The sequence below is a fragment of the Oncorhynchus nerka genome, linkage group LG21 (genome assembly GCF_034236695.1).
Source record: "Oncorhynchus nerka isolate Pitt River linkage group LG21, Oner_Uvic_2.0, whole genome shotgun sequence".
NCBI classification, from domain to species: Eukaryota; Metazoa; Chordata; class Actinopteri; order Salmoniformes; family Salmonidae; genus Oncorhynchus; species Oncorhynchus nerka.
In genome coordinates this window covers 12,890,056-12,962,144 of record NC_088416.1, presented here as the reverse complement: position 1 = coordinate 12,962,144, position 72,089 = coordinate 12,890,056, and the positions used below count along the sequence as shown (strand labels likewise).

General features: G+C 43.6%; 1 pseudogene; it reads left to right on the top strand.

Annotated features, from left to right (window-relative positions):
* Positions 1 to 36,829: 36,829 nt before the first annotated feature.
* Positions 36,830 to 69,653, top strand: LOC115103940 (protein jagged-1b-like; annotated as a pseudogene).
* The last annotated feature ends 2,436 nt before the right edge of the window (positions 69,654 to 72,089 follow it).

Here is a 72,089-nt window from a genome sequence, read left to right as displayed (position 1 = left end):
CGAAGAGGAACAGATGGATCTGGAGGTTTATCAATATGGATGACTTTTTTGTTGCCGAAGGTTAGTGTGCAGTGTGTGTGTGTGTGGGTCGGTGGGTCTGTGTGAGAGACAGTTTGTGTGTGTGTGTGTGTTTGTGTGAGAGAAGAAAGAGCTTGATGGCAGGTGGAGGGTCCTCTTTCTTCACCCTTGCACTGATTCCTTGTTTGAAAGCCCCTCCTACCACAACCAGCTGTGCATTATCCTCCAGAATCCCAGAATTCCAAGGGTCACAGAGCGTTATGAGCGGGCCAGGACACGCTCCCATTATAAAGGGTACCTTAATGTTAAGCAAGACTAAATAAGGTCATGTACAAAAGGTATTGTAACACTGCTGCTGAGAGAGTTTCCTTGACACCAGGGGTATTCAACTCTTACCCTAAGAGGTTCGAAGCCTGCTGGTTGTACCTGATAATTAATTGCATACACCTGGTGTCGAGGTCTAAATCAGTCCCTGATTACAGAGGAACAGTGAACAAATTGCAGGGGAACTGGCTTCGAGGTCCAGAGTTGAGTTTGAGGGCTTTAGATTACAATAATGAGACATTATGGATGATATTAGCAGTTATAAAACTGGTCACACCTTAGAAAATAATGATCTAAGACTAAAATTCTTTGTCTATTATCATTATTCAAGTTGTGATAAGTTGTGATAAGCATTCATAACAGCTCACGGATCATTTTCACAGCTTTTATAATTGCCTAAAGGCTACAGATGTAGTCCCTGTGGACATCCGGTTTGCCTTCCACAATTTTCAAATGCTCCAGCTTAACAGCACCTCTATGTAATAGAACGTCAGTTGGGCATAGACAAACTACGTCACTGCTGATGTGACTAGCTTATCCGCTTGAATAAAACACAAAAAAGTACCTAGCAAAATGGAGATAATTGCATTTCGTAAGTGGCTAGTTTTCATCAACTACTTTTACTAAAACCACTGCAAAGGTTTCTTTGGGAGTGGGGGTTTTCTGTTTGTGTGTGTGCATGTTTGTCTGTGTATGACTTTGTGTGAGCGAGTGTGTGCATACAGTATGTACTTGTGTAATCACCCATCCATCCTTATGCATCATTGATAGTTGGTCGGGATCCGAACAGACAATGCCTCTGTTCTCCAATTCTCCAATATTATGATCCCGTTCCAACAGTATGATCCCGGGCTCTGTCCCAACACGCTGTCACCGCCGTTTGTTATTGACCCTCTTAAGGGACTATATAAATTCAGAGTAAAGAGGGGGGGGGGGGGGTATTTTCAGTGCTGTCTGAGGGAGTCTTAGGGGGTCTGTGGGGGTTGAAAAATGGGAGAAAGACTGTATGGTTTTATCGGGCGTCCCGCCAGACCCCCTTCTCCCTCCTGGCTACTCTCCCAGCCTCGTCTTTCACTTTTAATACGTTGTTTTTTTCCTGAGGGAGGAATGTTTGGTACAAAGCATCGAGCAATCTCCTTCGATTAGCGTTTGAAATAGGCTGGAAAAGAGGATGTCAGAGGATGTCCATCCCCTCTTGTATTCTCTGCGGTGTCGTAAACAGCTCATTTAATCAAGATGTGGAGTCGTAAAATCGCCTATCGGCGAACTAATCAGTAAGCAGGCTAGAAATAAAGCGAGTCATGCCACACGAGAAGTTGGATGAAGTATAACTAGGCGAAACCTTTCATCTATAGACCAAACAGTACATAAAGACTTCATATACATGACATAATGCATAGATCATGCAGTTGTATAGAATACTGTGAATCATGTTTTGGGAGTTCTAATATGGCCAGGCTTTTTTTGTTGGAGCGTTTTCAGGGGTGTGGAATTCCCTTCAAAATGGACTAGCATTCCAAGACCATGTCTATTGGGGGGGGGTTTGGTTGAAGTTTTAAGACTGTGTGGTACAGTATGTCATTGAGCCATAGCTCAGTGTGCAAGCTCTGTCATTGTGTGACATTTTGTCATATGGTGTAACAACACTTTCCTACATAGCATAAATGCATGAAGACTATCACCATTGTGAAAAACAGGTAACTACCAAAATAAAGGAAACACTTGAGTAAACGAGGGGTACAAAGTTGAAAGCAGGTGATTCCACACAGGTGTAGTCCCCGAGGAAATAAAGCAATGGAAATTTGAAAAAAATGCCTACTTACCCATTATTTTGGCTACCATTGCAAGAAGAAGAGATCTCAGTGACTTTGAAATAGAGGTCTCAAAGGAGCATAGGGTGTTTAAAGGGTGGGTGGGTGTGTTTTTGTTAAACTATCCTTGTGGGTACCAGAAGTCCTCACAAGGATAGTGGGGACATTTTGCCAGTCCCCACGAGGACAAATTCTATTTTAGGCTTAGGGGTTAGGTATAGTTTTAGATTTAGGGTTTTGGGTTAGGGAAAATAGGATTTTGGATGGGAATCAATTATTTGGTCCCCACAAGGATAGCAATAGAAAACATTGTGTGTGTGTGCGTAAGTGCGTGTGTCTGAGTCACCAGATCTCAAACCAATTAAACACGTATGGGAGATTCTGGAGCGACGCCTGAGACAATGTTTTCCATCAGCATCAACAAAACTCCAGTTATGGAATGTCTCATGGAAGAATGGTGTCACATCCCCCAATAGAGTTCCAGACACTTGTAGAATCCATTGTCAAGGTACATTGCAGCTTTTCTGGCGGCTCGAGGTGGCCCAACGCACTATTAAGACACTTTATGTTGGTGTTTCCTTTATTTTGGCATTTAACTATAGATTATATAGATAGATACCAATATAAATGGCATATTATAGAACATCACAATTAGCCAAAACATAATGAAACTCCATCATAACTTACACGCCTCACTCAGTCAATTTGAATTCCATCGTTTCTGGATTAAAACAAAACAGGAAATATGACACCCACTAAAACTATGTTCTTTGAAATGTTTTGGATGTTGGATGTGGCTTCAGCCTTGAAAAGAGACAACGGCAGAAAGGAAAAACAGAGCTTTTATTAGTCCCTGTTCTATCCCAGCCTATGACATCAGTACTTAGACACACACATGGCTTCGATGGGGAGCCACATACACTGCCACACACACACACTGCCACACACATAAACTGCCGCGCATGCACACACTCTACCACACACAGGGCTTGGATGTTAGATGGAGAGCCATGTTGCGCACACACACGCACACACACACACACACACACACACACACACACACACACACACACACACACACACACACACACACACACACACACACACACACACACACACACACACACACACACACACACACACACACACACACACACACACACACACACACACACAGGTCTTGGATGTTGGACAGGGAGCCATGTTGCATACTGTTGAGATAGAAGGGCTCAGAGCGTCCTCCAAGAAAAAGACAAAAGGCGGGGAGTCCCACTGCAGCCGCAGAGCGCCCTTTGATAGTTAATGAAAGCAACTGCTCCATACTGGCCTGTTTCAAAAACAATGGAAATGTCTCTGCCTCGGGTCCCTGACAGTGTATACAGAACACACACACATACCGCACATGCACACAAGCACCGACACACGCACACAGACATGCATGTGCACACACACACACACACACACACACACACACACACACACACACACACACACACACACACATACACACACATACACACACAAACATAAAGAACAAACACACTTCCTGGGTGGATACCAAAAGATGGGAGTTTTAGCACAGGGTGACGAGAATTGATGATGTCAATGAAAAGCAGTTATGACTGCTGCTGTCTCAAAAGAGGGAAAGAGAGAAACAAAGAGAGAAAGAGCATACAGGAGCCAAGAAAAAGTTATGTCCATGTTTTTAAACTTTTTACTTTCAGTAGCCTACACAGAATGCTGCTGCACTTCTAGAAAATAGAGATTAGGCATAACACAAACTAAAGGGTAAAAGTACTGACATCGAACCAGCCACTATGTTTGTACAGTATGTACTGTGACAGCAAAAATTACTGTTGTTAGCTGAACTGATGATACAACACAGTCCCATTAGCACAGTGTACTTTGTTTAATGTCTGTAGGACTTACCATTGCTGAGATATTACAATTTGTGTGTCCAAATTCTGGGTCAAATGTTCACGGAGATACAGTAATGCACAGATAAATGGCAAAGCCTTTTCCAAAAATGGCACCTAAATGACACAGGTCGAATCAGATTAACAAATATTTAAAGGTAGGAATGTCTTATCAATATCAAATTTTCAGAGGTTATACAATAATATTAGCATGTTAAAATGAAATATAATTAAATACATACACAGTACCAGTCAAAAGTTTGGTCACACCTACTCATTCAAGGGTTTTTCTTAATTCTTTACTATTTTCTACGTTGTAGAATAATAGTGAAGACATCACAACTATTAAATAGCACATATGGAATCATGTAGTAACCAAAAAAGTGTTAAACATATCAAAATACATTTTAGATTTTAGATTCTTCAAAGTAGCCAACCTTTGCCTCGATGACAGCTTTGCACACACTTGGCATTCTCTCCAGCTTCACCTGAAATGCTATCCCAACAGTCTCAAAGGAGTTCCCACATATGCTAAGAACTTGTTGGCTGCTTTTCCTTCACTCTGCGGTCCAACTCATCCCAAACCATCTCACATGGAGGCGAGGTCAACTAGCCCTTACACAGCCTGTAAGTGTGGTGGGTCATTGTCCTGTTGAAAAACAAATTATAATCCCACTAAGCACAAACCAGATGGGATGGCGTATCGCTGCAGAATGCTGTGGTAGCCATGCTGCTTAAGTGTGCCTAGAATTCTAAATAAATCACAGACAGTGTCACCAGAAAAGCACCCCCACATCTTCACACCTCCTCCATGCTTCACGGTGGGAACCACACATGTGGAGATCATCCGTTCATCCGGTCTAATGTTCATTGCTCATGTTTCTTGGCCCAAGCAAGTCTCTTCTTCTTATTGGTGTCCTTTAGTAGTGGTTTCTTTGCAGCAATTGACCATGAAGGCCTGATTCACGCAGTATCCTCTGAACAGTTGATGGTGAGATGTGTTTGTTACTTGAACACTGTGAAGCATTTATTTGTACTGCAATCTGAGGTGCAGTTAACTCTAATGAACTTATCCTCTGCAACAGAGGTAACTCTGGGTCTTCCCTGTGGCGGTCCTCATGAGAGCCAGTTTCGTCATAGTGCTTGATGGTTTTTGCGACTGCACTTGAAAAAACGTTCAAAGTTCTAGAAATGCTCCGCATTGACTGACATCATGTCTTAAAGTAATGATAAGCAATGAGAAACGACAGTCTATTTGAGCTGTTCTTGCCATAATATGGACTTGGTCTTTTAGCAAATAGGGCAATATTCTGTATACCACCCCTACTTTGTCACAACACAACTGATTGCCTCAAACACAATAAGAAGGAAGGAATTCCACAAATTAACTTTTAGCAAGGCACACCTGTTAATTGAAATGCATTCCAGGTGACTACCTCATGAAGCTGGTTGCTGAAGGTGTGCAAAGCTGTCAAGGCAATGGGTGGCTACTTTGAAGAATCTCAAATATAAAATATATTTTGATTTGTTAAAAAGAAAAGAAGGTTGATTCCATGTGTTATTTCATAGTTTTGATGTCTTCACTACTATTCTACAATATAGTATATAGTCAAAATGAAGAAAAACCCTTGAATGAGTAGGTGTGTCCAAACTTCTGACTGTTCTATTGCATATGCAAATTAGCCATACATTTATGCACAACTTTTATGTTGGAGGTAATAAATCATTGACAAATTTGTTTTTCCCCCCCCATCTTGTAACGTATGCACTGGGAGTCAGGAAGCAAGTTCAGGGAGTGCATCATTTAATAAACAGAGCAAGAAACATGAACAATGCACAGACAGGAAACAGAAACAATGACACCTGGGGAAGGAACAAAAGGGTTCATATATAGGCCAGGTAATCAAGGAGGTGATGGAGTCCAGGTGAGTCTGCTGACGATGGTGACAGGTGTGCGCCATAATGAGCAGCCTGGTGACCTAGAAGCCGGAGAGGGAGCACACGTAACACATCTAAGTATTTTTTTTGAGCTAGAGACACCAAATTAACATTACAGACTGCTTCAGACTACGTAAATACTTGTTCTACTATTTCTACATTTTAGCGTACAATTCAATGCATTCCAATGGCCATAGACTTTCAATGGGGAAAAGTCCATTCACACCTACCAGACCTCTACAGACCTTTTCCGACCTTTACACTCACCAAACCTTTACCCCTCCCACAGTGTGTGTGTGTGTGTGTGTGTGTGTGTGTGTGTGTGTGTGTGTGTGTGTGTGTGTGTGATAGCTATTCTAGCATAAGGTGAGATTGCAAGTGTTCATAGATGCGTGCACAACAGACCACTTTCCAAACAGATTATTGATTGGGTCTTATGCACATTTATTAGCAGCGAAAATAAAAAATTAAATACAGGCTGATGTCATTACAGTAGGTGCATATCTTAAGTTCCAAAGTTCATTATGAACATGCAAAGAATACAGGCCATTTAAACAGCTTGGAAAATTCCAGAAAAATATGTCATGGCTTTAGAAGCTTCTGATAGGCTAATTGACATAATTTGAGTCAATTGGAGGAGTAATTGTGGATATATTTCAAGGTCTAGTTTCAAACTTAGTGCATCTTTGCTTGACATCATGGAAAAATCAAAAGAAATCAGGCAAGACCTCAGAAAAAAATTGTACTCCTCCACAAGTCTGGTTCATCCTTGGGAGCAATTTACAAATGCCTGAAGGTACCACATTCATCTGTACAAACAATAGTACGCAAGTATAAATACCATGGGACCACGCAGCCGTCATACCGCTCAGGAAGGAGACGTGTTCTGTCTCCTAGAGATGAACGTACTTTGGTGCTAAAAGTGCAAATCAATCCCAGAACAACAGCAAAGGACCCAGTGAAGATGCTGGAGGAAACAGGTACAAAACTATCTATATCCATAGTAAAACAAGTCCTATATCAATATAACCTAAAAGGCCGCACAGCAAGGAGGAAGCCACTGCTCCAAAATCGCCATAAAAAAGCCAGACTACTCTTTGCAACTGCACATGGGGACAAAGATCGTACTTTTTGTAGAAATGTCCTCTGGTCTGATGAAGCAAAAATAGAACTGTTTGGCCATAATGACCATCGTTATGTTTGGAGGCTTGAAGCCCGAAGAACACCATCCCAACCGTGAAACACGGGGGTGGCAGCATCATGTTGTGGGGGTGCTTTGCTCCAGGAGGGCCTGCTGCACTTCACAAAATAGATGGCTTCATGAGGAGGGGAAAAGGATGTGGATATATTGAAGCAACATCTCAACACATCAGTCAGAAAGTTAAAGCTTGGTCGCAAATGGGTCTTCCAACTGGACAATGACCTCAAGCATACTTCCAAAGTTGTGGCAAAATGGCTTAAGGACAGCAAAGTCAAGGTATTGGAGTGACCATCACAAAGCCCTGACCTCAATCCCATGGAAGATCTGTGGGCAGAACTGAAAAAGCGTGTGCGAGCAATGAGACCTACAAACCTGACTCAGTTACGCCAGCTCTGTCAGGAGGAATGGGCCAAAATTCACCCAACTTATTGTGGGAAGCTTGTGGAAGGCTACCAAAAACATTTGACCCAAGTTAAACCATTTAAAAGCAATGCTACCAAATAAAGTGTATGTAAACTGACCCACTGGGAATGTGACGAAATAAATACAAGCTGAAATAAATAATTATCTCTACTATTATTCTGACATTTCACATTCTTAAAATAAAGTGGTGATCCTAACTGAACTAAAACAGGATATTTTTACAAGGATTAAATGTCAGGAATTGTGAAAAACTGAGTTTAAATGTATTTGGCTAAGGTGTATGTAGACCTCCGACTTCAACTGTATCTGTTAAACATTGGGAGAATATAACAAAACATGAGCATCTGTAATGTCACACAACAACCAATAAAGTGTGTGTGAGAAAGAGAGAGGGAAAGATGACTTTTGATTGTTCAAATGTAGACTGTGTTGAGAGTTTATGCTCTGAGCATAATGATCATCGGTTAACACATTAACTGGACATCTGTCCCACCTTTTACACCTCCCCACATAGACTTAGACAACTGTCAGAGAGTGTGTGTGTGTGTGTGTGTGTGTGTGTGTGTGTGTGTGTGTGTGTGTGTGTGTGTGCGTGCGTGCGTGCGTGCGTGCGTGCGTGCACTAACATTATACAGACTAATTGGTCAGAGGGGTAGAGGAGGCCATTCAGACGAGCAAGATATCTGTTAAAGATGGTAAGAATACAAGCCTATTAATATCAAACAAATTAAAACAGACTGCCAGTGCTTGCTGAGGGCATTTGCCAGCCAGTGGTCCTCTCCTTCCCTCCCATCTTTTCTCCCCATCTTTCAATCTCTCCCCATCCATCCCTCCCTGCCTACTACTCTCTCTTCCTCACCCTACTTTCCCCCTTTCCTTCCGTTCTCTCTCTCCTGTGTGTGTGAGCAAGAGAGACAGGCACAAAGCAATGTTTCTCTCTCCCCCTCAGCTACTTACCTAGCTAGCTAGCAGACTTGCTAAATCAGCTTGTCACCTCCTTGGTTAATCTCTGGTCGCATCAGCAATTCTAAATGCAGTCTCAATTGCTGCATATCAAATTATTCCTAAATCCTGAGGTTTAAATGCATTAAAGTTTATTTTAGTTTCATCAAATTGAGAGAGCGAGAGAGACAGAGCGCATTGAGAGAGAAATCTCCTCTGTAGCCAAGCAGAACGCCCCACTTCTGTCCCGTTAGCGAACGGTGGCTAGCTAGCTAAACAGCTTGTTAGTCACGTACTCGGATAATTGTATGATTGCTTCAACAATTCAGCCTGAAATGTTGACAGCAGCCTATCTAAATGTTCATGAAGAATCTGATCTGTGTAGTTATATACGATTTTTTGAGTTTCTTAAAACCTCTCTGGGATATGTGGGACGCTAACGTCCCACCTGGCCAAAAGCCAGGGAAAATGCAGTGCGCCCAATTCAAATAAATTGCTATTAAAATCAAACTTTCATGAAATCACACATGTAATATACCAAATTAAAGCTACACATGTTGTGAATCCAGCCAACATACAGATTTCAAAAAGGCTTTTTAGCGAAAGCAAACAATGCTATTATCTGAGGATAGCACCTCCGTAAACAAAGAGAGAGAAGCATATTTCAACCCTGCAGGCGCGACACAAAACGCAGAAATAAAAATATAAATCATGCCTTACCTTTGATGAGCATCTTCTGTTGGCACTCAAATATGTCCCATAAACATCACAAATGGTTCTTTTGTTCGATTAGTTCCGTCGATATATATCCAAAATGCCCATTTATTTGGCACGTTTGTTCCAGAAAAACACAGGTTCCAACTTGCGCAACGTGACTACAAAATATCTCAAAAGTTACCTATAAACTTTGCCAAAACATTTCAAACTACTTTTGTAATAGAACTTTAGGTATTTTTTAAAGTAAATAATCGATAGAATTGAAGACGGGATGATCTGTGTTCAATACAGGAAGAAAACAAACTGACGCTACCTTCCTGGTCACGCGCCTCTAACAAACAGTACACTTGAAGTGACCCTCGTTTTGAACAGGGCTACTTCTTCATTACACAAAGGAAAAACCCCCAACCAATTTCTAAAGACTGGTGACATCCAGTGGAAGCGGTAGGAACTGCAAGAAGGTCCCTTAGAAGTCTGGATTCCCAATGAAAACTCATTGAAAAGAGAGTGACCCCCCCCAAAAAATCTGAATGGTTTTTCCTCTGGGTTTCGCCTGCTACATAAGTTCTGTTGTACTCACAGACATGATTCAAACAGTTTTAGAAACAGCAGAGTGTTTTCTATCCAAATCTACTAATAATATGCATATCTTATCTACTGGGGATGAGTAGTAGGCAGTTGAATTTGGGCATGCATTTCATCCGGACGTGAAAATACTGCCCCCTGTCACCAAGAAGTTTTAATGTATATGGTCAAACAGTGTAGATGAAAGCTTGCTGACCTTCTCCCTCCGGCAAGTTTTTAGCTTTCGCAACAAAACCCCTTCCAGGCATCAGTCAACTTCTACACTTTTAGTTGGTACTCAACTTGTTTATGATTGGACAAAATCAAATCTGCCGAAATGGATGAATGTGAAAAGTAGTATTTTCAGGAGAGCTCGAAATGTGGTTGTCAGAAGCATCAAACCGCTCTGGCCACACTGATTGAGGGAGCTCCCCTTTTTCACAGACATGCTCACGAACAGTTTAACATTGACATTTACACACATTATTCACAACACATTAACTGATTGAGGGAGCTCCCCTTTTTCACAGACATGCTCACGAACAGTTTAACATTGACATTTACACACATTATTCACAACACATTAACTGATTGAGGGAGCTCCCCTTTTTCACAGACATGCTCACGAACAGTTTAACATTGACATTTACACACATTATTCACAACACATTAACTGATTGAGGGAGCTCCCCTTTTTCACAGACATGCTCACGAACGGTTTAACATTGACATTTACACACATTATTCACAACACATTAACTGATTGAGGGAGCTCCCCTTTTTCACAGACATGCTCACGAACGGTTTAACATTGACATTTACACACATTATTCACAACACATTAAGGAAGACATTTGTGCAAAGATTATTTCAATTTAATTCACAGTTGGTCAAAATATCATGATTTATAAAGTGAGCACCAGTCAAACAGTAGAATTCTAACTCAGCTTTCAGATATTGTCACCTGATCTTACACCCTACTGTTGTCTCTGTTTAATGGATCAATAAAGATAATCATTTGTTGTTTGTGTACTCAGTGACTTCATTTACAAACTGTTGCCCATACCCACATGTCCTATTATGATAACTAGAAGCATGTACCTGTGTGGGGGGGGGGGTGCTTCTATTACCATTTCACAGTACCCACAATCACTCTGCGATTTTATTCCGCCATGGAAAAATTGTTATTGCCCAAATGCGGCAATACTGATTCGATTCGATTGAGTCCGTCACAAACATGGCAACAAAACCCTGTCGAGAGGGTAATAGACTCATAACAACACAGGGTTGCCAGATTTGCGGCTAGAAACCACACTGTTGATTCAATACAGGACCACAGCTCCCACTCCAGGCACGCTACAGGCAACCCTTCCGATTCTATAAGCAGGTAGGGATCGAGCGAGGGCTTTCTTCTCACTCAACCTGAAATCTAAATGGGAACCAGTTCTACCAGAGCATTAGATGCATGTCAACCCCAGAGTGGTGATTACAGTGGTGCGGTGTGGTCTGTGGGCGAGGGGGATAAAAAACATCTCTGCACACTGCGGTCTCCTAAGGTTTCCTATACGTCTGGACTGAGCTGGGTGAGGTGTTGTAGGGTGGGTGCGTTGGGGAGGGTGTGGAGTGGGGGATGGCAAGCCTTGCAAGCATGACGGGGTGGAGATTGAGCGTAGCATGTGTCTAGTAACTCCAACTGCTCTCGAGAAACGCATAAACGACATTGTATTAGGGCGCATACTGGGAAAACAGAGGACCATCGTCCATTTTGTGGCATCTCAGAGTAACTAGCTTTATTACTGCAACCAATGCTAATAGGTTTCTAAACACCACCTCAACAAAGTAACTAACACTAAATAGATATTGAACACTTTTTTAACATAGTGTCCAATCCTATGTGAACTAGCTCCAACTCAACAATACCAATACAATTACAATATTGGGGCTCTTTCCCCCTTTGGCCTCTGATCACATAGAATGAGCCAAAAATAACATCTTTCCCATAAAGCATTGTCACACCCTTGATTGGTTTTCAAGCCCTGGCAGGGGCCACTCAAAAGGAAACACAATCTTTGCCATTTTGCAGTAAAAGGTATTTGATCATCAGATGCCTACTACAGATGCATATCTGTAGGCATCCACATTGAACATTTCTCCGTCTCAGAGAATAGAAGTTAATGGACGTGTTTATTAGAAGTCCATGTTTATGACATGGACTTGCTGTGCAGTGCCCACAGAGAACCTCTGTGATTTTATAAGCCAGAAGCATATGTTGTGTAGATGCCTATCTATACAGTCTACATCTACGTTTTTTACTGTACTTTCGTAAACATGTACTAAGTCTCTGTGAATAGAAGTGAATGTCCATGACATACTGTAGATTTGCTGTGGACTCTGCAGTTTAGAGTGCACATCTAAAGTGAGTCTTATGATTTTATCATCCGAGCATCTGTTGCTCATTTGGAGATTACACCGAGAGGGCACACAATTTGTTCCTTCAGTCCAGAGACTGTGTGAAGTTTGAACCGATGGAAAGGGGGATAAGTGTTCTCAGAAGAAGGGTGTCATGTAATTAAGGACATGATGATCCAAGGGGTGTTTTCCTGTTCTGTGGGGTGATAATGATGAAACACGCTGGCTGACTTCATTGTTGATACAGGCATGTTAGGCGATGTCCTCTCCACTGTATTTTACCTCTCTGTCTGTTTTAGTCTATGTACATCTCACACACACACACACACACACACACACACACACACACACACACACACACACACACACACACACACACACACACACACACACACACACACACACACACACACACACACACACACACACACACACACACTCTCGCCCATTCACCAACTCACTCACTCTTTTTCTCAGACACACTTACTTTCTCCTCTCTTTTTCTCACACACATTCCTTCGTCCGTGCCAGTGCGCAGGAGAGAAAGAGAGAGCGGTGGAGAAAGAGAAAGAGAAAGGGAGGGAGCTCAGTTTTCAAGGGCGGGATACTTTGAGTTCCAGAGGGGTGCACATGAAAGGAGCCTCTATCCCTCTGAGAGTCCCAAGGATCCACAGGACTGCACAATGTGAGGACAATTTGGGCCTGATGGAAAAACCTGGATCAAAGCATTTTGTTGCGTAATTACACATTCCCAGCAAAGCACCGTGCCAGACCTTGCCAGACCTCAGGCCACACACACACACACCGGCTAAACTGGGCCCAAACATACTGTAGGATGAATTACAATGTTGAAAACATTTTCTTTGCTTGCAGTTTCCTTGGTAAACTTCCATCCATGCCATTGTATCATCATTTGTTCTGAAAGTTGCAACATTATAATCTTTAGGCTTATGAATTCAATACCATATCATTTTTTGTTGCGACATACAATTGTTTCCAAAACTAACTATAATCAAATGAAAACCATCACGAATTATGTTATGTTTTTTTTAAAACTTTGGGCAAAAATCTTGCTTTTGGGGGTTTTTCATGCTACTGAATCTGTTCAAATCAAATCAAAGTTTATTTGTCACGTGCGCCGAATGCAACCTTACAGTGAAATGCTTACTTACAGGCTCTAACCAATAGTGCAAAAAAGGTATTAGGTGAACAATAGGTAAGTAAAGAAATAAAAACAACAGTAAAAGAGAGTGAAAAATAACAGTAGACAGGCTATATACAGTAGCGAGGCTATATACAGTAGCGAGGCTATATACAGTAGCGAGGTTATAACAGTAGTGAGGCTACATACAGGCACCGGTTAGTCGGGCTGATTGAGGTAGTATGTACATGTAGATATGGTTAAAGTGACTATGCATATATGACAAACAGAGAGTAGCAGCAGTGTAAAAGAGGGGTTGGGGGGACACAATGAAAATAGTATGTGTAGCCATTTGACTACCTGTTCAGGAATCTTATGGATTGGGAATAAAAACTGTTGAGAAGCCTTTTTCGTCCTAGACTTGGCACTCCGGTACCGCTTGCTATGCGCTTGCTATGCTATGCTATGTCTTTGACAATTTTTAAGGCCTTCCTCTGACACCGCCTGGTGTAGAGGTCCTAGATGGCAGGCAGCTTAGCCCCAGTGATGTACTGGGCCTAAAGCACTACCCTATGTAGTGCATTGAGGTCGGAGGCCGAGCAATTGCCGTACCAGGCAGTGATGCAGCTGTAGAACCTTTTGAGAATCTGGGGATCCATGCCAAATCTTTTTAGTTTCCCGAGGGGGGATAGGCTCTGTCGTGCCCTCTTCACGACTGTCTTGGTGTGTTTGGACCATTCTAGTTTGTTGGTGATGTGGACACCAAGGAACTTAAAGCTCTCAACCTGCTCCACTGTTAAATGCAGCCAGGAGATGGCGATGTTTCAAAAGGGCCTAGCTTGTGCATCACTATTACTAGCTATCACTAGCTAACAGAGAAAAAAACATCTAGGTAGCTGACTTGATTCTTCTTACATGTACTACTAAACTTAAAAAGCATTGGATTGGTGTAAACATGGGCGAGAGAGAGTTTCCTTCCACCATATATTTTGCACCCCGTCTCAATGCTATTCCTTTTCGATCCAAGTCACTGAGATTGGCTTTATAATTTAAATCTAACCTAATCATAGCTCTTGAGGACCCAAGGCCATTCAGCCATAGGGTTCTCATTTGAACAAATGACCACAGCGGGGCCAACATGTAACTGTTCCGACTCTCTGTCTAATGTTTCCAAACCCGTATCGTAATCAAGGATTGAAACATGAAATTGTTTCTATTGAGCGTTTCACACCTGGCCAAATCACCTGAGCTAATCAAAAGGGATGTGGAATGACTCCAATGTAAAAAATAAAAATAAAAAATATCCCAGAAATGTGCAAGAAAGAGAGAGAGTCTGTGTGTCTGACCTCATGTGAAAGGCTCTGAGAGGTCAACCAAGCCAAGGGTCATTGGCTGGTAAAGTTGGACTCTCCCCATTAATATGGTCCCGAAACACCACTCAAAGTCAACATTTAGATAAGCTCCAATGATGCTCTTTCTCTATATTTTTCTCTCCCTCAATTCAATTAGCTTTTATTGGCATGAAAGTACCTTATCTTACATTGCCAACGCATAAATATAGGAACACATTGTCATATCTAATATCTCTCTCTTTTTCTCTCGCTTTCAACCCTGTCCTCTCTCTGAAGTTGGGCGTGCGTGTGGGATGCCATGTTTCCTTTCTCTGCTTCAAGTGCAACTCAATTCAAGCCTGTCTGTCTGTCTGCCTCTGTGTCTGGCTGGGTGGTGTGAATAGGTGAGCCCATCAAGCAAAGGAATGGCAGCCTTTCAAGTGCAAAATGATTCGTCTTCATTACTGCATGTCATGTATCTCTGAGAAGCAGAGTGATACCGTGCTGCTCGATATTCACTTACTCTTTCTTTGGGAATGTGCTGAGTGGTGGGGAAATTTTAACGCCCCACGGTCGTCACTTAGCACGTCTGAAATGTCAACCGGATGCAAGCATTTGCCTGTGTGTGCGTATGTACACATGTGGACTTGTATGTGTACAAAGAACACATGAGAGCGAAAATGTGTACCTTCTGAAGTGAGCTCCTCAACTCAGCCCTCCATTTGCCGACAGGAAAGCGGACAGGGTAGGCAGCTGTTGTGGGTTAGCGGGCATTAGCTGCTTTTCTTCTCATCCTCTCTCTCTTTGTCAGCAGGGCTGCATAAATCAGATGGCTGTCGCATGGCCACAACAGGCTGCTTTTGTGCCGAGCTGAACTGTGACAAAATGTGCTAAACTGGGCAAAGCCGAACTGTGCTGGGTTGAACGGTGTTGGGTTAAGCCGAGCTAACCTGTGCTGAGCCGAGCTGTGCCGAGCCAAACTATGCTGTGCTTAGTCAAGCTGAACTGTGCTGAGCTAAGCTGTACTAAACCTGCACACAGTGTGGCCCCTCCCAGGACAGGAGTTACCCACACCCCACCCTGGAATAGGGACAAGTCCTTGTTTAAGATACATGTGAGGGTCACTCAAACTTTACCGTGAATTTCTCATTGACATCAATGAATTGTCTCTGTGGAAGTTTAAATTACACGTCTAGGACTCCACCCTTGGACAAAACAAATGGAAAGTGGTGTTTCTTACTACTTACAGGGTTGAGCCTTTAAGGAGAACAGGCCAGTTTGTTGAGTTTGCACCGTTGGCCCAAAAAGTTTAATCATACATACTGTGCATGATCATACATAAGCACGTACAGTTAAAGTATTTGTAATATCATACAAACACATTAATGAATACATCACATCCGGCCATGATTGGGAGTCCCATAGGGTGGTGCACAATTGGCCCAGCGTCATCAGGATTTGGCTGGGTAGGCCGTCATTATAAATAAGAATTTGTTCTTAACTGACTTGCCTGGTTAAATAAAGGTTAAATAAATAATACAAATATGTGTGTTGTCAGGTTGCATTTCGGATGTGCCCTCCTCTCATTAATGTAGGCCACCTGCACAGACACAGAGGGTCTGTCTCAAATGGCACCATATTCCCTATATAGTGTACTTTCACCAGAGGCCTATGGGCCCTTGTCAAAAGTCATGCACTAAATACGGAATAGAGTGCCATTTGGGACTCGGTCTACAGACATACACATTTATCTCTTAGAGTTGACATGCTTGGTGTGACATGGATTTATAGCAGTCAGCAGGTTCTGATGAAACACACATTACAAGATGAAACATTCATTTTCATCCTTCTTGTGTTTCAAAGGTATAACTTACTATTTTGTTTTCTTACATATGTTTTCTTACACATTCCCCTCCCCCTTCTTTCCCACAGCCGTCTGGACTGGAGTGATCTGGTGTGAGGTGGGCCTGGGCCTGTAGAACTTGTTCTATTGAGGGTTAGCCCAGCCCCAAATGTGGTTCTCTCTGTGTGTGTGTGTGTGCGTGTGTGTGTGTGTGTGTGTGTGTGTGTGTGTGTGTGTGTGTGTGTGTGTGTGTGTGTGTGTGTGTGTGTGTGTGTGTGTGCGTGTGTCCATTCCAGATGGCCAGACATGAATGCACATGGATTACTCCACTGCCCCACCCACTCCCCAGTTGCATTACTTAATTCTGTACCAAAAAAATATACAGAGAATTACATTTCCTCCTTCGAATATTATCGATGGCCTGGAGGGTGGACTTAAGGACCAGACAAAATTTTGCCAGCAGACACAACAAACAACGATGTTGCAAAAACGCTTTGTTTACTTCTTGGAGGGTGAATAATGAAGGGGAGTGATGTGTTCTCAAAGAGTTGTTTTTCACTTTGACCCCGGAGGAACTTTTGTTTCTTTTATCCCGCCCTTGTTCTAATTTTGCACCCAGATTTAACATTTTGCCACACCAGGCTTTTTCCTTAGACCAACACCAAATGGATGTATGATTTGTGAGTCTTTAATTATAGAAGTCATACAAAAGCGTTTGTGTGTGTGTGTGTGTTTGTGTTTGTGTGTGTCGGTGTATGTTTTTCGTGTAATTTTTACAACTGATGTAAAGCCAGCTCTGAATTAAACAGTCTCTAACTTGTCTGTGGAATGTAATTCTTAATAGAGAAGTTAAGTTTAATAACTGTCAGACTCTGTGTCTAACAAGGTTGGCTTATATGCAATATCTCCAACAACCAGAAGCACATTTTATAGACACGGTGCTTCACAAGTGAGAATATTTAGCGAAAGTTATGGAAAATCAACCTCAAAACACCTGGTTATAGCAAAACCTGATCACCCCAAGATGATTGAAACATGACTTTTTCACTCGTCAAATAATTCTGACGAACGTTTACTTGAGGACCCAGATGTTTCTCAACTATACACACATCCCCGCCTCTTAGGTTTGTCATATGCAATCAAACGGCCAATGTGGTTTTCAGAGATGTAGTGCTGCCATAGCTTGGGGGAGCGGTGCTCCCCTCACCTTTTTCAATTTGAGACTACACAGAGCTGGTAAAAATATCTCTGAGAAATGTATTCAGATAAATTATACATAAACAATATTTAATTACCACAAAAATTCCATGAAAATTACAAACAAATGAAATATGTAGGCTATAGCAACCTATAGGTAGGTAAATGGTGGTTTCTTCCTTGTCTTCTCTCTCTCTGGCGGTGGCGCATATGTTAAATAGCTGTAGGCATGTGTGCAGACTGCAGAAGCCCATCGGTTGGACTCTTGACCACTTTGAGCAGGCCAAATCTGATGTAACAAGAACAGTCACAGACAGAAAACTCTACTAAGAGTTGCAAAAATGTCTGTCCTCAAAACAGTTTGTTATGAATTTAGGGCTCACGTACGACGCACTTCAACTCGCCCTACTGTCTGAGTGCTTAGCTTATAGAAACGCACCACCTCTATTGCGTATGCAGACAAACTGATCCACCGCATGAACCTTATCATCACCCCAACGAGATCTAGGATCCAAATTCACTGCTTGTCTGCCTTGTAGTTCATAAAACTCCACGGGTCCCGTCTTGCGCAGTGGAACCCAGAACGATAGTGTGACCACTTGGTTGCGGTGCTGTCCATTCAGCACCACTATGCGAAGGGCGCTCAATTTGCTTAAAATAACCCTCGTCAAGATCTGTTTGCCTACGCCTAATAGTCATATTCACCACTTATGATTATATTACAAATATAATATTATCACTACTCACAATGGTGCTCATTTAGTAGGCCTAATGTTAGATCAAAACTGAATCAACATCTCGCAAGACCACATAATGATTCATTAGTATTTTACATAGCCTAACAGAACCGAATATAACAGCATATATGTAGTAGGCCTATAATATGTTACACCAAAAACACCTCCTCAGTCATTTCTTATCTGAAGCTGAATAGTCAACAACAACAAAAATCCTGCGCCAAAACTCAACACCGCATGCCAATAGGCAGGATATATGCTTAGATTGAAACAAAAAGATTGAAACAAAAGAAGCCTATAAGAAAGGCTAATAGTTTGTTAAGACCATCTGGTCACGAAACAGTAATTCAAGAAGATCTAAAGGCATATTCCCATAAAACTGATTGAGATCAAATGATTGGCAGGCTTGCAGTTTGGACATTTCACCGGTAAAACATGAAGAATTATCATTCACGATTGACAGTGAAGATGGCCTATTTAGATGAGTGAGGTATGCCTAATTTGTTGTTTGAGGATATTAAAAATATAACATTTTCTTGGAATTTTATACATGGGTTCTATCCTACAATGATATTCAATAGGCTACATCCATCAGTACAAACGTTGATTGAGAAATTATAAAATAAACTTTTTTTTAAAAATGCGCTCCTTCATCTAAAAACATAGCACGACACCGCTGGTGGTTTTCCGTCTATCCATGCAGCTCTCCAGTTTGTACGAATGGAGGAACAAGGTCGACCATCCCTATTCAAGTCTGAACTAGTAATGCTCCACCACTCATATGGGAATTTTATCTAGTATTTCCGGGGAGTCAAACTCAAGAGATTCCCTGATCTTGTTATTTTATTGGCTCAAGACAATGAACAACTCCTGCACTTTGAATCGGTTCCGATAATACGACATCACATTAAAACCCTTCATTTTTTTCATTGACTCTCCACTCAACTCTCTTGCTGGAATGACCAAGCCGCGGTAATGTGTAGCCGTACCAGGTTCCTATACAAGTGGATGGTTGATCATGTGATTCTTCACGGTGCAGCGCGGGGAAGCAGAGAGGGGGCATGTTGTTTCATGACCCCCCCCCCCCCCCCCCCCCTCCGTTCCCTCGCCGAATGTCTCTCCGTATCGACTATAGAGTAGGAAAACCCGTAATGGTGGCGTCAGGCGAGGAGAGAGGTTGGTAGGGGAAAGAGTATATCAGAGAACGGCACTCCTTGAGGGCCTCCTTATCTCTTGAAATGAGAAGCCACATGTTGGCTAAGAATATTGCTCTCTACCTTTATCTCTCTATCTCACATTGGCACACCTTAAAGACCCTTAAGACATTTACAGTCGATTGCAACTCTATTAGGTAATGCCACCACATCCAGGGCTTATATTATGGGAAGACTCAGTCATCCACATGAGATTGTTGATTGAAATACATTGACAAGGCCGATTTGAGAGACACTGCCACGAGAGAAAGATAACCTCAACAAAATGGATTAAGCTCCATTTCATTCAAGTATTACAGACGTTGGATCTTTTTATTTTTTTATTTCACATGTATTTAACCAGGTAGGCCAGTTGAGAATAAGTTCTCATTTACAACTGCGACCTGGCCAAGATAAAGCAAAGCAGTGCGACAAACAACACATGGGTTACACATGGGATAAACAAACATACAGTCAATTACACAATAGAAAAGTCTATATAGTGTGTGCAAATGTAGTAAGATTAGGGAGGTAAGGCAATAAATAGCCATAGTGGTGAAATAATTACAATGAGCAATTAAACACTGGAGTGATAGATGTGCAGAAGATGAATGTGCAAGTAGAAATACTGGGGTGCAAAGGAGCAAAAAATAAATATGGGGATGAGGAAGTTGGGAGGGCTATTTATAGATGGGCTAGGTACAGGTGCAATGATCGGTAAGCTGCTCTGACAGCTGATGCTTAAAGTTAGTGAGGGACAAATAAGACTCCAGCTTCAGTGATTTTTGCAATTCATTTCAGTCATTGGAGGCAGAGAACTGGAAGGAAAGGACAGCCAAAGGAGGAGTTGGCTTTGGGGATGACCAGTGAAATATACCTGCTGGAGTGCTGCTATGGTGACCAGTGAGCTGAGATAATGCGGGGCTTTACCTAGCAAAGACTTATAGATGACCTGAATACAGTGGGCTTGGCAATGAATATGAAGCGAGGGCCAGCCAACGAGAGCATACAGGTTGCAGTGGTGGGTAGTATATGGGGCTTTGATGACAAAACGGATGGCACTGTGATAGACTACATCCAATTTGCTGAGTAGAGTGTTGGAGGCTATTTTGTAAATGACATCGTCGAACTCAAGGATGGCTAGGATAGTCAGTTTTACGAGGGTATGTTGGCAGCATGAGTGAGTGGCAGCATGAGTGAAGGATGCTTTCTTGCGAAAAAGGACGCTGATTCTAGATTCAATTTTGGATTGGAGAGATTAATGTGAATCTAGTAGGAGAGTTTATAGTCTAACCAGACACCTAGGTATTTATAGTTTTCCACATAAGTTAGAACCGTCCAGAGTAGTGATGCTAGACGGGCGGGCGGGTGCGGGCAGCGATCGGTTGAAGAGCATACATTTAGTTTTACTTGCATTTAAGAGCAGTTGGAGGCCACGGAAGGAGTGTTGTATGGCATTAAAGCTCGTCTGGAGGTTTGTTAACACAGTGTCCAAAGAAGGGCCAAATGTATACAAAATGGTGTCGTCTGCGTAGAGGTGGATCAGAGAATCACCAGCAGCAAGAGCAACATCAATGATGTATACATAGAAGAAGAATTAAACCCTGTGGCACCCCCATAGAGACTGCCAGAGGTCCGGAAAACAGGCCCTCCGATATGAACTCTATCTGAGAAGTAGTTGGTGAACCAGGCGAGGCAGTCATTTGAGAAACCAAGGCTGTTGAGTCTGCCGATAAGAATGTGGTGATTGCCAGAGGCGAAAGCCTTGGCCAGGTCGATGAAGACGGCTCCACAGTACTGTCTTTTATCGATGGCAGTTATGATATCGTTTAGCATGGCTGAGGTGCACCCATGACCAGCTCGGGAACCAGATTGCATAGCGGAGAAGGTCCGGTGGGATTCGAAATGGTCGGTGATCTGTTTGTTAACTTTGCTTTCGAACATTTTAGAAAGGCAAAGTAGGATAGATATAAACTCAGCAAAAAAATAAATGTCCTCTCACTGTCAACTGCGTTGGTTTTCAGCAAACTTAACATGTGTAAATATTTGTATGAACATTACAAGATTCAACAACGAGTTCCACAAACTTGTGACTAACAGAAATTGAATAATGTGTCCCTGAACAAAGGGGGGGACCAAATCAAAAGTAACAGTCAGTATCGGGTGTGACCACCAGCTGCATTAAGTACTGCAGTGCATCTCCTCCTCATGGACTGCACCATATTTGCCAGTTCTTGCTGTGAGATATTACCCCATTCTTCCACCAAGGCACCTGCAAGTTCCCGGACATTTCTGGGGGAATGGCCCATGCCCTCACCTTCCGATCCAACAGGTCCCAGACGTGCTCAATGGAATTGAGATCCGGGCTCTTCGCTGGCCATGGCAGACACTGCCATTCCTGTCTTGCAGGAAATCACGCACAAAATGAGCAGTATGGCTGGTGGCATTGTCATGCTGGAGGGTCATGTCAGGATGAGCCTGCAGGAAGGGTACCGCATGAGGGAGGAGGATGTCTTCCCTGTAACGCATAGTGTTGAGATTGCCTGCAATGACAACAAGCTCAGTCCGATGATGCTCTAACACACACTGCCCCAGACCGTGACGGAACATCCACCTCCAAATCGATCCTGCTCAAGCCTCGGTGTAACGTTCATTCCTCCGATGATAAACGCGAATCCGACCATCACCCCTGGTGAGACAAAACTGCGACTCGTCAGTGAAGAGCACTTTTTGGCAGTCCTGGCTGGTCCAGCGACGGTGGGTTTGTGCCCATAGGCGACGTTGTTGCCGGTGATGTCTGGTGAGGACCTGCCATACAACAGGCCTACAAGCCCTCAGTCCAGCCTCTCTCACCCTATTGCGGACAGTCTGAGCACTGATGGAGGGATTGTGCGTTCCTGGTGTAACTCGGGCAGTTGTTGTTGCCATCCTGTATCGGTCCCGCAGATGTGATGTTCAGATGTACTGATCCTGTGCATGTGTTGTTACACGTGGTCTGCCACAGTGAGGGAGATCAGCTGCCCACCCTGTCTCCCTGTAGCGCTGTCTTAGGCGTCTCACAGTACGGACATTGCAATTTATTGCCTTGGCCACATCTGCAGTCCTCATGCCTCCTTGCAGCATGCCTAAGGCATGTTCACGCAGGGACCAGGTCCTGATAAAGGGCCATTTCTTTTTTTTGCTGAGTTTAGGTCTGCAACAGTTTGGGTCTGAGTGTCTCCCCCTTTGAAGAGGGGGATGACCGCGGCAGCATTCCAATCTTTGGGGATCTCACACGATACGAAAGAGAGGTTGAACAGGCTAGTAAATAGGGGTTGCAACAATTGCAGCAGATAATTTTAGAAAGAGAGGGTCCAGATGGTCTAGCCCAGCAAATTTGTAGACTTCCAGATTTTTCAGCTCTTTCAGAACATCAGCTATCTGGATTTGGGTAAAGGAGAAATGGTGAGGCTTGGGCAAGTTGCTGTGGGGTGTGCAGAGCTGTTGACCGGGGCAGGGGCAGACAGGCGGAAAGCATGGCCAGCCTTAGAAAAATGCTTATTGAAATTCTCTATTATCGTAGATTTATCGGTGGTGACAGTGTTTCCTAGCCTCGGTGCAGTGGGCAGCTGGGAGGAGGTGCTCTTATTCTCCATGGACTTTATAGTGTATCAGAACTTTTTTGAGTTTGTGCTACAGGATGCAAATTTCTGTTTGAAAAAGCTAGCCTTTGCTTTCCCAACTGCCTGTGTATTTTGGGTCCTAACTTCCCTGCAAAGTTGCATATCGCGGGCGCTATTCGATGCTAATGCAGTACGCCACAGGATGTTTTTGTACTGGTCAAGGGCAGTCAGGTCTGGAGTGAACCAAGGGCTATATCTGTTCTTAGTTCAATTATTTTTGAATGGGGCATGCTTATTTAAGATGGTGAGGAAAGCACTTTAGAAGAATAACCAGGCATCCTCTACTGACGGAATGAGGTCAATATCCTTCCAGGATACCCGGGCCAGGTCGATTAGAAAGGCCTGCTCGCTGAAGTCTTTTAGGGAGCGTTTGACGGTGATGAGGGGTGGTCGTTTGACCGCGGACCCATCACAGATGCAGGCAATGAGGTAGTGATCGCTGAGATCCTGGTTGATGACAGCAGAGGTGTATTTAGAGGGAAGGTTGGTCAGGATGATATCTATGAGGGTGACCGTGTTTACGGATTTAGGGTTGTACCTGGTGTGTTCCATGATCATTTGTGTGAGATTGAGGGCATCTGGTTTAGATAGTAGGACGGCCGGGGTGTTAAGCATATCCCAGTTTAAGTCAACATACAGTGAGGGAAAAAAGTATTTGATCCCCTGCTGTTTTGTACACTGACAAAGAAATTATCAGTCTATAATTTTAATGGTAGGTTTATTTGAACAGTGAGGGACAGAATAACAACAAAAAAATCCAGAAAAACGCATGTCAAAAATGTTATAAATTGATTTGCATTTTAATGAGGGAAATAAGTATTTGACCCCCTCTCAATCAGAAAGATTTTTGGCTCCCAGGTGTCTTTTATACAGGTAACGAGCTGAGATTAGGAGCACACTCTTAAAGGGAGTGCTCCCAATCTCAGTTTGTTACCTGTATAAAAACACCTGTCCACAGAAGCAATCAATCAATCAGATTCCAAACTGTCAACCACGGCCAAGACCAAAGAGCTCTCCAAGGATGTCAGGGACAAGATTGTAGACCTATACAAGGCTGGAATGGGCTACAAGACCATCGCGAAGCAGCTTGGTGAGAAGGTGACAACAGCTGGTGCGATTATTCGCAAATGGAAGAAACACAAATGAACTGTCATTCTCCCTCGGCCTGGGGCTCCATGCAAGATCTCACCTCGTGGAGTTGCAATGATCATGAGAACGGTGAGGAATCAGCCCAGAACTACACGGGAGGATCTTGTCAATGATCTCAAGGTAGCTGGGACCATAGTCACCAAGAAAACAATTGGTAACACACTACGCCGTGAAGGACTGAAATCCTGCAGCGCCCGCAATGTCCCCCTGCTCAAGAAAGCACATATACTTGCCGGTCTGAAGTTTGCCAATGAACATCTGAATGATTCAGAGGACAACTGGGTTAAAGTGTTATGGTCAGATGAGACCAAAATGGAGCTCTTTTGCATCAACTCAACTCGCTGTGTTTGGAGGAAGAGGAATGCTGCCTATGACACCAAGAACACCATCCCCAAAGTCAAACATGGAGGTGGAAACATTATGCTTTGGGGGTTTTTCTGCTAAGGAGACAGAACAACTTCACTGCATCAAAGGGACGATGGACGGGGCCATGTACCGTCAAATCCAGCATGACAATGACCCAAAACACATGGTCAAGGCAACAAGGAGTGGCTCAAGAAGAAGCACATTAAGGTCCTGGAGTGGCCTAGCCAGTCTCCAGACCTTAATCCCATAGAAAATCTGTGGAGGGAGCTGAAGGTTCGAGTTGCCAAATGTCAGCCTCGAAAACTTAATGACTTGGAGAAGATCTGCAAAGAGAAGTGGGACAAAATCCCTCCTGAGATGTGTGCAAACCTGGTGGCCAACTACAAGAAATGTCTTACCTCTGTGATTGCTAACAAGGGTTTTGCTACCAAGTACTAAGTCATGTTTTGCGTTATTGTTCTGTAAATTTAAAGTGTTACTTTTTGATTGATTCCCCAAAATATATATACAGTACTTTAGTTTATTTAGTAAATATTTTATTAACTCTATTTCTTGAATTGCATTGTTGGTTAAGGTCTCGTAAGTAAGCATTTCACTGTAAGGTGTTGTATTCGGCGCATGTGACAAATAACCTTTACAGAGTTTAATGGCTGTGATTGGAGAAAACTGATCAACAACATTGTAGGTACTCCACAATACTAACCTAATTGACTGTGTGAAAAGAGGAAACCCTACAAAGAATACAAATATTCCAAAACATGCATCCTGTTTGCAACAAGGCACTCAAGTAATACTGTAAAACAATTGGCAAAGCAATACATTTTTTGTCCTGAATGCAAAGTTTTATATTTGGGGCAAATCCAATCCAACAGATTACTGAGTACCAATCTACATATTTTCAAGCATAGTGGTGGTTGCACAATGTTATGGGTATGCTTGTAATCGTTAATGACTGATGAGTTTTTCAGGATAAAAAATAAACAGAATGGAGCTAAGCACAGGCAAAATCCTAGAGGAAAACCTAGTTCAGTCTGCTTTCCACCAGACCATGGGAGATGAATTCACATTTCAGCAGGATAATAATCTAAAACACAAAGACAAATCTAAACGGGAGTTTCTTACCAAGAAGACAGTGAATGTTTCTGAGTGGCCGAGTTACCGTTTTGTCTTAAATCTACTTGAAAATCTATGGCAAGACCTGAAAATGGTTGTCTAGCAATGATCAACAACCGATTTGACAGAGCTTGAAGAATATTTTAAAGAACAGTGGTCAAATGTTGAACAATCCAGGTGTGGAAAGCTCTTAGTGACTTACCCAGAAAGACTCACAGCTGTAATCACTGCCATTGGTGCTCCTACAAAGAATTGACTCAGGGGAGTGAATACTTATGTAAAATAGATATTTCTGTATTCCATTTTCAATAAATGTGCAAACATTTCTAAAAACATGTTTTCACTTTTTTTATTATGGGGTATTGTGTGTAGATGGGTGAGAAAAATAATCAACTTAATCTATTTTGAATTCAGGCTGTAACAAAACAAAATGTGGAATAAGTTAAGCGGTATGAATACTTTCTGAAGACATTGTAGCTAATTCAAGTGGCCCCAGGCACATTTGTCACCAGACATTCAAACAATCTCCCTCTGTTATTGAGCAAGCTAAACCAAGAGGGACTGATGTCACACACTATGAAACACACATGCTTGGGACAAGATGGCGCTGGAGGAGATGGCCGCCGTTTTACGGTCTCCTAACCAATGGTGCTTAGCACCATTGGTTAGAGCCTGTAAGTAAGCATTTCACTGTAAGGTTTACACCTGTTGTATTCGGCGCATGTGACAAATAAACTTTGATTTGATTTGACAGAATAACTTCCAGCGAATAAACCCTTTTGACAACATAAACATTCACATAATTACTCATCAATATTCGGAGATGTATTACTCTGTGTGTCATGAATTCTGCTCCATGCACAAATAAGGCTTTTACACGCCAGTGGCAAACAGTCATACAGCAGCTTAGTAGCGATTTCAGTGTTGTGAAATTTGCATATGACTAATTAATATTCATTATCTCATTTGGATCTCCTTTTGTCAGATGAGAGAAAATAACACAATGTAAGGTAAACTTCTTTGCACAATGAGTGTAACGTCTGCTTCCAACTCACAACCTCAAACACGTAGATCCCCTGAACGCAGCTCACTTTCCAGCCCACACTCTCAAACACCTAGATCTCTTGAACACAGCTCACTCTCCAGATCCCAGTCACCTGAATTCTAATCACCTGTTCACACACCTGTATGTCATTATCACACACTATTTAGTTCAGTTCTTTGCACCACATCAATGTGAGGTATTGTTTTTTTTGTGACACACGGCTTTCAGCGCGCTGGGTTTCCTGTGATTTACTCCTCCCGTGTATGATAGTTTTTGCCTGCCTCACTAATGATGCCTATTCCCTGCCTGTACTTTAGCCTATCGGTTTTCCTGTTATCTACCTATTGCCTGATCTCCCGGACTACGTTACTAGCCTTTTCCCTGCCTGTACTGTTACCCTTTTGGACCCCCTGTGTACGACCTTCTGCCTGCCCCTGGACCCAGCCGCCTGCCTCCTCCTGTGGTCCTTTGCAATAAACACCTGCTGCACCTCCACGCTTGAAATCAGTTCTCTGTCTCCCTTCATGTTCATTACAATGAGAACAGAAAAGCTAAAGAATACCTTCAATAAACTACTCTTCAAACCAACCAATTGAATCACCTGATCACTTTGCCACAATGCAAAATGGTTGATGCTTAGCTCAACATTATGCAATGGCAGGTTTGTCAAAAATTTATGGAATTATAAACTGAGTTGAGCAGGGCAGTGGGAGATTGGACTCCAATGCCTAATACCTGAGATTTTAGGTATCTGGTTATATGCAAATCTAGATTGGGGGTGGAGTGGGTCCCCACCAAATGTCCTTTGGGGTGGATTTGGTTTTATCTTACATTTTGGGGGGATGGATAGAGCAACTAACACTGGATTTCAATTCAAAAAATGTTCGGAGTCCCCTTCCTTGTTGGTAAATGGTCTATCTGGACCAAAGCAGAGTAAGACAACAGTGCTCGGAATGCCAGATGGGGCCTCCCCCCCGTACACGCCCTCATTAGTTACGTATTGGAGCCTATTGAGGTAGAGATCCAAACAAGGAGCATGTTAATGACTGTGTCATCTCTCAGAGCTGCGGGAACAAAGCATCAAAAGGGATGTCTTCCAAGGCCTGTAATGACTTTGTAACTCATTAAACGTAATTCATTCATACGGGGCTGGGTGATCGTTAATGAAGAGATATGGCTCATGTGCAGTCACACCAGTGGAGGCTGCTGAGGGGAGGACAGCTCATAGTAATGCCTGGAATGGAGTCAATAACAGAGGTGTATATTGTGTGGTTTATCTATAATGACCATGTTTTTATTCATGTTTATAATTCATTTGTTTAAATAATTAGTCAATTCATAAGAATGCATACCAAGGAAACCCCTCCCTTGCCTCTTTTTATACTGTACCAATACAACCAGAAAAGGAGAGACTACGTCCCAAATAGCACCCTATTCTCTATACTTATAGTGCACTACTAAAGCCCTTTGGGCCCTGGTCAAAAGTAGTGCACTATATATGGAATAGAGTGCCATTTGAGACGCATAGTGTTCTTTTATATGGAGTGTTGTCAGTAAACATACTTGCCTCTATTTATACTGCACCAATACAACCGCGAAACCAGAGTACTATGTTATACAAAGTTTTGTCATTAAACAGACAATTTTATATACATTCTCTGTGTTACATTGAGCCAGGTAGTTGACACCTCATTATTATTGAAGTCCTGGAATGCCCTGGCACCATTCTTTAGCTACCCACTATGATTCCTCAAATGACTACGATAAATCTAGAGTGAACCAAAAAGGGAAACCCTTTGTCATAAGAATGCTATTTACCGATGGGTGCTCCTGCCAAGCAACTTAATTTGACAAAACAACGAAGGAGCTTAGTTTAATTGCATTCCTTTCAAACAGACTCGAGGGCTCTCTCTGCATTTGTCAGTAAACACTGGCATATTGGTTAGCCCTGCCAAAAAAAGACAGAGCTTGAAGTTTTCTTCTAAAGGAGGGCTGGCTAGATTAACTTAGAACACACTATCTGAACTGAAACATTTTGGGGTCTCATTTTAGCATTGCAAATACACAGTACTACTGTTTTTATATGGGAAATTAAGCCTGGGTTGCCTAAATTCCTGTTATATTGGATAGTAGGCCTGTCTGAGAAATGGCAGAATTATGTGACCTTTATCATCACATTGAGAGTGGACTGAAAAAGCCAATGACCCAAAGTCCTGTGCACAAAGAGACACCTTTCATCCCGCAACAGGCAGAGGTTAACCTGTGCAGTTCCAACAAAGTACCTAATGGTCAATCCAGATGAGCAGCCAGTGTCCCTGTCAGTAAACACACGACTCACAACATGTAATTGAAAGCAGATACTCTGAATGCCAATGCTAGCTAAACTAACATAACCCCCTTCAAGCATTGATAACATTTAAATTATCTAAAGATACGCTACTATGGTCAATAAAGTGTATCAAAAGTTGTTTGAATACTATACACCCTCTGGTCAATTCATGACTACATGAATGACTACTTGAGGAATGCATTTGTTTGACTTGCATGTGATGCACAACCTACATACTACAGTACTGACGACAGACCACATTAAGACTACACAATGATTTCCAAATGAAGTCAGCCATTCAGCCATCACCCCTGGCTTTCTTATTGGACAATCTGTCTGGCTATCCTGAGAAAGTGTGTTGGCTTCGTGAACCAGTAACCGAATGAATCATTGATGCGGTGCAGGCTGGAACATTACATTGGTAGCTGATTAACCCACCTGTAGAGCCGCCGTTTCGCAACCAACAGCCACCTCCCTACGGGAGGGAGTGACACTGACGTTGTAGGCAGAGAAGTGAAGTGGGAAAGCGTGGGAACTTTTCACACAGCCAAAGTGTTTGACCTTAGTGTAGAGAGAATCAGTCATTTATTTATGGACAGAGCCGGCTGCGCTGCTCAGTTCTTAGAACGTAGCGCTGTCTCATCTGGGGGTGGGGACAGAGGGAGGAGATAGAGAGAGAAAAAAAATACAGTGTGGAAAACTGGGCCAAAATACAGAAAGCACTGGGCAGCAGAGAATTAGAAAGTAATAGACCTGATGTCCAAACTTCAAAAATGTGTGGCGGCCCACTTCATTGCAGATTTACAGAAAATGTCCACTCTGTTGCAACAAGGGCAACTGCAATGAAAACAAACTAAATCATGAAATTGGCAGGCCTAATGCCTAGTGGAAGAGACAAAAAGGACAGCATTCTTATTGACTGTTCATAAAAACGAGACCAGACACACACGGACATAATAAGTGGCGAATTCGTGACCTTTCAAATACAGTAAAACAACACTTGTTAATCCACCCTAAAGTGTGTAAGGAAGGGTGGGAGAGAGGGATGACTAAACAAAGAGGAAGGTGACCAATAGGACAGGCAGTTGCTGCAAAGAGTGTGAGTCATCAGTAGGAGACTTGAGTTATGGGAGTGAGACTCTGTGTTCACATTAGGCAGTTTGAAGTGACTCAAATCCTATTTGTATATCTGATTCAAATCTGTTATTTTTCCTGCAGTCTGAGCATCCAAAAAGCACATGGAATCTGATATTTCAAGCCACATTTCAAAGCACCTATAAAGGCGGTTTGAAGTCAGATAGAAATCTGATTCCTGACCATGTGGCGGTCAAATCTGATTTATTTACCCTGAAGTGGTTTTTATACTGTTATTCGGCATATCTTGTTGCTTGCTAGCTCCTCTGTTGACAGTTTGACAAGAACATGACATTGTAGCTAACTAGCTTGTTAATTGTTTACAAACAAATTAGTGAATGTGCTAGAAAGCTAAACCTCTACCTAGCTAGCTAGTTGACTGCTGTGGCTAGCTGAAAATGACTTGTTTTGAAAGTTGGATCATCTTATCCTTTAAGGCTTTCAAAGTGTTCTTACCCTATGATTTTGAACATTCAAAGCAACTAGGAAATGTCCATGACAGGCATTTTTGTCACCTTAGCTTGCCACATAACTTCTGAGTGATAGGAAGCACCACCACCAATCAGCCTACCCCACTGCACACAGACCTGTCATTTCTATGACAACTAGCGTATCCGTGTCAGCAAATGACTGCTGTCTGAACACACACAAACCCGATTTGGCCACTTGTAACTGCTGTTTGGACAGTCAGTAGTCCCAAACAGATTTGAAGACAAAACTGATTTGAGCATTAAAGTCAGCAGTGGCAAGGCTTTAGTCGTTTGCAAAAAGAAGAAAGCCCATCAATGATATTGTCCGTCTAGCGATGTATGACAATAAGGTATCTTTACACACCACCACCTGGGGGTGGTGTAAGTAAGGAGAATAGTTAAAAATAGACTTGAGGGTGTGCTCCCTCTCTTGAGAGTACTTCTCTTGGGGGAGGTAGATATCTTTGACAATTTGGGAGGTGGCCAACAATGATATTTAAATTGTTATGGGGGGGGGGTGATTTGCTATGGGGGTGCCTAGCCCCCTTGTTATTTGAACCGTGGGGTAAGGAAGGTGAATAGAGAGCAATAGTAGTAGTGAATTTTTGTATGCTCTAACTCCACCATGGTTCGTTGGACAAAACCTATGTGGAAATGAATAGAGTTTATGGAGGGTTTTTGGAAAAATGCCAAAAAACAGGTCTTTGGTAAACACAGTCTTAAGAGATCTTATACATGTTGTTCTATGAGATCATCTTAATCAGCTAACTTCCCTTTTTGTGAATTCTGAAGCATTTATGTCCGCAGAAAAAGGACATAAAGCACATAAAGGCTTCATAACCCACTGATATTATCTCATAGGACAAAACATATCTCCTAAGCCTGTGTTAACCTCAGACCTTATTTTCGGCATTTATACCAAACCCTATTCTTTCCCCATTCATTTCCCCCATAGAAATGGCTGAACAAACCAGAGGTAACTCATTTCCGTTTTTTACGACCACAAACTGGTGAGCTCTATATTGGACAGACAGCACATGAAACCCGAACATTTCGTAGGTCTGGGATTAGTGTGCTGTGGGTGGCAGGTAGCCTAGCAGTTAAGAATGTTGGGCCAGTAAACAAAAGATCTCTGGCTAGAATCCCTGAGCCGACGAGGTGAAAAATGTGTCTATGTGCCCTTGAGCAAGGCACTTAACCCTAATTGCTCCTGTAAGTCGCTCTGGATAAAGAGTGTCAGCTAAATTACGTAAATGTCATGTGGGAAGTAGCCCAAGCCATTTCTGAAGCTTATTGGTTGGTATATTTGGAATTGGCAAACCTTTTTGCACAATCCTGTACAATGTTATGATGAGACACCTTGACCGGAGAAGCATAAGTACGGTAACAAAGGGTTACACAACTTGTTTAACAACTGCTCAGAAGAAAATCTCCTCCTACACCATCCTGCCTTAGTCTCTCTCTCAGCTCGTAAAGCCACACACGTAATGGAGCCATCTAAAAGCAACCACAACTACCTTCCGCTCCCCCCTGTGCTACACACTGGCTGCATGCATCTCAATAGTCTGAAGTGGCATCCTCTCCTCGTCTCCTTTCTTTCATCATCACTAAGGGGAAATTGAGGGTGAATGAAAGGAACTACGTGAAAGTCACCCTCCATATTGTGGATGAAGTGCAGATTAAGGAGAAGAGATGAGGAGAGCAAGCAACAACACTATTGAGGTGCATCCATTGTTTTATATATAGCCACACAAGCTCAGGGAACGGGATCTCTGAGTGCTGAAGTGCGTAGCGCGTAAAAAATAGTCTGCAACACTCACTACCGAGTTCCAAACTGTCTCTGGAAGCAACTTCAGCACAAAAACTGTTAGTTGTGAGCTTCATGAAATGGGTTTCCATAGCCGGGCAGCCGCACACAAGCCTAAGATCACCACGCGCCATGCCAAGCGTCGGCTGGAGTGGTGTAAAGCTCGCCTCCATTGTACTCTGGAGCAGTTGAAACGATGAATCTCGATTCACCAACTGGCAGTCTGATGGACGTATCTGTGTTTGACAGATGCCAGGAGAATGCTACCTGCCCAAATGCATAGTGCCAATTGTAAAGTTTGGTAGAGGAGAAATAATGGTTTGAGGCTGTTTTTCATGGTTCGGGCTAGGCTCCTTAGTTCCAGTGAAGGGAAATCGTAATGCTACAGCATACAATGGCATTCTAGACGAGACAGGCCTAATCGCCCACATCAGTGCCCGACCTCACTAAAGCTCTTGTGGCTGATTGGAAGCAAGTCCCTGCAGCAATGTTCCAACATCTAGTGGAAAGCCTTCCCAGAAGAGTGGAGGGAGGGTGTTATAGTAGCAAAAGGGGGACCAACTCTATATTAATGCCCATGATTTTGGAATGAGATGTTTAACGAGCAGGTGTCCACATACTTTTGGTCATGTAGTGTATATACACACACATACATACATATATATATCAGTCAGTGTTTCAATTCATCCCAAAGGTGTTCGATGGAGTTAAGGTCAGGGCTCTGTACAGGCCAGTCAACTTCTTCCACACCATTTCTGTATGGACCTCGCTTTGTGCACTGGGACATTGTCATGCTGAAACAGGAAAGGGCTTTCCCCAAACTGTTGCCACAAAGTTGGAAGCACAGAATCGTCTAAAATGTCATTGTATGTTGTAGCATTAAGATTTCCCTTCACTGGAACTAAGGGGCCTAGCCCGAACCATGAAAAACAGCCGCAGACCATTACTCTTTCTCCACCAAACTTTACAGTTATTACTAAGCATTGGAGCAGGTAGCGTTCTCCTGGTATCCGCCAAACCAAGAGTAGTCCATTGGACTGCTAGATGGTGAAGCGTGATTAATCACTCCAGAAAATGCATTTCCACTGCTCCAGCTGACGGAACAGTTCTTGTGCTGACATTGCTTCCAGAGGTAGTTTGGAACTCGGTAGTAAGTGTTGCATCCAAGGACTGACGATTTTTACGCGCTACGAGCTTCAGCACTCATTGGTCCCGTTCTCTGAGCTTGTGTGGCCTACCACTTCATTGCTGTGCCGTTGTTGCTCCTATATGATTCCACTTCACAATAACAGCACTTAGAGTTGACCGGGCAGTTCTAGCAGGGCAGAAAATGTAATAACTGACTTGTTGGAAATGTAGCATCTTATGATGGTGCCACGTTGAAAATCACTGAGCTCTTCAGTATGGGCCATTCTACTGCCAATGTTTGTCTATGGAGAGTGCATGGCTGTGTGCTTCATTTTACACCTGTCAGCAATGGGTGTGACTGAAATAGCCAAATCCACTAATTTGAAGGGGTGTCCACACACTTCTGCATATATATATAATACAGTACCAGTCAAAGGTTTGGACACACCTACTCATTCAAGGGTTTTTCTTTATTTTTACTATGTTTTACATTGTAGAATAATAGTAAAGACATCAATAACACATATGGAATCATGTAGTTACCAAAAAATTTGTTAAACAAATGAAAATATATGAGATTCTTCAAAGTAGCCACCATTTGCCTTGATGGTTGGGATGAGTTGGACTGCAGAGTGAAGGAAAAGCAGCCAACAAGTGCTCAGCACATGCATTTTATCTCTGTAATACTACTAGCCACCTGGCAATATTATGAAGTTGACTTTAGATAGCCCAGATAGGTTCCCAATCTCCCAACCTCATAACTAGCTACCAACGAAGTTAGAGTAGCTAGCTTGTCAAACTATCTTAGCTGGCATGCCTGCTGTCAATGTTGGTAGACTTTAGAAAAGCAAGCAATACCTAAATGTATAAGACTCACATTCCTTCAATCTTTTACCTTGATTTTAGCAGAGATGCAGAGAAGCATATTTAGGTTCCAGTCAGGAGGATACAGACAGCTCAAGTGGTATGTTGAGATACTCAGAAAATTAAACATGTTTTTTTTATACATAGAATTAAGCATAATGATTATGGCTCTAGATTGCAGGAAAAAAAGGTGTTTCAGGTGTTTGAAAAATGCTAAATTCTCAAACCTCCGTACCACCCCAAAACCATCCATACTTTGTGGCCTCTCGGATTTTTGGGATGTATGACGCCCAGGAACCTCAAATCCTCAACCATATTGCACATAAGGTTGAGGATTTGAGGTCCCCAGGAGTCATGCACCCCAAAATTCTGAGGCACTCTATCTACATCATGGGTCAAAATGATCTGGTTTGTAAAAGAATCCTGAAGACAAAAGAATCAATGGACATGTCATACTGTATATTCAGACTTCTGGTTGTAGCACATGCTTGCGTTGGATACAATTTTCTCATCGTGCTTTTGTTCGCACATTGACTAGACCGAAGGGGCACTGCAAGGCCCAAAACACCAGATGCAAGTGGGCGCCATATCAGCTTAACCCCTAACCACTGGCTTTTGCTCCAATGAGCTTCTCTTTCTTCTTTGCCAGGAGCGAAGCAAAGCTTTCATCAGGATCATAGAGCGCATGCTGTCTCCTTTCCCTAAGTAGGATTGAGAACAGAGTGAATGGACAAATGACAACCGTCGCAGAGATTTGATCCCTGCGGGCGGCAGGCAGGCAGTAGTAGCCCACTTGCCTTTTCAGATTTAGCCGAATCACCGAGGCACGAGCAGAGAGGTTCGTCGTTCGGCCACAACCATCGACTTAATCCATTGAAAATATTTGGGGGCCTATCTTTGCCTCATTAAACCCTCCTTCTCTGTTGTTGTAGTCGGGTAAATGTCACGCAGTTATCCAGGCGACACTTTCCCCAATGCAAAGAGGGGGGGGTCTCTCTTTTGAAAAAAGGGGGTTGTCTCTATTGAGTTAAGGGGCCATAATCTATTCATGGGGCTCTTTAAGGGGGAAGAGCCCAGCTGCTCTAATTTGAGAATAAAGACTGTCCCACCTTTGTCTCTATTTCATACAATGACCCCCCTACTACACCCCTTCACCTTCCCATCACTCTCCAGTGCACTCCCCATTATGTGATTATTTTCATGCTGAAATTTTGAACAGGGAGCGACTTCGTTGGAAAAAGGGCTCTCACAGTCACCGCAATAGGTGGACCCAGCGGTAAGTCTCCCCTTACCCTCACGGGTATCCTCCTGGTTTTTCAATCATCATTTGTGGGACAACCACAGAAAAACAGCAAATCTCCTTATACCACACAGCTGTCCGAGACATAGCTCGGCTTTCTTTGTCACTGGGCTCCACAATGGCCGTGTCAGTGGGGTCAACTATAGGGGTATTCGCAACATAATACGATATTAATGTGGATCATATGGATCTCAGCTCACTGAAAATAGGCAGTAGATGTATGAGGATGCAGGCATGTTCCTTGTCAAACAAGACAATAAGACACACGATGATGATGGTTACATCATCAAATGGCTTTCCTGAAAATATGCATGAATTTTGTTGGACATATCTCATGTACTTGTCAGAGATATCAAGGGGTTTTCACATCATTGTATCATCTTGGTCAGGTTTAGTAGCTCCATTAGAATAAGTAAATGTTGACCAATAAAAGCAAAATAATTAACTATCTTGCTCATTACCACCAGATTGGTTTACACTACAGGAGATCAATAAGCTCACTGCACAAGGCTTACTCTCAATGTATAATAATGAACCAAATGCTAAGTACTTTTCTGTGTGCTCTATGGACTTATTTGAAAATATGATGCATGATCGCACTTGCACAGTTGATTGTGAAGTAAACACACGATGCACGACAGACATACATATTCAACATTAGGTGTGGCTTCGATCTCAGGGAATCTCTCCTACTTATGAATATTAAACAGCAACTTGATTTGCCCCCGCCCCCTCTTCCCCTGAACTTGCTGTAAAGTCTGGGACAGTCATTCGGACACAGACGGCGTTTTCTTAGCTCGTTGGAATTGTTGTATCAGAGGCGATCAGAAATATATGAAGAAAAAGAACAATAGTCGAAAGGACAAAAAAGCGAGACAAGGGGGCAGGTCATTTTGCATTGGAAATCTATGCTCTTTTCAAAAGGTGTTGTTCTCCACTCGTGCATGTTCAAATCGGAGGAGTATATAGAGCCGTAGGTCGGCCGGACTTTTAGTTTCGCAGCAAAACGGCACTATCAAACAGAAGGCATGATTTTGAGACCGAGTTCAAGCTGTGCTGCTTTTTCTATTCATGTCTTCTTGCAATGCATGTGGATTAAGGTACGTTAATATTCAAGCCTATTTCTAACCTTTTGCCCATACAGTATTGCTCTAATTTTAGTTTTCAACATGCACATTTTCAAAAACTGGTTTGTGCGTTTAGGAGGATGCACTAGAAAACGTAAGCATGTTTTCATGTCACCATCAATTTGATTTTCCAAAGTTCCAAAATAAGCAGTAACGCGTGCCTCTGTAAAATAACAGTAAGGGGGTTTATTTGCAATAGTTTGTTGCAAGTTAATAACTACAAATCACACACTTAACTAATGTCGATATTAGGTTGCTAACAAACGATAACGTGTAACGTTATCTACCTACTTTAGCTTGATACGATTTGTTGCAGCTATGTACTTCTATTTAGCTGTTAGCTAACGTTACTTCTACAGTTGGAAATGTTCAAGCTTGCATACATGTTGATTGACAGTTTGAAAGGAAGGTATCAAAAGGCAAGACTCATTCAAATGAAGTAATGTTGCACATTTCATTCCAAAAAACAGGTGGCTGTGGCATCAGGACACTTCGAATTGCAAATTGTGTCGATGCAGAACGTGAATGGCGAACTGCAGACTGGTGTGTGCTGCGATGGATCTCGGAATGCCGTAGATCGCAGATGCACGAGGGATGAGTGTGCTACCTATTTTAAAGTGTGTCTAAAGGAGTACCAGTTGAAGGTCTCTTCGGCGGGCCCATGCAGTTTCGGGACGGCTTCAACACCCGTGGTCGGAGGGAATACTTTTTCTTTGCGGAACACGAGGAGTGACAAGTCGAGGATTGTGTTACCTTTCAGCTTCGCTTGGCCGGTGAGTTGATTGTGTCGTTATGTTTATATAACACGTTCTCCCACTCGGGCGCTCGAGTTTGCTGAGAACTTGAACCCTCAAATATTTTGTCTCAGCAAAGTGCAATTTAGATGAATAGACTACAAAAAACGATGGGCAAATTAAGTAACTTTTGGATATGTCAATGTCAGTATGTGAGGCAGGCAAGGCTTACACAATGCAAGTTCATGGGACACAAGACACGGTAAAGTTTTTTAGGGGGTAACCTTATTCTTACAAAAAACCGTATATTATTGTTCAGTCAGATTGGCAGAGAATAAAGTGAGGTGGTCCATAAGATTGCGCTGTCTGAATACTCATCACTAGTGTTCATGCGATAGTTATTGGGAATAGGCTGAAATGTTAAACCGAAATGGGCAAGTGCAAAGAGGTTTAATCGTTTACGAAGAGCTGTAGCGTCGCATCATTCTACCAGTGACGCGCTGCCTAAACGGGATTCATTCCCCATGGTCTTTTCCTAAAGAGCGCGACCAGTAGCCGAGCCTCAAACAATGGCTTGTGCAAGAATAGGCAATAAAACAGCTGGGTTATCTAGCCACGGCGTTTACACACAGTGCGCTCCCAGGAAGCAGAGGCTTCACTCACTTAACTATACCTCTTCCTCTGGTTGACTGTTCTCGTGTACGTTCTTTTTTTTTACCATGCCACAATGTTCATGACATGAAGCCATCCATGTTTTGAGCTCATTTTTTTTCTGTGGCTCTGTGAGATTATACTGTAGTTATTGAGAGGAAACATCTTGAATGAGGTAGGCTAGTTGTACCCAGCAATTATTGTCAAGGATTAGGCTATAGTTGACCTAAGAACATGACAACCAAAGTCGACGGATGCTATTTCAATGCAGATAAGTTGCCCTGGCAGCATCAAAATGTGTTTTGGACACACAAGGATGTGGCCCCCAAATGGTTTTCTAGACATGCTCCAATATCACTATGAAAAGACCTAGCTAAGAAGCCATTGTCCTATTGCATATTTTCTTTTCCATCTAATTTCTACCTAGCAATTTGGTTAATTACTCAAGATTGTTTGCCCAGAAATACAACAAAGACAAGCTCAGGGGCAAACTTAATGAAATATTGAATGGGGAATTGGCTTTTTTTTCACACTTAAATTCGTGGTCGTACAATAACCCCTGTTTTGTATGAATTGTAAATCTGTGCCTCATCAGCATTCAATGAAGAGGTGCCAGGTCATCAATGGGATGAAGTGATTGGATGTTTTGAGGGAGTTGCTAGGTAACGAGGCCTCCCACTGGGAGAAATGGAACTGGGAGCAAGAGAGGGAGGAGAGCATCTGCAAGGGGGGCATGGATGATGGAGACAGCTTTTTCCCCCCTCCAAACCCTTTACTTACAGTGTTCTCCGTGGCTAGACCTAATGGGTGAAAAATGATGTGTGTTGTGGAAGGGCGATGTTGGATTTATATTGATTTTCATATAGAATCAGGATCTGGATAAAAAAAAAAAATAAATAAATTCTAAGTCGATTGTAAAGAGTATATTCCTAGAAATAGGGGGCTTTTGGAACTATGCCAGCATTTTGTTCTGTTTAGCACAGGTGTGGACACTTGAGATTCCCGAGTATGGAATATTCCCAAATATTTCATAAACTGAACAGTCAGCCAGCGTTTAGGACACGATGCCACTACTGTATAGGGGCAGTCGACATGGCCTAAGTCACAAAGGTCTGGGCGTGTACCCTCGCCCCTGACCTTAACACAGGCAGTATAAAGGCCTCTTGTTCCCCCACCGCCCTTTGTCAACCTGGGCGGTTGCGCTTGACTGGTCCCAAGACATTCCATCTTTTTAACCCTGCCACCCTATAGTAACTGGTGTGTTAAATGAAGCAGTCACCGTACCCTTACTTCGAAGAAGCAGGGGTGTATTCATTAGTGCACACCATAGAAAAACATTTAACTACGGAAAACATTTTGCAACAAAAATTAGTTTCTTATTGAATGATTTTAGGTACGTCCCTCCCCACGTTGGTCTGTTTGCTTCTGTTAGTTCCTAGTGAAAAATACACCCCAGGCTTGGCTAGGCTAGAGTGGCCCTGGGTCTGTTTTTATATGTCCACAACCCCGACCCCAAATTGGCACTGGCGAACCAAGACAACCTCACTCTGCGTCAGTCTGTTTATTGGGCCCTCAAATGGCAGCCTCTTGCCATGGCCAAAAGTATCGCCAACAACATCTTACTTGCGGTTGTTGAACTTACATTCTCCCTATTTTCCCCCTCTCCTTTTTGAACTCTCACATGTGACACAGGCCACTGTTCTCCTCTCATTCTTTTTAGAGCTTGGCGAGAGGAGCTCTCTACTCTCTCTCCTCTCTCTCGGCCCCTGGCTTGACGACCCTAGCCAGACAGAAGCAGTGACAGCTTATATTAACAGGAGGGGGCCTGAACAATAGCCTCGGGCTGGCAGCGAGGATTATGGGAGATAATGGGAGGCCAGGATGGGAATAATGTGGCTGGGGGTAAGCAACAGGATGCAGCAGTAGACTCAGCAGTGCCGCGGTTCGTTCGGCGGCTCCCAGACTAAACCGTTGTGCTGAAGTTGCCATTATTTTGAAGTTCGGCCCCTATGGCCCATCGGTTGCCTTACTCGCGTAATGCCGGTAGGCCTATTATTCTACCAGCCAGCAGCCCCCAGAGCCAAAGCCTAGAGAAGGATAGAGGCCAGTGGGGATAGACCCCCCCCCCCCCCCCCATGGTCAAACAGCGGGCTGGAGTTCAGCCAACATTGATGCTTGGCTTTTCTTTCTCTGTTCATTTTGGGGGGGTTTTCGCTCTCACTTCTCAGCAAGGATTATTATACTAGTCTCGCTCATCTCTCGTTCTCTTATCTCTCCAATCCATCTGTCTGCCTCTGTTTCCCCATCTCTTTCTGTTTCTCTCCATCTCCCTTACTGTCGTTAAAGCCTCATCTACCTTGCATCTGGCCTAGTGTGTGTGTGTGTGTTTAGGAGAGGCAGGGGGAATGCCTAATAAAGGGGGAGAGGTCCGACAGTACAAAACTGAAAAGCGCACAGTGATTTATGAGGTGAGGGTAATCCGAACAGCCTGCTTGTATCTTCAGCACAACGCGTCCAGGTAGAAGTTTCATTTTAGTGTTTGTCAAACTGGACATTTTTATGTTTGAGAAGCATTGAAAGCTTGTAAATGTCAAAACACTGGTTTCCTAGACACCGACTTAAGACTAGTCCTGGACCAAAAAAAAGATTGCAATGCAGAATTTCCATTAAATGTGTTTTTAGTCCAGGACTAGGCTTAATCTGTGTCTGAAACTGGCCTCGTATCAGTTGACCTTTGATAAAGGGCTTCCGGGGTGTTGAATAGAGCATGATTTTAAAAAATCCTCAATTTTGGTTTCATTCAATGTGGGCAGCGATGACTTTATCCTTCGCCCAAAAGTTCCCCTTTATAGGTAGAGGCCAATCAGGCCACTATAGCGTGAGCCTTGCTCCTACTGCTCTGCAAAACACAGGCACTTATTCACCCTGTTGACTCCCTTCCTGGACGTGCCCAGGCTTGTCTGCTCATTTCACTTGCTTTTTCCCACACTTATCTCAGCCTAACGAAAGCGCCCGGCCGTGCCTCTGTCCTCAACCAAAACTGGGTACGGAACATGTAGTTGGGCACCGTTCCAAAATTACTCAATCGTGTTGAAGGAGGGAGTGACGTAGGGGAGAAAGTGGGCAAGGCACCACTAGTCTGGGGAAAGAAGGGATGGTGTGCTTTGCTTTCTTACCTGGCTGCTATTTACCGTTTTGGTAAACATTACGTTGGCACAGTCGACCGGTGGCATGTACTAACCGACTGGGTTTGGCAGGGGGAAATGTTTTGAAAGAATTTTTCTTTGATATTTGTGAGGAAATAACAGTTTTGACTGGAGTTTATTTAAGGACAGTGCTTTTTAAATTGTGAAATTCCCAAGCTTTGGATAGTTTGAGAAAGTTGAGTTGACTTGGCTACCACTGTTTAGCACGTCTCTCCATTTCAATGGTTATGATCACGAATCAGCAAAATGCAGCAAAATGGCTGCACACACAGTTGGCGCTGCTGTGTGGTTTTCCCCAAATCTTGACATCATCTGGATTTCCTCGGAGTAATAACCAGTAATTAGACTGACATCCATATAAGATAACGATCAGTGATTCAATGGAACAATGTAGCTAGCTGCTAGGCTGTGCAGGGCTATGTGTGCCAGTGAACCAGCGTTGTGTTTGTTTAAATGGGACAAAGTGGCAAGGCCATAAGCCCCACACAAGAGGCCGGGCATGCCTCCAAGGGAGAGGGAGGGAAAGAACAAGCTGTCTGCCCCGACCACCCCAACCCCTCATCACCCCCTGTTTCCACCACCACACACTCTTTCCTCCCCCCTCTCATATTTTTGGAGCTTCATTGACAAGTGATACAAGGAGTGCTCATGTGAATGTTGGCAAGTGAGTGTCGTGAGTGGAGAGAGGCCCTCTGACTGGAGCCAAGTATGGACCCACACACACACACACACTTGCATTCGGCAGGCACTTACACTTATTAGCTCGCACATACACACAATTGCGCGTGCACACAAACCGATATATGATGCACCCAGATGAAAACTCATGATACTGTACACAACAGTCTCAAATGAATGAAGGCCCGCATACACACACTCTTGGCACACACACTTCCCCCCTGAGCCCAGCCCTCCACGGCTCTCCGCTGTCTGTTATCCGATACCGGTGAGAGCGATGGGGGCCTTAAGAGAGACAGTTTCAAAGAGGTGCCGAAATAATGGACCCCCCCCGTCCCCATGATGCGCACACACAAGTATACACACACTGAAATGGCCTTTTACACACACACACACACACACACACAGCAGAGATGCAAACCCACTACCTCAAAACCATTCTATTCTATCTATTACAGCGCCCTCAAGTCGCTCCACACAACTACTCACAGTGCACTGGAAGGGGAACATAAAGGAAAGGAACCCAGGATGGTTTTTAAACAATGCCAGCGGTTTGCTCTATCGCCACTCTTGATCTCTCCCTATCCGGGGAGGAGAAAGCAGTGGGTTAATTTTGGGGTGTGTTGCTGGAAGGGAGAGTGGCTTAGCCCGCCCGGATCAGAGGGCTGCTGGCGCCTCGGGGGGGATTGCTGCGCTCTCTCTAATCTGCAACACATGGAGAACGGCCAATGGACAGACACGGCGTTAAACGCCACCATACCCACTCGCTTGCGGCTCTCTGGTGTGTGTGTGCTCACGAATGGGAAGGAGTTTGGCTCTATTTACGCTATTCCCTGTGAATGTGTGCCTATAATGAAATGTTCTTTTATTGATAAAGGTACACGCTGCATTAATGTTATACCAGATCTAACAACAGTTATTACCTCAGATGGGACTTTCTCTTCCCCAATTCTTTAGATTTCTGCCAATATGTTATGTCAATTCAAACAGTAGGCTAAATAAGAAGTAGCCTATAGCCAACTCTGTTAACAGGAACTATGCAGAAAGGAATCTAAAAGTAAACCTGTATCAGCCAGGGGTGAAAGGATTAACGCAGCTGTGGCTTTTTTATCTGACACCTCTCTCTGTCTTATCAATCTTCTCTCTCTCCAGAGGTCCTATACGTTGATTGTGGAGGCCTTGGACTTCAACAACGACTCTTCTACGGGCAGTGAGTTATCCCCCACCATTATTATATATATAATATATATATGGCATATATATATATTTCGGTTTCACATTACAAAAGTAACATGAGTGGTGATCCCAGGACAAAATTGTGTGGGGGGCTTAATTTCTTGTTAAGGGACATTTTGGGGGAGGGACATTTTACTTGTGCTTATAAAAATGTTTTTAAATGCTGATGGCAGGTGCAGGCCATGGTCATGCCACCATTCTGTGTGTGGGGTACACACTCACACATTGGCCTTTATGATACTCACATTCACCCCCCCCCCCCCCTCCCCCATTTGAAAAGCCATTGGTTGGCATTACTGACCAACGTTGGGCAGAAAACTATCAAGCATAAATAACCTGGAGTCGTTCCCTCTGCCTCTCGTACTCCCCTACCATCCATATAGCTCTCAACTGTCATTTTACACAATACTCTCATTCAGAAAACAGTGACGGTAGTATAGACTGGTAAGGGAGAGAGTGAGGAGGAGATGGAGAGCGATCACACTACAGATTTGAGCGTTGTTTGTTTTCAGCCCGACCGTTAGGCAGTCAGTGGGAGTTAAGGCTGTGTGTTGCATTTGGCATTCCTCAGGGAACCATTATAGTTCCAGTGTTAAATCGGCCCCAGGGTACGCTGACCCCTGTCCAGGTGTGCTTTGGCCCAGAAGGAGGGCAGGGCAGTAGTTCCACCATAGCCAAGTCTACACCGAGCATGAAACTAATCATCGCATTCGGGCCAATAAAGGCCAAATGCAGAAAGGTTAGTGTGCGGTTGAAGACTTGTATTTTTCGAAAGCCCTCCCGCCGACAAGCACACACAACAAGCCAGCTAGATCAATGAAAACGTCTGCCAAGGAAGAGGGCCAAGTGAGGACAGGCCAAATATTGGCCGTCTCACTTAGCGTCAACAAGCTAAGTGCCCTGGGCACGTGGCCAGTTAGCTTCCAATAAGCAGACACATTAAAAGCCTATCACAGTTGTGCTGCTAATGCTATCCAGATACACTGCTACGGTTAACCTTAGTCTAGAGTTAGCGTCTCTAAATTGTGCTTACATAAGCTTAAATTACAAGTTACCGTGGTAAGTATCATGTCGGTGCCGACTCATTGCCCCGAGCGGTATTCACCACAGAACTGAGAGGTTTAAATGTTTGGTCAAATCACCAGGACAGTACAGTTTCTTGGGGTTGGCTGTTTCTCACACCGTCAACTGTCCCAGGGCTTTCCTGTTTGATATGGTGGGTCACAGTTTGCTTCCAGGTCTTTTTTCTTTTCTTTTTTTTTTCTCGAGGACCTTGGGTTAATTTTGTCCGTTTTGCCAAACCACAACCCCCTCGCCGTCAAACTATTCCCGGGCCTCAGGTAGTGAGAGGGCGTCACCTCACCCCGACCACACTTTGCACTCCACTGGCGAAATACCACATTGGCGCTCAGGGTTCTAGAACGGCATGGAATATTACTACTACGGCCCACCACTACAACTGCCGTAACAAAGCAGCTTTCCCTCCAAGAAAAGAGTAAACAAACTCAACGCTTAAGTTTTTGTTCATTTTCGCGCCCCCTTGTCAAAGCTCGCAGAGGCTGAACGGAATTTAAGTGGGCAGACTGTTATGGACAGTTTAAAAAATAAAAAAAATAAGAAAATTGTCGTTTGCGTTACTGCCTTTCTGTATTTCTTGACTACCAGAGGACTTCTTCATGGAAATTGGGATTAGGAGGCAGTGACTGCCCTAACATAGTGACATGGCAGCGCTGGCATGGGAGGGATGCCGTCCTCTTTCCCTCGAGGGCTGACCCTGGTGAAGTCGAGTTTGTTTGGGTGCAAGGGTAGCAGAGGGTGGCGAAGTGGGCAGGGACAGAAGGGGGCATCACCTCTTATGTCTGTTGGCAGCTGTAGCCTTGGATGGCAATTCATATTTGGGCATTTACCCAGTGATATTTGGAGACCCTGTACTAGTAAAGTCCGAGAAGTGGCATTAAAATGACCCAAAGCAAGACGCTTGGTTTCGCTGAATGGGCATTGACATCATGCGTTGACTTCTGTGTATGTATTGTATGACTGCATTTGTCTTTGCCTCCACCTTATGCACATGTGTTTCCTACCAGTCCCTCTGAGTCCTCTCTCTCCGCAATCCATTTCCCTCCATCAGGCGTGGGAGGCGAGAGGATCGAGAAGGCTGTTCAGTCGGGCATGATCAACCCCAGCCGCCAGTGGCAGAGCCTGAAGCACAACGGGCCGGTGGGCCAGTTTGAGTACCAGATTCGGGTCAGCTGCGACGAGCACTACTATGGTTTCGGCTGCAACAAGTTCTGCCGTCCGCGCAACGACTTTTTTGGCCACTACAACTGCGACCACAACGGCAACAAGACCTGCCTCGAAGGGTGGTCTGGACCAGAATGCAGCACTGGTAAGCGGGAGGGATTTAACCAAAGCAGTTGTCTGTAATTTTACAGCAACGTGAAGTCAAGCTAAATAAGTTATTTTTTTCCATGAGGTTAGACATTTGAACAAAGCTCAAAAGGCATTCATCAAGTGACATTCATCAACAATCAATTGGAATATATAATTCAAATGATATTAATAACAGTGGGTCTTTTAAGGGCAACTTGTGCTTTAGCGACTTGGCCCACAATTGACAGCAATTGCGTTGAGGTGAAACCGACCAGAGAGAGAATGAACACTAGGCTAAATTATATAATTTAGGGGTGGGGTCAAGCTGGCCTCTTCAACCATTGACACGAGGGCATATTGTCTTAACGCAGCAGACTTTGGCCACGGCTGGCCCGGCAGGCTTTAACAAATAGTTAGCGTTGCCGTTTGGAATTTGGGCTGTTTGCAACGCACCAGCGCACCCCCTAGGCCTTAGTATCCTAGCTGGGAGCAATGGCAGGGCTCCGGGATAAGTCTTGGATTTTGTAGGATTACTGCCCCGGTTGGAGCTTAGGACATTCCCACGAGTTTGGAGATGAGATGAGGGAGGGGGAGCTGTCTGACATCATCATGCTGACTCTTCGTTTTTTTTTTTCTGTCACTCTTACCCCCCCCCCCCCTGTGAATTTCTTGCTGACTTCTCACCATCACAACACTTGACTTTCTTTCTCTCCCCCTCTCGCTCTCTCCTTTACTTCCTCCCTCATTCTCTTTCTATCTCTCTCAGCTATTTGCAGGCAGGGCTGCAGCACTGAACACGGTTCCTGTAAATTGCCCGGAGATTGCAAGTAAGCACCCCTTTTCCCAACACAACCATTTTCAGCTAATCTAAGTTAGTAAAAAAAAAAAAAACTCTCTGAAAAGAGCCAGACTCAAAATCTCACTCCCGACTTGTTATCACTCAGCAGCACCCTTGTTCCACATGGAAATAACACCATTGGCAGGGGGAATTCCCAATACCATGCGTTCTGCCCACTTTGGATTGGCATCAGACTCAATGGAGACATAGTCATTTCTGGCAGTGTCTTAGATGACACTATACATTATGCATGTTACTATACGTGGCAATCAAACTCGCAACCCTTGATTGTGATGTGTTCGTTAGGCACCAAACAGAAGAAAACAGACTGAAGCAGGAAGTGACTGTTTTACATTGCGTGCCCTAATAAGCACAACTCAATGAATCCCCCCTCTCATCATCCAGAGCTGTGAAGGGCCTGAACCTTTGCATGTTTTTGGGAAGGGGCCCCCAGTGTGGTGAGAGCTTAATGGCGGCGGTGGTGGAATCTGGTCTCGAAGACCGCGGTCAAATTCAAAGGATTTTTTTTCTCCCTTTCTTTCACCTGTCTGTTTCCCCACCCTCTTTTCACCTCCCTTCAGCGCAATGCTTTGATTTAGCCCTTTAGTCTCGCAGCCAAGAAACAATCGGAAGTGGCGGTATGAGAAGTTAGCATGTTGTGGCGATTCTGGAGAAGCTTCTATGGCTTCTTCTGAACTCAAACACACATCTGATTCTTACGGGAGGCTGCAGTGAAATGTGTACTTTTGATGGCTTCATATTTTTTGCAGCTTTCATTCAAGCCTTTCAGTAGGTAGGAGGTGTATATATTGGGTATCTGGGATAGTTATCCAATGCATGTAGCAAAGGTGGGCTGGGCATGGATACCAGGAATGAATGTGTGTGTGTGGGGGGGGGTGTATACGATTCGCTCTGTTATCCTAATGACTTTAGGATGAAAAGTTTACCCCTGCTAGTGCCCTGTCCAGACAAGCACTTTTACTTACTCAGGGAGCAGCCTTGGCCCAGCCCAACCCATTCGTGTGTGTTTTAAGCGGGATAGTGTCGAGATCGGTTGTCCCCTGCATTGAATACTTATCGAGTGCGTGTGTGTCCTGCAGGTGTCTGTACGGCTGGCAGGGTGAGTACTGTGATAAGTGCATCCCTCACCCGGGCTGTGTGCATGGAAGCTGCGTGGAACCGTGGCAGTGCCTCTGTGACACAAACTTTGGCGGCCAGCTCTGCGACAAAGGTAAGCATACACATGCACGCATGCAAATACACACCAGAGAGGTACACTACAAAGCATGGTCATTGAGTTGGCCAGCTAACTTTGATAACAACCATAAATAGGCCTACTGATTTTCTGGTTTAAGCTAAACTTAGATGTTTTTGGTTGTTGAGTCAATTACAGTGTGTGTGTGTGTGATAAATATAGATATATTTAGGCAAGTTAGATGGCTAACTCATTGATCCTGCTTAGTGGTATACCCCTCTGCTCTGTAGATATACAGCTGATAACTGGTGCCCTCACAAACACACTCATCCATTTGCTGTGAAATACCACCACACTCATACTTTTCCCTCCCTGTCTTCCAGACCTGAACACATGTGGTACGTTCCAGCCCTGTCTGAACATGGGGACCTGCAGCAACACTGGACCTGACAAGTACCACTGTGCCTGTCCTGACGGCTACTCTGGTGTCCACTGCGAGAAAGGTGAGTCACCTGACGAGACACGTACGCGTGTGTGTAAATAGGTAAGTCGCTTGTAGTGTCTAGGGTCTGGTTCCACTCCATGTTTATTCCTTATGAGAGTGAAATTGGAGTAGAAGATAAGATTAACTGTATTGTCCCAGAGTGAAATTAGTCTTGGACACTCAAGCGCAGCAAATCTACTATGTTGGAGAATCTCTCTCCTGTCTCCCACTCAACTTTTTTCATTTTCTGGTGACGATTGAGAGAGAAGGGTATTTGTTTTCTCAAGACTGGTCGGTGAGATCTGAGTCATGTGGTGCGACGGGGTGGGAAGTCGAGGGGTCATGGTTCAGGGGTTAGGGGGGGTCAGCCCCGTGCTTAACCCCATCCAGGGAGGTTCCGTTTGTGGGGCGGTCTCACGCGTCACTCCGGCCAGGAGGTGACGACCTCATTAATGTATCATCAAGGGAAACGGGAACGGAAGGAGACACAGTAACGGAGCTAACCTTTGAGGGTGGATTGTAATTTCAGCTTCATCAACAAATCTAACAGTTACCTCACATCTTCAAGTTGTTTAAAATGTGTCAATTGTTAGAATCAAGGTTGGTTTCTATAAAGTTCGAGTTTTGATCATAGGGATGTCATAGAGTTGTATGTCTTTTCTTTTTCTTTAGTTGAGGATGTTTCAATGAAGTTTGGTCGAATTTGATCATTAGGATAAGTAGATGGCCCTTGTTTTGTATGGGGGTCAATGGAGGCATGACTCAGCTAATTGAGGGGAAAGCTCCCTGTAGGCGTTGGCAGTCAAACACACCCGCTCTGTGTTTGTCTGGGACAGTTGCCACTCTGTTTGTAGCGAGGGTTTGAAAACTATCGCCGGTCATCTTGAGAGCGAGGGAGGGAGGGAACGAGGGAGAGAACGAGGAAAAGAAGAGGGGGATTCCAGCTTCCAGCCAAGCCTGAATTCTCCTTTTCTTTTTCTCTCCCAGCCAGACCAACAACATTAAACCCCCTCCTGTGCTCCTTCTTTCCCTCCCTCCCTATATCCCCCTCTATTCCTCCCGTGCCCCTAACCCGCTGACACCAATCAACAGTCATCTCCCTCTCAACCCCCCCCCTCGGGTGGGAGTCCCAAATGGCACCCTATTCAGTGCACTACTTTTGACCAGGCACGTAGTGCATTATATAGAGAATAGGTTGCCATTTGGGACGCTACCCTCGATCTGCCAGCCAAAGAATGCAGAGCATTAATTGATTTGAGCGGAGGAATCCGTTGTGACTTGAGTTTGCTATTCTCTTCTCTCGTCCTCCCGAGACGGGATGGACAATGATTTACGCTTGGGTGGAAGTCACGGCGCGTCGCTCGGCGGGGTCAGCATGCCGTGACAGACGATTTCCTGCTAGCTGGCTAGAGTAAACGCTAAGGCTATAGGGCTAGGGCCCTGGGGGGTCTAGTGAGAGTGAAATGGGAGAGGGGATGTTTTTTTTTTCTAACGACGTAGGCCTAGTGGGAGATCGGACCCTCTGTCTTTCTCTTTCTGTCTCTTGCTTTCTTTCTGTCTTTTTCTCATTGAGAAATGTTGTTCTTTCTCTTGTTCTGTTTATTTCTCTTGCACTCAGCACTCTTTATCTTTTCCTATCTCTCCTTCCCCCTCTCGCTCCTCGTCTTGCGGTGTGGTCCAGAGCTGGTTAGTGAGAGGTCAAAGGGGCTTTCCACTCCACTGGCTGTAGTCTAGCTGGGCCAGAGAAAGCTGCTGGGAACCGACTGCAGCGAGGGGGAAAACCCACCCCACCCTCCTGCAGTGTGAGAACTAACTGAGTTTGGGAGTTTAACTCTCTAACTCTCTATCTGTTCTCCACCTTTCCCCTCTCTCCCCTTTCTTTCTCTTCCTTCTCACTCTCATCCCTCTCCCTTTTATCCGCTCGATCTACCTCTTGCTCTGTCTCTCGGTCCGTAGCAGAGCATGCCTGTCTGTCGGAGCCCTGTTTTAACGGAGGGAGCTGTTTGGAGACCAGTCAGGGCTTCGAGTGCCAGTGTGCCCCCGGCTGGAGTGGCCCCTCCTGCAGCATCAGTAAGTAATACATTATAGTATGTAATACCTGAGGTTTAGGTCATTTTAAATTCAATATTATACTGGCCTTGTTCGTGCCAATTGACGCATCTTTTGGACGTCAACATTCTAACAGTCAAATATATTTCATATATGCTATCGTAAAAATAATTATCTTGTTGTGTTTATGAAGGTCTTAGGCAACATTAAAAATGAAAATATGATATTCTTTCCCCCCTCAAAATATTTTATTAGTGTATGGGACTGTATAGAAAAATCACTAAACATACTTTTAACAAAGGCACTTCACAAATAAAAGCGATTTTTACACTTCTATGAAATTCTATGAAACAAAAAGCATGTGCGTTGGAACACGGTAACCGCTTCTTTTTATAATGACAAAACTAATACAAGTAACCCAAACCAACAAGACACATGATCTGTCAGCAAGACGCGCGGTCAATTGAAGAAAATCTCAGTTGCATAAACATCAGTATTGGCACCATTTGTGCTTGATAAATAGTGAAAAATCAGCACAAAAGCCAGAATGGCATTATAATGAATGTGTCGCTTTTTAAAACCGCAGTCATTGTCAGTTATTAAACACATTATTTATGGCCCCGCTCGTGCTTACAGTTTGTTGTGCATCTTCACCTAATGGCATCAGTTGGATCTTTTATTTAGGTGTCATCCCTTGTTCTTAACTGTCATCACACATTTTTGTCGCTTGCAACACTTCGCATAAACAAGTCGCTTGCTCGCAGCTGAAACGGGTTTTGTTTGTTTGTTTTGCGAGTACATCTGCCCACCTGGCAGTTTCTACTTGGCTTGCGCAATTGCTCGCGTGGAATCTTTCCCTCCTGCCTTGGTCCTCGTATGTCTCTCACTTAGCCCGTGTGCTTAGACTCATGATGAAGTCTCTCCTGCTCGTGGGGTTCATGCACTGCGTAAGCAACACGTGTGTTGATAGCAGCCAAGTCAAGCATGTTTGTAGAACCGTGACAGGCCAGCGGCGAGTTCCTCCTTTCACTGTACAGCTGTGCCATCTGATCCAAAAGATCCACAACCTATAGAATGAAGTAGATGACATTCGGGTTATTTTCTCATAGGAAAAACGCATTGTATAAGTTGATCTATCTATATATGGCGACGTGTACAGTGGTGGGGGAAAAAATACCACTTGTCATACTTGAGTAATTATCTATTTTAAGGTCTCAAAGTATATTTAATATACTTAAGTATCAAAAGTAAATGCTATAAATCCTCTCAAATTCCTTATGTTAAAGCAAACGAGACGGCATGATGTTCTTTTTAGGGGAGGTAGCCCGGGGAACAATCTAACACTCCGACATAATTCACAAACAAAGCATTTGTGTTTAGAGAGACCGCCAGATCCGAGGCAGTAGGGAAGACCACATGTTCTCTTGATAAATGCGTGAATTAGACCATGTTGCTGTCCTGCTAAGCATTCAAAATGTACGGGAGTGAAAAGTACATGTTTTCTTTAGGAATGTAGTGGTAATCCCAAAATATTTAAGTAGTACTTCAAAGTAGTTTTACTTAACTTTACACCACTGGATGCATATTCTGATGAAATATCTTTGGTCGGTATTAGTTCATAATAGTTTTCTCTTTGTGTCCTTGCCGCTGGTGCTCATGATGCAAACTGTATTTCTTGCCATGCATTGGTAAAGTGTGACAACACTCATTCTTCAGCACCGTTGTAGAGTACTGCTGATGTGCAGGTGCCTTATTTTGCACAGGGGGAGGGAGCTCCATTCTCGCTTTGTTAATGGCGCCAACCAGGCTTGTTTTCTTTGCAAGCAACTTGTTTGCCAATGACTGATGTGAAGAAATTGTCCGTGTTGACATTTCTCCGCTACCGTTTTGAGATTATAAATTGAGTAGATGAATGACATGCCCTCGTTAAACTGGTTATAACTCCAGTTGTGTTTGTGATATTAATAGGGGTTAAGATTTGAACAACCACAGTGTGTTATATAGACTTATTCAGGAATAGACAAGGATGGCGGGGACATTAAAAACGTAAATGTATTTTGTGTCATTATGACACCATCAGCCTTTCAAGCGCTAGAGACCTAGCCATTGTCATGGACTTTTGATTTGCCATTCCACATTTAGTCATAACCCCCCCACACACAGATGTGGACGAGTGTTTCCCCAACCCCTGTGGCCATGGGGGCACCTGCCAGGACCAGGTCAACGGCTTCAAGTGCACCTGTCCCTTCCAGTGGAGCGGCAAGACCTGCCTCATCGGTCAGTCAGTCCTCTATCCCATAACACCCTGCACCTCCTCTATCATACGGTCGTCACTATTTGGCCAAGTTGCAAAGTCTGACTTTGCATCTTGGCCATCTCGCTTGAACCCTATCATATAACCACTGAGCTCGCATTCATCCTCTATATTCCCCCCTCCCTTAAAAACTACTACTCTATCCCACAAATTCCGGCACCTCCTCTATCATTCAACCACCAGGTTTGCGGTCATCCTCTATCCAATTTTTGTTTTACCTCCTATATCCCACAATCCCCATGCAACTCCTCTACCTATATCCCCTCGATCACAGAAACAATTGTACTCTTATATCCTACAAACCTCTACCTTCTATCTCACAACAACCTAGTCCTTCTCTATCCCACTACCACCTATATATCCTACTAACATAGAGAGAGTATTGATCATTATTGATATAATGGTTGAAGTTAGTTTCCTAGATCTGTGGTTGAGGGCAACTTCTAACCACCTTGCTACAATTGGAGGATTTCCTTAGGACACAGATCTAGGACCAGCTTACACTCTCCAAATCTGAACCTTAACCATTAGGGGGGGGGGGGGGGGGGAATCTCCAAACTGACATTAGTTAAGCTTCTAAGTGCAAATTCATCATACCACCCTTGTCTTTTGGTGGCGCTCTAGTGTGAAGATTTAGAAACGGCGTGCCAGGATGGGGAAAATTCCTTCGGCATTCCATTCCATGGCTGCTTTTGGGATTCCTCTGGGGGCAGAGATAATGTGGGGTTTCCTAAGCCGTGGGATCATCCTTTGAGGAATGGCCGTGTGTTTTTAAAGTGCTTAGAATGAGGAGTGAGAGGATGGGTGTCTTCACTGCTGCCTTGATCCACAATCCTTCACCCCACCTGGCACATTTTGTGTTTGTCCCCAATTGCCTTTCACCATGGGGACCGGCTCTGATGCGGTTTGAATGCAGATCACCAGAAAAGACCATAGAAATATAATTCCTAGAATAGGCATCCCCAAGTCAATGGGTGGGTGACGGGGGAAACTATTCTATTCCTATGGCTGCCGACACTTCGCAGTTGCATGCCGAATGCCCTGTAAGAGGAATGAAGGAATTAAATGTTTTGTGGGTTTCAGACGCCAATGAGTGCGAAGGCGACCCCTGCCTGAATGCCAACTCCTGCCGGAACCTGATTGGAGGGTACTTCTGCGAGTGCCTCCCTGGTTGGATGGGCCAGAACTGCGACACCAGTGAGTTATTATTATTTTTTTCTCTCTCTCTCAATGAAAAGGCCTGTCGCTTGTTCTAATGCAGAGGTGGGCAAGTCTGGTTCCAGGGAGCAGCAGGGGAAACTGGCTTTTGTTCCAGCCCAGCACTAACATGGGTAATTCAACTAATCATGGTTGGCAATTGAAAGCCTGATTAGTTGAAGTGTGTTCGTGCCGGGGTAGAACAAAAGCCTGCTCACCCTGCCATTCAATCTCCAGAGTCTAAAGTTGCACACCCCTGTTCTAAAATGAAGCAATGTTACGTCAAGTGCCAGTAGCAACTTTAAACAACTGTTCTAGGGCCAGTTTTGGAAGTGAGTTTATGACTGATGGTTAGGACTGAGGCTGGCTCAGTGTTTTTTTTGTTGTTTTTTTTGTCCTGGACTAATAGTTCTGGAGTAGTCTGTCTGAAATTGGACGACAGAAAAAAACAAATACAAATAATAATGCACGTTTTTATCTCGAGTCATTGTCTGCCTGCACAGCCGGTAAAACGTCCAAATAACATGGGCGCTCAATCGCGTGAAGCCCCATCGCACCGAGGACCCGCACGAATCGCACCCTTTATTTTTACCACCTATTCTCAAACGAGGCTTATCCTGAGGAAAGCTTGTGGGAAATCTTGACGAGGAAAGCCTTATCAAGGCCTCTCCTCGGCGGAGCTCAAATTGTATACGTTTATTTATTTTTATTTGATTGTTACAAATTGTTTCCACAGATATTAATGACTGTCGGGACCAGTGTCAAAATGGGGGAACCTGCAAGGTAGGTTTATTGGGTTTCTCCCAAAAGGCATCCTATTCCCTATATAGTGCACTACTTTTGACCAGAACCCTATCATGAGGAATAGGGTGCCATTTGGGACATAGATGTGTTCTTATTTTTCTGGAATGTACCGGTCCTGGTCGATTGACATATTTCGGATACTTCCTGGCATATTGGAGTTGTTTTTGGCTGCTTTCTCTCCCCCTTCCCCTCTTCCTCCCCCTTTTTTTCCTTTATGGCAGGTTTAAAAATGGCAAACTGCTGAGACATGCTTTCAGAACACAGACATGAGTTGCTCGGGCAATGCTAACAAAGAGTGGGGCAGAAGACATGAATGCTTGTGGAGGAGGGCAGAATGGGAGGGGGGGAATAGGCGGAAGGTCTTCATGACTACAATAGATCAGATTACCATAAACATTCTCGTCCCCTGCCAGGAAAAAGAAATGTCTTAATTATTTTCCAACCCTTTCACAATGGCTTGTTTTCCTTACCGTTCTGTACCTCACACACTCACTTTTTTTTTTTTTCTCCCTTTCTCCGTTTTCTTCCCCTCCCTAGGACATGGTGAACGGGTACCGCTGTGTTTGTCCGTCGGGCTTCGGCGGTGAGCACTGCGAGACGGATGTAGATGAGTGTGCCAGTGGCCCGTGCCTGAACGGCGGCAGTTGCAAGGACGACGTCAACGGCTTCCAGTGCCTGTGCCTGCCCGGTTTCTCTGGCAACTTCTGTCAGGTGAGCAGAGATTGGCACCACACCCCCTCACTGTGCCCAGAAGCCTACCCAGAGTTGGTTCAAGTCACCTCAAACCATAACACTGATCCAGGAGCAGATATTGCTGCATCCTGGTAATGGTTTATGGTTAGGATTGGAGGTAGCATAAGCTGATCCTAGATCTGTGGTTAGGGCCAACTTATCTTGAAAAAATCCAGAGTAAGTTGCAGTCACCTCAAACCACTGATCCACAGTCAGATACTGTATTTCCTCATACCTTTTAATGGTTAAGGTTAGGATTGGAGATCCTAGATTGGTGGTTAGGGCCAACTTTCCTTGACTACCTCCCTCTCTCCTGCATGAATCTTCTCACCATGATCTGTTTTCATTGATATCCTCTTCAATCGTTTTTTTTTGTGCCACCTTTCCATCCACCCCACTGTAGTCGCACCTGCGTTTCTCTCTGCAATCGTTTCTCTTTGCAACTCAAAACCGGAGCTTTGTCGCGCTTGTTAACACTTGTGAACCTTCCGTCTGGGCTAAGTCTGTCTTCTCTTTTCCCGCCTCCTCCAACTCCCCACCGCTAAGCGTTTGTTTATGGGTCTTTAGCAGGTTTCTGTGGGGAAGTCTACAATGGGTTATTATGGAAAAGGTCAAATGGCACGTATTACTTTACATGGCTTATGTCTAAACCATTCTCTGTTTTTGTTCTCGCCTTCTCAGCTGGACATCGACTACTGCATGCCGAACCCATGTCAAAACGGGGCCCAGTGTTTCAACCTGGCTACCGACTACTTCTGCAAATGTCCCGAAGACTATGAGGGCAAGAACTGTTCCCATTTGAAGGACCACTGTCGTACCACACCCTGCAAAGGTTCATATTTGCTTTTTTGGATCAGCCTTGTGCAGTTTTTACATTGCTGTAAAAGTCTGTTGGTTTTCAGTGTTAGCCTAGCCAGTTTTGTCTAGCTTGGCTAATACTAATGAATGCTAACCCAAACAAATTTAGGTCACTCATCTCCCTTTGCTTTTTTACTGTAAATCTGAGAGGGGGGGCTTTTTAACCTGCAGAGCCTGTAATCTAATCCGCTAACTTGAGGCCATTGTGCTGGGTGTGTGTCACACCAGTGTGTGAAGACCTAAGGTGAGCAAGCCCGCGTGGCACAAACCCGTTCTCTGCTGGTCCCCCAGGGCCTCGTTACCATGGGAAGAGTTAAGATTTGGTTTCATGTTTTCGAGCCGCTACTGCTGTCAGGCTACTTTTTTGACAGGACACTCCCTTTTAAGAACCCCCCCATTCCTCCTTCTGACAAATTGCCTCTGCTTCTTAAATTTTTCCTCTCCTCCCTTCTAGACTGTTTGTCTCCAAAAACGCCCCAGAAAAATCTGGCAAACTGAAGTGCTCTGTGTGTGTTCTTCCTGCTAAAAACATAATAGACCCCCATCATTTTCTCTCTCTCTCTCTCTCTCTGTGTGTGCTCGCGCACATTTTTTAGAGTAATTACGACAGTCGGATAAGGGTTTATACGCTTGGACTACTTTTATCTAAACACACACCACAGATTGAAGAAGTTAGGAGGATTTTGGCATGTGTTGAATATTTATTTATTAGAAGCTTTAGCACCCAAAGTGCTTGTGAAGGTTTATACGATGTGTGGCAATGTCAGTTCTGTGCAATACATATCAACATTTGTAATTGCCATATGCACACTGTCCTGACCTCACCCTCTCTCCCTCAGTGATTGACAGCTGCACGGTTGCTGTGGCATCCAACAGCACCCCTGGTGGCATGCGTCTGATTTCGTCCAATGTGTGCGGGCCCCACGGGCGCTGCCGGAGCCAGGCTGGGGGCCAGTTCAGCTGCGAGTGCCAGGAGGGCTTCACTGGGACATACTGCCATGAGAGTAAGTGACTCCCCCAGTTCCAATGGGTGAAGAACGGTGGATGAATGGCTGACTGGAGGATGGCTAGGGTGGTAGATGGATAGAGCCTTGGCTAGATGGTGATTGGCTAATGTGTGAATTAAGGGATCAATGTGGGGGTGTGATGGAGGCATGGATAGAAGAGAAAATGTGGCAGAATTATGAGGTGGATAGGGCAGAGCATGGATGGAGAATGGTATTGCAGGGGTGGTAGAGGACAGGATGGGCCCTTCTTGAGAAGCGGATCTTCTTTAAAAACCCTGCTTTGTTCCGACCACATGTACACCACAAGAATCTCCCTCCCTGTTATAACGATTGTTCCTGGCGCTTGACAAGATCTCTCTCTCTCTCTGTCACTACACACGCATCCTTGGGTTCAAAGCGTGCTCTCGCTCCCTCCAAACCTGGCGACTTTGTTCTCACCAACACTTCTTTCAGGGGAGAGTGGTGACCCCCCCTTGACGATAATTATTAGCTCCCTGTTTGATGGATGGCCGTTTTAGCTGCCAGCTCCTTGGCCCAGAGAGGTCAGGCGGGCTAGACCTGGCCCTGCCAGTCACTGGGTTATCAGCTCTAATGGAGGACTGGAGGCCCTAGGCGAGGCCTATTCTGTCTCTCAGACACAGTCCTTGATTAATGACCCTGTCCAGCCTTCGCTAGCCTGTCAAGGGGTGGGGAAGTTGTTAAATGAGGGGGGGGGTTCCATGCCTCCCCACCCCTAACTCTCATTTTCTTAAGCCAGGAAGTCTGCCTGTTCTTGCCTGGCCTTGTCTCTCCCACGCACTCACACACCCAACACCAAGCTCTCTGTTGTGGTTTTGGGTGACCGAAGAGGGAGTTTTGGGAATGGGGTTTTGGTGGGAGGTTACTTGAACGGAGACGACAGCTAAAATAAACGGGGCACTCGGGGAAACGGCAAAGCCTCTGTTGGATGTGTAATGTGGAAACAATGTGAATTGTTCATGTGTTCTAAGAAACTGTATTAAAAACGGAAATGGTAAATACGTCCTTGAAGGGATTTCATGGCGTGGCTTGATATTGTGCATATTCCTCAGTCTTTTGCTCGTGTTTCCTCTTTCTTTCACACGCCCTCAGATATAAATGACTGTGAAAGCGGCCCGTGTCAGAACGGGGGAACGTGTATCGACAAAGTCAGCCTGTACCAGTGCATCTGTGCCGAGGGTTGGGAGGGACCCAACTGCGACAACAGTAAGTTAATTTTCCTCTCACCGCACTGTTATGTAAGTCATATTTGTTTATATGAATGAATGGATTTCACTTTCTTTGACCCACCGGTGGATAATACATTGTTATTGAAGTTGCCTACAATCACCCCACAACGTGGTACAAGTGTTCGTAAAAGCTCATGGTTCTCTTTGTTTGTATTATTACAAAGGTATTCATACAGTGGTACACAAGTCTATACATGTGCTTATGCATTACATGCAGGTGGAACAGTGCATTGACTTCATCTGTCTTGCTTCTTAATATTGAAGACTTGTTATCAGCATTATAACGTCTGGTAGGCTAAACATAACACTTCCATATTGCATTCCTAATGCATAGGCAACACACAGTGTTACCAAATAATCCCGCTTGTTTCAAGCCTTCAAGTGACTGGGGATATGGATGATCATTAGGCCCACGTTGAAACTTTTCTGGTTTAAAAAAAAGGATTAGATGTTGGGGGTGGCAATGAGCGATGTCAGCTGTCGGCGCAGCTACAATTTAGGGAAAATTGTAGAGGCATTTTAGAATTTAAGCCAATTTGCTGCAATTCTACACATTTCTCCATGGAGCTGAGATTCTTTTTTCTTTTTTTTGCAGTTTTAAAGCTAATTTCTTAGAATTATAACATTTTTGTCATACAGTTGAGAGAAAATGTTTCAGTTTTAAAGCTAGTTTCCTGCAATTCTATGCATTTTGCCATGGATAATGTGGTGTTCTTTTGCTCAAACATAATAACAAAATAAATAATGCTAAATTAATTCCCCAAATAATGTTCTATTCACCCCGACTGTCTAGCTTTTATTTTGGTGATTTGAGAACTAACAAAGATAACGTTATGAAAAAAATATATTTTATACATACTTGAAAACCAGATGTTGTCATTGAATTTTACACTTAGTGTTTTTCCATTCTGAAAATTTGACTTACGGTACCTGAAAAAAAAAAAAACAGCGTTTAGGCAGGATTAAAATGGCAGAACAATCTCTGCATGTTTTTCTTTCTCCGTGAAAGCTGAACAGGCAGTTTTTTACTTTTGGCATTTCATGTTTGTCTCCGTCTTGTCTCCTCAGACATTGACGACTGCAACACCAGCCCCTGTCGTAACCGCGGCACGTGCCGGGACCTGGTGAACGACTTCTACTGTGAGTGTAAGAACGGATGGAAGGGCAAGACATGTCACTCAAGTAAGCCCCCCCTTACTACAGTATCGCACTTCTTTTTTTTTCCGCCCTGGGGTGGCCGTGTGTTGTGATGTAAGCATGTGTGCATGCTTGTACGTGTTCGAAAGGGTGTGTTTGTGCATAAATGAAACCTATATATGCAGGTATGTGTTAGGGCCTAATGGTTTCCTGACATTGACTATGAACAGTTGCTAACGTGTGTAGTCTTTTTTTTGCTTCCAGGGGAGAGCCAGTGTGACGAGGCGACATGCAACAATGGCGGAACGTGCTACGATGAAGGGGATACCTTCAAATGCATGTGTGCCGCCGGATGGGAGGGTTCCACCTGTAATATAGGTATGTAGCATAGCCAGCAGTGCTAAATTATTGCAGCTAGCTCTGTAGCATTTTTCCAGCTAGCTAGCATGTTGGCTAAAGGTTGTGTTTGCTTCTCCAGCTAAGAACAGCAGCTGTCTGCCTAGCCCTTGTGAGAACGGAGGCACCTGTGTGGTCAGTGGAGACTCTTTCACCTGTGTCTGCAAAGAGGGCTGGGAGGGCCTGACCTGCAACCAAAGTGAGTGATCCCAGAGTGTGTCCTCCCTTGTCCCAGGGACTTGGGTAGGTAATACATCTTTAGTAGAGAATTGTAGTTTTTTTTGCACTATTAGTTGTTCATAACAACTTGATAGTGTAATATTCAGTTGCACTACATTTTAATCTGCCATAGTAGATGAGTACAGTCTGGCCTTCGTCCATTATGTAAAGAATGTATCTAGCTAAATCTTAACAATAAGAAACGTTTTATATACTTTTTTTTCTTTCTTAGATTAATGGTATGTGGCCTCAGCTAGCCACACACTCATCTTGAGTTAATATTCAAACATTCACTGTGTTAGAGGTCGAGCGATTATAATTTTTCGATACTGATTATTGGAGGACTAAAAAAAGACTGTCGGATAATCGGACCATTTTTAATCGGACAATATACTGCTCAAAAAAATAAAGGGAACACTAAAATAACATATTCGAGATCTGAATGAATGAAATATTCTTATTAAATGCTTTTTTCTTAACATAGTTGAATGTGCTGACAACAAAATCACACAAATTATCAATGGAAATGAAATGTATCAACCCATGGAGGTCTGCATTTGGAGTCACACTCAAAACTAAAGTGGAAAACCACACTACAGGCTGATCCAACCTTGATGTAATGTCCTTAAAACAAGTCAAAATGAGGCTCAGTAGTGTGTGTGGCCTCCACGTGCCTGTATGACCTCCCTACAACGCCTGGGCATGCTCTTGATGAGGTGGCGGATAGTCTCCTGAGGGATCTCCTCCCAGACCTGGACTAATGTTGCAGGCAGCAGAACGTTCTCCACGGTGTCTCCAGACTGTCACGTCTGTCACATGTGCTCAGTGTGAACCTGCTTTCATCTGTGAAGAGCACAAGGGCGCCAGTTGGCGAATTTGCCAATCTTGGTGTTCTCTGGCAAATGCCAAACGTCCTGCACGGTGTTGGGCTGTAAGCACAACCCCCACATGTGGACGTCAAGGCCCTCATGCCACCCTGATGGAGTCTGTTTCTGACCGTTTGAGCAGACACATGCACATTTGTGGCCTGCTGGAGGTCATTTTGCAGGGATCTGGCAGTGTTCCTCCTGCTCCTCCTTGCACAAAGGCGGAGGTAGCGGTCCTGCTGCTGGGTTGTTGCCCTCCTACGGCCTCCTCCACGTCTCCTGATGTACTGGCCTGTCTCTTGGTAGCGCCTCCATGCTCTGGACACTACGCTGACAGACACAGCAAACCTTCTTGCCACAGCTCGCATTGATGTTCCATCCTGGATGAGCTGCACTACCTGAGCCACTTGTGTGGGTTGTAGACTCCGTCTCATGCTACCAATAGAGTGAAAGCACTGCCAGCATTCAAAAGTGACCAAAACATCAGCCAGAAAGCATAGGAACTGAGAAGTGGTCTGTGGTTATCACCTGCAGAACCACTCCTTTATTGGGGGTGTCTTGCTAATTGCCTATAATTTCCACCTGTTGTCTATTCCATTTGCACAACAGCATGTGAAATGTATTGTCAATCAGTGTTGCTTCCTAAGTGGACAGTTTGATTTCACAGAAGTGTGATTGACCTGGAGTTACATTGTGGTGTTTAAGTGTTCCCTTTATTTTTTTGAGCAGTTTATATATTTGTAATAATGACAATTACAACTGCAACAATACTGAATGAATAATGAACACTTATTTGAATTTAATACAATACATAAATAATGAAACATGTTCAATTTGGTTTAAATAATGCAAAAACAGTGTTGGAGAAGTAAAAGTGCAATATATACCATGTAAAAAAAGACAACATTTTAAGTTCCTTGCTCAGAACATGAGAACATATGAAAGTTGGTGGTTCCTTTTAACATGAGTCTTCAATATTCCCAGTTGAGAAGTTTTAGGTTGTAGTTAGTCATATAATATTTCTCTCTATACCATTTGTACCTTGTACCTTTGACTATTGGATGTTCTTATAGGCACTTTAGTATTGTCAGCCTTATCTCGGGAGTTGTTGATAGGCTTGACATCATAAACATTTCTGTGTCTCAAGCATTGCTAAGAGCTGCTGGTGTAACGGATGTGAAATAACTAGCTAGTTAGCGGTGGTGCGCGCTAAATAGCGTTTCAATCGGTGACATCACTTGCTCTGAGACCTTGAAGTAGTGGTTCCCCTTGCTCTGCAAGGGCCGCGGCTTTTGTGGAGCGATGGGTAACGATGCTTCGTTGTCGATGTGTGCAGAGGGTCCCTGGTTCGCGCCCGGGTATGGGCGAGGGGACGGTCTAAAGTTATACTGTTACACTGGCAAACGCAGTAAAGCGCTGTTTGAATGAATGCTTACAAGCCTGCTGCTGCCTACCACCGCTCAGACTACTCTGTCAAATCATAGACTTAATTATAATAAACACACAAATACGAGCCTTTGGTCATTAATATGGTCAAAACCGGAAATTATCATTTCGAAAACAAAATGTTTATTCTTTCAGTGAAATACGGAACCGTTCCATATTTAATCGAATGCGTGGTACCCTAAGTCTAAATATTGCTGTTACATTGCACAACCTTCAATGTTATAATTATGTCAAATTCTGGCAAATTAATTACGGTCGTTACACAGTTCCCTAGTTAATATTGCCTGCTAACATTAATTTATTTTAACTACATATACAGGTAAAAACATAATATACTTGTGTATTGATTTTAAGAAAGGCATTGATGTTTATGGTTAGGTACATTAGTGCAACGATTGTGCTTTTTCCGCGAATGCGCTTTCGTTACATCATCACCTGTTTTGGCAAAGTTGAAGTAGGCTGTGATTCAATGATTTAACAGGCACCGCAAAACAAGTTAGTTAACCTAGTAATATCATCCATGTGTAGTTAACTGGTGATTATGTGAAGCTTGATAGCTTTTTTTCTAAGGTAAGTTTAAAGCTAGCGAGCAACTTACCTTGGCTCCTTGCAGCCACAAGGTCCTTTTGATGCTGTACTTCCGTAACAGGTGGTCAGCCTGCCACCCATTCTCCTCGTGGATTGCAATGTAATCGTCCAAAAAGTCAGATTACCGATTTTGTTATATGAACTTGAAATCGTCCCTAATTAATTGGCCCGATTTTAAAAATCAGTCAACCTCTACTGTGTCTAACACAATTTTCTTATATTTCTCATTTTACAGATTCCAACGACTGCAATCCCCACCCTTGGTAAGTCAATCCCAAGCCAAGTTAGACCCAGTAAACATATCTGCCCTCAGGAATGTCCTGTTGCTGATAACACACATACACTCATCGTCAACAAAGAGCCACAAACAACTCACGTAACTCTGTTTGCTCAAGCCTTCACAATCAGACATTGTACCTTGATCCACTTCCTCTTCGACCCAACGCCATTTTTAAGAATAATATAAATGTATCTGTTAAACTGTTTTTATGGTGAAATCATTTAATGCGGACGGAATTCTTGAGTGATGCTTATTTAGATACTTCCTAAGACATGGCATTATATTTCCAACCCGTTTAGTAAATTCTTATTGGTTAAGAGCTATGTCCCCCTGACCTCTGTCTCTATCCTTTTCTCTGCAGCTATAACAGTGGAACCTGTGTGGACGGAGATAACTGGTACCGGTGTGAGTGTGCCGCAGGATTCGCAGGACCAGACTGCAGGATTAGTGAGTGTTAACCCTTTGCGTTCCTCTCCCCCCACCCCACTTACTATTCTTAAGCTGTGACAAACGTCAGTTAAGTCGGGGCTAAGTCAGGTTTGTCTTTTGGATTTGGTGGTGCTTGTAGGACAACACAATGGAGGACGAGTCTTATGAGATGGCTAGAAAAGTTCACGCTGCGGTTAACCCTTTGATCCAGTTAAAGAGAGCTCAGATGGAGAAGTTGATCACCTGCACTCATGCCCAATCATAACTTGACCACCCAGAGTTAGTCCAACTGTTAACTAGGAATGAAACTAGGGTAGAGTTTGAAAGTATTTGATCTTCAAATGTTTGTTTTTTTGTTACGAAGTTATACTACTTTGTAATTAGCACAGTTTGGTGTGTGGCTCTGGGAAAAATATCAGTCTAAGGAAAATGGTTCCAAGACGTATCGTGTTTCATTTGGAAGTCTGACTTGTAGTCACTGTCTGTTAGTCAGTAGGCTAGATGGACTGATGCATATAGATTGATGAAGTGACAGAAATGGAGTAGTACCCGAACAGTTGCCAATCTGGTCCCCTCAGACATCAACGAGTGCCAGTCGTCGCCTTGTGCGTTCGGCTCCACCTGCATAGACGAGATCAACGGCTACCGCTGCCTGTGTCCACCAGGGATGGCCGGCCCGAGATGCCAAGAAGGTAAGACCTACACCCCTCCATGTGTTCCTTTGGCGGCTCATACTGGCTTCAATAAATACATTTTCCATCATGAGCAGCAGTGTAATTATCCCTGTTGGATTTTGCCATGACAATGGACTAATTTTAGTTGGAATTTTTGTTCCTTGTGCTGTAGCTCTTTAGGTGGTGTTTACCGAACTATAAACAGGACATCAGATTAACAATGTATAAGTGTAGGGTACAATATCTTTATTAACATCACAAGAACCTAAGTCTTAACAAGAGTCTGAATACAACACAGTACATCTAGGATTTTGGGCATCTATAGCAAATGTTAAGGTTCAATCTTGATGAGACTAAAATCGGCACCTCCTGCTTTGCAGTTGCTGGGAGATCCTGTGTTGTCAGCGGTCTGGTGGCCGTGGACGGGACCAAATGGGACGACGATTGCAACACCTGCCAGTGCCACAATGGGAAGGTCACCTGTACAATGGTACGAAACCACAGGTTTTACGACAAGCTGGCTTTTTTGTGTTTTGTTTGTACTATATTCAATCCCCATAGTGATGTGAGCTAGCTATGCATTGAAGGACCACAAATTATCACCACCACTGACCACATTCCTGTCCCCCTCCAGATCTGGTGCGGTCCCAAATCCTGCCGGGTCCACAGTAAAAGCCACAGCGGTGGCGAGTGCCCGGTCGGTCAGATGTGTGTGCCCGTCCGGGACGAGTGCTGTTTTGTCAAGCCATGCCCCAGCCAGGGCGAGTGCTGGTCGGCCTCCCACAGTCCCAAGCCCCACGCAAAGTGCCACCCCGAGAGCAACTGTGCCAACGTCACCTTCACCTTCAACAAGGACACCTTGCCACAGGTGAGTTGGCGCAAGCCACATCATAAAAAACATTTGTTTAAACTTAAACTAGGAAGTCAATTTAACCAATGGCAAAACCATTGTCACATCCAGTTTGGCAGCATTTCATATTCCTTTGTAAGACTAGGAGCAGTTTGCAGTTTTTGATTAACTGTGATACTTTTAATACTTGTGAACTTATACATTGAACCTTTTGACCTCTGTGTGTGGCAGGGCTTGACTGTTGAGAACATCTGCAGCGAGCTAAGGAGTCTGTATGTGGTGAGGAACCTCTCGTTAGAGTACTCGGTGTCCATGACATGCGAGTCATCGGCCACAGCCAACAACAAGATCCATGTAGCCATCGTAAGTACCGCTTGGCAAAAATTTTGCCCTCAATTCCATGATTGTCAAGAATAAGCAAATGACCATTTTGAAACATACATTAGTCATTTAGCAGACGGTCTTATCCTAAGAATAACTACATTCGCATAAGGATTCATTTGTCCTGTTTCTCACAATATACGCAATATTCTTTCAAATGCGATATATGGAAGTTACAAGTTTCTTGTACGAAGACTTAACTCTGTTAGTTCTTTTTTTTTTTTTTAGTCGACGGAGGACCCCAGAAGAGGCAAGGCCCCTATCAAGGAAATCACGGACAAGTTCATAGACCTGGTCAGCAAGCGAAACGGCAACAGCACTATCACCACAGCCGTCATCGAGGTCCGCGTCCAGAGAAGGCAGAGCCACAACCCCAATGGTGAGCGCACAGGCAGCCATTTTTTTTCTGCAAGGACCTTCACTAGTAGTGGGATGGTTTTATGTACCTAGGTTTGAAAAATTCCTGAGCATTTCCCATGTTTTCCAGAAATCCTGGTTGAAGTATTTTGCAGTTCAAATTTTTTAATTGGAAGAGGGAGAAGATCATATTTCTGCTGCTGTCAACTTCTGCTTAAACTATAGTCTTCGATAACTAACGCCTTCCCTCCCTTTCTCCTTCCAGCAGACTACCTGGTCCCCCTGCTGGTGTCCTGTAGTCATCGTCATCTGGCTCCTGGCTGTGGTCTCTGCTTTTATCTGGTGCCTCAAGCGGCGCCGAAAGCCCAGCACCCACACGGGTGTCAACACCCAGTCGTCGTCCCCAGCGACGACAGCCGAAGACGCCAACAACGCAGTCAACAACGTGCGCGAGCAGCTCAACCAGATCAAGAACCCCATCGATAAACACGGTCTGACCAATGGCCTACCCCCAGTTAAAGAACACCCCAACCACCACCACTATCACTATGAGGACAAGAACTCTCTTATCAACGCCAAAATTAGAACAAACAACTCAGACGTGGGTAGCCACCATTCGGATGACGAGGAGTCTGAGAAGAGGTTTCAGAAGGCTAGGTTCCCAAGGCATACGCCATATACGTTAGTGGACCGGGAGGAGCGGAGCCCACAGCCGCTCCGCACGGCCGGCAAACACCCCAACTGGATTAACAAACAGGACAACAGAGACTTGGAGTCGGCGCAGAGCTTAAACCGAATGGAATTCATTGTATAGCGCACAGCTTGGTGACCTTGGCCTGGCCACTTCAACTGGTTTCTCATCGTTGAAAGGTCAGCTGAGGGGCGCTCCAAAGTTGTTGATGCTGTTGTCATATTTTTGAATCAAAAAGTTGTGATTTACCCTTCACAAAGAAGACAAATTTCCATGTGTTTAATTTATGTTTCGACAAGCTGGCTCACACTGGCAATAACGGTTGGCTGTGGTTTGGCTGGATTTCCGGGTGCTGCGTTTGCGTAAAAAAAACAAAAAACAGTTAACTTCGAGGCGGCACTTCTGTAAATGGAAATTTCGATGTACGTGTAAGAACATCTCTACGTTGTTCGGTAAGCTGCTGTTGAAGGCTTTTTACAGGCTTTTACCCGGTAGTCATACGAAGTGTACAATTTAATATTAATGTGGGTTTAGCCTCTAACTGGTTTTGTATATGTACGCGCTTCCGCAGCACCATACCACAGCAACTATCAAAACATATTATTTATTTTTGTTTGGGGCAGGTTGAGTCTGTCAGCAGTTGCTGCCGATATGAAGAATTTGTGCCAATGTAGAATGATGTATAGATCTGTAAATATTTTTTTTTATTAATCATTGTGTATATTTGATTTATTAACTTAATAATCAAGAGCCTTAATATCATTCCTTTTATTTATATGCATTGTTTAGGTTTGACAGCTTTGTAAGCTTACAACTTCCTTATTTTTGAAAATATTGTTTCAATATATACAGACATTGACCATTTTTTGTTTTGGCTCTGTACTACAGTAATTAGGATTTTAAATTATACAATGACTGAGGTTAAAGTGCAGACAGTCAACTTTACTTTGAGGGTATTTTCATCCATATCGTGTGAACTTTTTAAATTTTTTTAATTAACTTTTTCTACATGGTCTACCCATTTCAAGGAACCAAAAGCATTTGACAAATTCACTGTGTGTTTAAGTTTAGTATTTAGTCCCATATTCCTAGCACGCAATGACTACATCAAGCTTGTGACTCTACAAACTTGTTGGATGCAGTTTCTGTTTGTTTCAGATTATTTGCTGCCCAATAGAGTTGAATGGTAAATAATGTCCCATGTGTATGGCGCTTGCAACGCCAGGGTTGTGGTTTTGATTCCCACGGGGGGGCAGTACAAAATGTACTCACTACTGTAAGTTGCTCTGATTAACAGCGTCTGCTAAATTAACTAAATATTGTCATTTGAGTCACTTGTAAAAATGAATATAACATTTCTGAACACTTCTACATTAATGTGGATGCTACCATGATTACATAGAATTGTGAATGATGAGTGAGAAAGTTGGAAGCACAAATATTATACCAAGAACATGCTAACCTCTCACCCTTACCAATAACGTGAGCAAAGCATATTTTGTGGAGGGTGTGAGATATGCCTCAACTTTCTCACACATAATTATTCATGTGTTTCTGTAATCATGGTAGCATCCACATGAATCAATGAAAATACCCTCAAATTAAAGCTGACAGTCAGCAATTTAACTTCAGTCATTGTATAATTTCAAATCTAGTGCTGGAGTACAGAACCAAAACAACAAAATGTTTCACTGTCCAAATACTTTTGAACCTCACTTTGTTTCATAAATGCCAAAAGTGTTCTTGAAAGAATAGTTTATTTTTGAACAATTAGATGGCCATTTTTGTCCACTCAAAAAAAAAAAAAAAAAAAAAAAATGTTTTTGTACGATGTCTGTTTGAAACCATTTCTATGGTATATTTGCCAGGACTCTTTTGTAAGTACTTAAATGTAAATGGAATGGCAGGGGAAATGATAAAATAACACGGAGGGTCATTTGAAACAACGCAATGTGGCAGACACATTGCTTGCCAATTAAATACTTTTAGGGGAACTTTTTTTTTTTTTTTTGTAGCCTGATGTTTGAATGTACAGCATAACAAGTGTCAAGAACAGGAAAAAAATGTCCTTAGATCCTTTGTAAAAAATAATAATAACTTTCGGTGTATGTGATTACTTTGCATATATGGTAATGAACTCTAATAAATGGTGGAATTCGTTTTGCATGGCCCGGTGCCCCAGGTGGGTGGAGATTTTACTTAAGGACCAATGGAATGGTCTTCAATGAGCAAATTCGGGTCACCGGGCCATGCAAAACTAACTCGACCATTGAGATACTTGAAGAGAGGAGATCCAATGAGAACACTGTAGAACTGTCATGTGACACATAGCCTTTCTGGATTGGACGGAGACCACAAGGCTGTAAACATTTTTATTTATTTTTTGTTTGCCCTGAAAATCATGATATGAGAAAGTATGTGTACATTTCACTTTAGTGTGTTAAGAACTTGAGAAAGTATTTTGGGGGGGAGGTTGTTCCTGGCAAGTCTTTGTTTTGTTTTGGAAAGTAATATTTATTAAAATATTTTGTACAAAAACAGCTTAGTCTTTGTTTTCCATTGCTTTCTGGGGCAAATGGTCTGCCTGGTGGCGTAAGTTTGCGGGTGTAGACTAGACGACATGGCGGATTTGCCGCATTTGCTGTTGAGTGTTGAACAATGACGAGCCTTTGAGCCTCGACTATCCCTGTCCTCTCCCACACATGCACTAACAGTCTCAGCAGAAACGTGAGAGAGTTTAAAAGGCCTGTACACCGCCCTAACCTTCGTGGGAACAAGCCTGTCTTTCACCTAAATAAACAGAATGAGACACTTGCAAATGCATTTATAGAGGAATTGCTCCAAATGGAAAAAAACAAGCAATATTTTTCCTCCCGTTTGACTTGACCCTGACTGAGATATTTCATTTATATTGAACTTGATTTCTCCCTACTTATTATGCTGGGATTGAAAAACGGGAAAGTAGCATTTGTGTGTTTTAGGCACAAAGAGGTGTGGTATATTGCCAATATACCACAGCTGAGGGCTGTTCATATGAGCAACGTGGAGTGCCTGGATACAGCCATTGGCCATATACCAAAAACACCCGAGTTACCTTATTACTATTATAAAAATGTTTTGTCATACCCGTGGTATACGGTCTGATATACCACGGCTGTCAGCCAATCAGCATTCAGGGCTCGAACCACCAAGTTTATTGCAATTATACAAATTACACAAACTTTGTCATTGGGAGGAGAAGGATAGCCTACTTCTCATGTAAAATGGAGTCTGATAAGTAGTGAAAGTCTTCATGATCTAGTGATTATTTGAGGTATAATCAGAGGATGTGGGAGTTTAGTCGTCTTTTTGGGATTGCGGCCTCGCCTCCCCTGTTATTATTTTGGGATGCAAAAATTCAGAGATCATCGTTCCCAACTCTCAAGCTATGTCCCAAATGGCACCATATTCCTTATTTAGTGCACTAAAGTTTTTATTGCCTCGGTCTACTTAAGTAGTGCGCTTTATAGGGAACAAGGTACCATTTTGGACACACTCCACCACTGTGGTCTCTCAGCTGACTCCTAGGCAACGAATAGCCAACCAATTCCTCTCTTCTTGGTTTCTCAGCAAAATATGCTTTTATTTCCCCAGTCTTACTTTAAGGGAGATGAGGTTTGTGGGTGGTTATGTGTGTCTTTGTTTATGCATAGCACTCTGTGCACTTTCTGCGGGGCCGGAAGAAAGCGTATGTTTCCAGATTTCAAAGCTAGTATTTTCAATCTATGTGGGGACTCCGCTCAGGTGTTTTTTTTCTTGCTACATTAGGTTACACCGGGGGAGGTGAACTCAATATACTTTTGAATGAAATCAAAACTGTGTATAAATGATGGACCTATATTCATACAGTTTTTTTTGTCTATGTCCAGCTTGCTAAAAATCACCAAAATGAAAGCTAGACAGTCCGGTATAATAGAAAGTAAATATGGATCGATTTCGACAAGGAAATATAACCAATTTTCAATGTAGCCCTCCGGACCTCACTGAAGAATGCGTCCCCCGCAGTCATCTGGTCCATGCAGTAAAACAAGAAGATGGGGAATCCTAAAGTGAGAAAAGGATCAATGAAAGGATATGAAATGAAAAAATAGAATCCTAAAATGAAGTATGAGTGAGGTGCCCTGAGAGAGACTCTTTAGAGAATAAATCTGACATCAAAGTTTTGCTGGTGATTACCAGGTCTTAGTGTGTGTGTGTGAGTAAGTGAGTGAGTGAGTGAGTGAGTGAAGGGTGTGGAGGAAGAGAGCGAGAGAGAGAGGGTGTTGAGGAAGAGGGAGGGAGCGACGTTTTATATCAGACATTCACCGTTAGCCTATTTAAAAGTTGACAACTATTTTCATTCCTCTCTGATTACTATGAAGGATCTTTCACGGACAAATGTGTTTTATATATAAAATGTATTGACTGGGGTCAAAGTGCAATTGCTATAAGGGCCATTGAATCAAATCAAATTTTATTTGTCGCATGCGCCGAATACAACAGATGTAGACCTTAACGTGAAATGCTTACATACAAGTCCTTAACCAACAATACAGTTAAGGACAATAAGAGTTTAGTTTTTTTTATTAAAGTCCCCGGCAACTACAGGATTAAGATTGAATCCTACTACACCTGCTCTGATGCGCATCGGATGTGGCAGGGCTTGAAAACTATTACGGACTACAAAGGGAAACCCAGATGCGAGCTGCCCAGTGACGCAAGTCTACCAGATGAGCTAAATGCCTTTTATGCTTGCTTTGAGGCAAGCAATACTTAAACATGCACAAGAGCACCAGCTGTTCTGGATGACAGTGTGATTAAGACCTTTAAACAGGTCAACATTCACAAAGCAGTGCCAGATGGATTACCAGGACACTTCTGGGTTAGCATTTTCTTGTTTGCTTTTTGACTTTATAGAGTTAGTTGAGTGCGCTCTTAATGCCAGCATCGGTCTGTGG